We start from the raw sequence: 60,948 nt of genomic DNA, 5'->3' as shown, positions 1-60,948 counted from the left end.
TGTCTTATTTAGCACAGAGTATGATATCCGTGACATATGGATCTTAACAAAGTTCCGCTGTACATCCAGCGTACTGTATCTGACTTTATTTCACATGAGCTCCAGTGTGGAACCCCACTGCACCCCCTGGTGGATCAATGATCCATTGCAGCTGGCTTCATTATAATTACATTTATCTATCACGGGGGGCGGTCTCAAGTCAAGCTGGAGGTTTTCCCTTGAGCGAGGGCAGATCACGTACCAATCACGGCCCTCGCGTTTCAAACTGTCTGAAATGAATCGCTACATCTGTAGTTTTTGTAAAAAAAGTTTCTCAGACCCTAAATCAATGTGGAATTAATACTTGATTAATCGTTTTAAATATTCAAACAGTTTACTTTTTTTTTTTGAAATCCCCTTGGATGCAGTCGAGGCTTCAACCACTCATATGCTCATTTGTTACTGTGGTTATTAGTGTAGATCTACATTGACTAAGGAACATTACATCTACATTGACATCAAACAAACTGCAGAACAATTATAACGACCATAAACCAAAACGTGACCAATTATACTCAAGAGATGCTCTTAGAGGTGAATCCTGTGGTTGCTGTTGAATGTTTGCAACGGACTTTGCACATTGAAGTAATCGTTTTATTTAGATCTGTCTTGAAATCATTTGACATGAGCTAGCAACTTACTTTTCATTTCAATATAGGTTAAAAAAGGTCTTCCAAAAAAAAACTTGCATTGAAACAGGAGGCTTATTATTTGGTCGAACACTCTAAAGATGACATCTTCACAAAATGATCTGGAAAAACAAACACAAACTTGGCTTCCAATATGATTTTGATCATTTTCAAGTATCTCGAGATAAGAGTAAAAAATCTTCACGTTCTTGTTTTTTCCTGCATCTTCATTTTTGATGAAAAAGTTACCAGTCTGTGGACCAAACAACACAAACACATTCCTATCACAAAATCAACTGTGCACCGGAAGGATGCATCAAGTCCAAGCTGTATGCATGAATGAATGCTGGTCTCCCTTAACTGTTACAACCCCAAACTCAGATAAAGAAACATCAAAAGAGTCAACAGTGGGTTTTTTTAATCAACACATAGCGATATGTTTTACAACGTCGCTATAAGGTCCGTACCGGCCAAACTTGTCTTTCCCAATCACAGCGACACACATCGTGTGGCCGGGCTTGTACTGGCTGATCATCACACACATGGGTAGTGGGCCGGCTGCAATCTCACCAAGGGTTGCCCAACATGGAAAGACGCCACTGCCTTTAACCTTCTCCATAGTCATGAAGAGGCTGCATCAGGGACAGAGAGACAAAATAAAAATGGGTAAGCTGAGACATTTTATAAGGAAAGCTGTAGTCACTGGCTGAAACATGCTTCCATCTGGTGGTCATATGTCGACATAAGCAGTATATTACTCAAGACAGATGTGTGAAAAGATGGTGTGTGATTATAGAGCTATGATGGTAATCTGCTATGTCAAGTGTTGTCCGAATCAAGTACTCTGCTTGCCGAGAATAGCCATTTTAAATTGTTTAATGCCACAAGAGCTGAAACGAGTGGATTTATCAATTGAATTAAAAAAAGGTGAATTCCTGCAGGATGCCCAATGAATCAGAAGAGATGATCTGCAGTGTACAAAAAATAATAGTTTACACAAGTTTTAATGCTTGGAGAAAAAAAAAAAAAAAAGGGATTGGGTTAGTAGAGATGTGTTGTGTTGTAACATGTAGTGGAAACACGGGATTAGGTAGCAGGCATGAAACCTTCCTCCATAATCCCTCATCCTGTGCTATTTCTCACCCGTAACTATCCATGGGCGGGTCTCTGGGGTCTTTATCCTCCACTCTCCAGAGCAAAGAGACGCCGGCGGGTTTCTCTATGAGAGCCACATTCACTATTGGTCTCCCAGGGAGGTTGTATGAGGCACTCTCCATGCTTAGGATGGAGGGGAAGGTTGTTGGGGGCAGAGGAGGATACGAGAGTTTGCCCTTCATTGTCAGAAAAGGCAGAAAGGCAGAAATGGTTAATTTGAGTAGCGAACAATCAAGTGAGTTGTTATTTTGTTGCGTGAGTGTGTAATACCTGCTCGGTGTTGGTTTGGTTGGGACTGCTGTGGTCACTAGAAAAAGTTTCCACTTTCACCTCCACAGCCTTTGGTTCCAACGCCTGCTTCGACTCCTCTACAGTGGGGGGGTTTTCCGCCTCTTCCTTAATACTGTGAATTCCCTACATTACATAACATACATTAGTGTGAGTAATTAAAGACACAAAACATTAACAAAACATTTATTTTTAGGAAAGGAGATCTCATCTTTCCCTTGCTTGTGTAGATTGTTACTGATAGCATACAGTATTTATGCCTAATAATTTGGAAAGGATAAATCAAATAATGAAGCATCTTACTTTGCAGTCAGAAGAGCCGTTCGGAGTAGGAACCGGAGGAGACAGCTTCTCAGTTAAATCTGCTATGACAGCCTTCAAAGCTTAACACGGATTATTTGCAGTGACAAGTAACAGAAGGGACAGGAGAGAGTAGAAAAAAAGGGTGTGGTTATTAGTTCATGTAGGCGGTGACTCATATTATTTAATCTGGTTCATTATAGCAGCTTATCTCGTCAGTTTTTTCTCCATGCATGGAAAATAATATCATTAGAAGCTACATTAGTTTAAAATTGAGCTATTCCAACATCTGCATGCATACATACGTATATATATATATATATATATAAATCAAAATCTCTTACATTCATTCTCTTCTTGCATCTTTGTCAATGCTCTTTTTGAGAATGTCTGGACAGAGAGAAAGGTAAACCGCGATATTAGAATATTTGAGCATAAACCCCTCATCTTTTCAATGAATGAGCAAACTACAATTAACTGTGTGAAAATCAAGTTTTCTCCTTAACAAACAAGGAGACATTTTAACATTTGTATTTAACAAATTATTCCAAGAGAAATGAACTGCATATTTACCTTCAAATTCAAGAACTCCACTTTCTTTTCCATGCTCTCAGTACCGCTTTTCACAACTGAAAATGTAAATTGCATTGAACGAATACTCAACAATCCACAAATGCAAATATTTATAAAAGCAGGCTTGATGGCTGAGATCTTACCAGGTGGGATTGTCCTCTTGTCTTTCGCAGAGTGTGCCCTGCAGGGGGGAACAAAACATCAAACATGTCTCAAAATACAAACCAAGCAAAAGTACACAGGCTCACATGAGAGTTTTTACCACTGGGTCATACATACCTTTGAATCTTGACGTCATCCAGAGATGGCTGTGGGTTCTGAAAGGCAATCAATAGTTTGGATCTCGTGAGGCAGTCTTTACTGTTTACATTTCAAACTGGATATGATAATCAATGAGCACACACACACACTCACGTGAGTGTGTGTGTGTATGTGTGTGCGGACCAACACGGAGTACAGTGAGTGAGTGAGTGAGTGAGTGAGTGAGTGAGTGAGTGAGTGAGTGAGTGAGTGAGTGAATTGGTCCAGAGTGTCGTCAACCTGCCCCGGAAGTAATAAATGGAAAAAGAAAAATGCCCAACTAGGCGTTCTGAGGCAGCATAGAGAGGTCTTTTCTGTGTTAGAGTTGTACTTGCTACAGGGTGCACTTTGAGGCTTTGTGACTTTGCAGACCGTCTACATGCACGAAAAGCTACATAACACACAAGGGGACGGGTAATAATAACCAAAAAAGCACATGATGGGAACTTTAAAAAGATAGAACTGCGTGAGACAAAAAAGCAGGGTTTGAAGTTGTGTGTGTGTGTGTGTGTGTGTGTGTGTGTGTGTGTGTGTGTGTGTGTGTGTGTGTGTGTGTGTGTGTGTGTGTGTGTGTGTGTGTGTGTGTGTGTGTGTGTGTGTGTGTGTGCATCAAACCTCTTTCTTTGTCTTCGTCATGGAGGCGATAGCTGCTTCCGATCTCCTGGTTACTTTGTTCATCCGCTCCTTAGGAAGAGAGAAACATCTTTCTGGTTTAAGATATACTTTATAACCAGTTAGGCTTTGAGACATATGCAGAATATATCCAAGTTTGGTTCAAAGACGTGGCAGAACAATAAGATAAAATTCACACAAAGGTGATTTTATGATGCTGAGTGTAGCATGTGTACGGTTAAAGTGGATCCAATCTAATGGGTACAAATTAGGAAGAACAACGGGTTAAGCTAGAAAGAAGAAGAAAGAAAGCTTAAAAGATATACTATACACACACTCCGCCTACCCTGCCTGAAACGCCTCCATGGACTCCTTTGTTTACTTCAATAACATAGTGACATTCCTATGTAACACTCGCGCTTGTTACAAGCCCCCAATAGAAGGGCTTGTAACGGTACGTCCACACAGTAGCTTTGAAAAAATCTTGAACATTTTGGAGGTGGGCGTGTCTGAAAGCTTGGGGATTTTTCGCGAGCAACGCGACCAACAACCAATCACATGAATCTCCCGCCCCCGGCATACAAAGCAAAAAACCCCGGGGATTTTATGCGAGCAATATATATATATATACAGTGCATGACATTAAGGATTTTGGGAGATGGCCCTGTGGGCCATCTAAGCTAATTTACAGATGGCCCTGAGCCCAATAGAGATTGCCCTGAAAAATGCGTGCGGATGAAATGCCACGAAGGGTTTGGGGGGCCTCCCCCTAGAACATTTAGATTTTTGCAGGTCTTAGATGCTGTCTGGTGCATTCTCTAGACTGAATTATAAGATGAACCAGCACAATATTATATTGTACAATTTCAATTTCATTCTTCATTTCACTTGTTTGTTCTTGTTTGTGTTTGCTCGCTTGCATGCCCTGCATAGCTATAAGAAATACTTAAGTTGTTGGTCAAGACACTTTCCATCTGATAAAGGCAACTGCCTTCCCAGATGTGAAAAAGTAGAAAACATTACATTCAGTTGTAAATGCCAAAACAAACATTATTTACACTATTATGGCCCCTGTTAAAAATGTTTGTAATGTTATCTACTGTAAGTTGGTCAAACTAATGCCTCCTCATCCGGAAGCTGACCGAGCAGACCCGAGCAGCAGTCGAGAGTAGCCGAGCGCATCCGCGAAGCATACAAAATGGCGACGTCAGCGTTCCCGTTGGCCGGCAAATCTAAATCTCTTCGGTCACAATAATTTCCCTTTAGCACAATACGGCTTCAGTTGCGCCACTTATGTGACAGACAAGAAGAGTATGTGACAGACAAGAAGAGTATGTGACAGACAAGAATAGTCCATTCTAATGTCTAACACGTAATATGGAGAAAGAGATGTGCTGTACGGGTTGATTGTGCGTTGATCTGTTGCTAATGCCTCGGGGTTCCGGTGGGCATGTAAACAAATGCATAATGCTGCGCTATACTTTGTGGCCTCACCCAGTTGCATAGCGACACTTATTGTTTTGGTGTCTTTTAATAAGCAGGTAGTCCTATCATTAGCTAGAACTAGCTAGATCTGATCAATATGGACATAAACGCGAGTGAAGTCTAATATGACGGGAGAGAGAGATCAGCTGCTGCTGATGAGTCGACACGCAGCTCCGCATGATCACATGCAGCGGTGAGCGGACAAAACACACACTTCAGGTTAGAATATCACACGTAGCTATTTTAATTACCTCTCAAACTACCTAAACTAGTTATAGATATGTTTAGTTTTACTGTCGGGTCACTCATTACTGGATCCGCATGATACTGGTATAATAGATTGCCCGATCGGGCAACCAGCAGGTGAGGCTTCATTGCCCGAGTTAAATACTAGATGGCCCCGGGCCATCGGGCAGCCCTTAATGTCGAGCCCTGATATATATAAACTCCCCAAACAGGCGAAAACCTACCAGTTTCACCCACTGTCTCTGCCACCTCCCTCCATGCCTGGTTCCTCCGGTTTGTATCCCGGTAAATAGTTCTGGTCGTAAAGAACCGGGTGATTTGCTTTCGTAATTTCTCGTTTGGAATATGAGGAAATGAACTGCGGTCTGGCTCTCCCAGCTTGCACGCGGTTTGATTGGCTACTATGGCTAGCGCTTGTACTGTCAGATTTGCATAAACGGGATTTGATTGGCTTCCAGCTCAGCTTCAAAAGTTGAACATTGCTCAACTTTTGAATCCTGAAAATCCTGTAAATCCTGTAAATGTTGGCTTCGCTTCCCCACAATGCAGTTTGGCGAAAAGAGAGGCAAAGTGACGTCACTCCCATTCAAAATCAATGGGCAGAGAAGCGTTGGAAGCGTTGGAAGATATAAGGGGCGGGGCATCTCCAAGGAATTGACCAATCACAACAGAGCTAGCCGGCTAACCAATCAGAGCAGCCTGGGCTCTCATTTCAGACAGAGGGTGAGAAACGGTGCAGCAGCACAGGCAGTATGGGAAAGGCATGTTAATACAGAGAGAGGCACAAAATACAAATATGAAGCTGAAAAGGACCATAAGAAGGCCCCTTTAAGATAACAAAAACAAAGTAAAGCACGCTGAATCACTGCTTTCACAAACCTCCAGTTTTTGGATGGAGCTTTTGTAGTTCAGCGATTCATCAAGCTCTTGAATCTTCCCTATCAAACCCAGCAGCTTATTTTCTTTCTTTTTGAGTGCAGTTTGAACCTCCTGCTTGATCAGCGTCTGCACCTAAATCATTAAAGAAAGAAACTCAGAAACTGAAGGTTGATATTATTATGATGCACTGTAATCAATTGCAAATGTTATCATGTATTCTTTTTTAAACATTTAATAATCTCAAAATAATGTCTCTTACTCTAGATTGGGATATCTTGATCTTTTTGGCACTGGGTCCAGAGGAATCTGATGGTAACGTCTTCATTCTTCATATATTCATACAAAGAAAGAAACACACACACGCACGCACGCACGCACGCACGCACGCACGCACGCACGCACGCACGCACGCACACACACACACACACACACACACACACACACACACACACACACACACACACACAGTATTTAGTTGACATCCATCTTAAAGCATTTCTGTAATATCTGGCAACATAAATGATTAACCTGTCCCACCATGTGTCTCTTTGCTCTCGGAACACCTCTAAGATCGTATTCATATTCTGTACAAACTGTAAAGTCCAATGAGCCAAATGTAACATTTGTGATATTGGGCTATATAAATAAACATTGATTGATTGATTGATTGATTGATTGATTGATTGATTGATTGATTGATTGATTGATTGAAGATGAGCCTTTCAAACCCTCATGACAAAATTGTTACAGTGTTTAGAATTTGGATACGGATGAGGCCTATCTGGGGTCAAACATTCAGAAAAACACAATGTATAGAAGTAAAATGCCCCATCTTACATATATTACACACTGTCATCTGCAGAAATAGGATAAAATGCACTGGAAAATAGGAAAACTACTTCTACTATTTATTCCCTAAACATGCCATTGTAGCAGACTCCAAATACATTTATCACCATTGTCTGTTGTTTAACACGAGCAACTCACTAACATAGATTAGTTGATATGTTGGAGATGTGGAAAGGTCAACATCTCATGACCTCTTTAGGAGTAATTAATACCCTCTCAGGATATGAATTATCCAATTGTCAAGACTTAACTGTATTATCCAAAACAGGGCCTCCTTGACCCTCCGCTCAGCCTAGGTAATTGTGGAAGAGACGATGGGGTCTCTCTGACCTGTGCTACCTTAATGAATAAGCGAGGTCCTTTTGGGTTGGCGGTAAACATACGGCTCTCCAAGGTTAGGACAAACGTTTTCTTTTGAAACAATGTGACCAACCGAGCACAGTGTGAAGAGAGCGAGGCCTCAGAGCACACACTTTCTACATCATACAAAGATATATATATATTTCAGTGTTTCTCAAACTTTTTCATACCAAGGACCACTTAACCAATTAAAAAAACACTCGCGGACCACCTAACTCCACAAATATCCAAAAACACATCGTTTTTTACAAATCGCCTGAAGATGGTACAAACGAGTGGCCACATGTGTGATGAAGGTGTTTAACTGGGCTATATCATGCAACCGAAAGTGAAACTTAAGCTCTCTCCATTGCGGAGATATTCCCGTGAGAGTGCGGAAAACTCAAATGTATTTATTTATTTCAAATGTGAAATATTACCAATATACTCACGAACCACTAGGGGGCGCTCACAGACCACAAAGGTGTGACATTTTACTGATATACTCAAACACCACAGGATGGCGACTGTTGCACAAACTGACATAGGCACGCTCCTCTGAAATTATTGTCACCTGCATAAGCAATTATCCCACATTGAGTTCGCTAACGTTACTAGCTTAAACAAACGTAACATGCAACGTTAGCCTAAGCCAAAAGGCTCTACTACGGCTTACCTTTCATGTGGCTCGTCAGCGCAGACTCTCCCCTCGAGAACAACTGAATTTCTTTTTGGCAACCTTTGCAGGAGGCTATTCGTTGTGTTAATCCTCGTTTTAGCCATGGCTTGTATTTTTCTTCGGATAGCCAACGCTCGTTAAAACAGCAACCTCCTGGCATACTCTCATAGGGCTGCAACTAACGATTATTTTGGTAGTCGACTAATCGGTCGATTATTTTTTCGATTAGTCGACTAATCTAACGATTATTTCTGTCACACCCTCCATCTCTGCTTCCTGTGGGCACGGCTCCTTTTCCGGGCTCCAGTGCATGTTCTACCTCAAGTCTGCACACCTGTGAATGTCACCCTGTTGTCCAGTCCCAGGATCAAATTCAATCGCATTTTATTCTTGTCATTTCGCAGACCCTTGTTAATTATTATTTTAAGTTTGGAATTAATTACAGCGTCCATAAAGCTCTAGTGTGCTCTACTACGCTGTAAGCTTGGCGCTGTTTAGCAGCTCGTTGGTGGACACGCAGCCTCAACATAACTGAAATAGCGTTTGCTTAGCAAGCATTAACCATGAGACGTTCTGTTTTCCAACATGTAAGCTAACGTAAACATGACTATGGCTAACTTGCTCAAACTTACCCATGATCCAAAGTAGCAGTCCTCACGGTTCCAGGGTGCTTGCGTTTTAAATGCTCGTGCATCACTGTAGTGCTGCCGTGGAATGCCAATTCCCCTTTACAAATTCTGCATTTCACTGACTTCTTTGGCTTGTCGTCTGTGAAATACTCCCACACTTTCGAAACTCTCGGTCTCGCTTTTTTGAGCTCTTCATCACCCTCATTCTCTCTCCTTTCCGCCATCGTTCGTATTCTTTCTTCTTTGTTGTTAGTACAGAATGCAGTCATGGCAGACAATGGAGAGTATACTGCCCCCAGCACTTCCTGTAGTGCATTGCAGTTACAAATGAACATTTGCGCAGTTTTGAATTAACGTTACCGGCTCTCTGATTGTTTTTATACGACGCGTCGACACTAAAATTCCGCGCCGACGAATTTTTATGATCGACGTCGTCGATTATGTCGACTAATCGTTGCAGCCCTATACTCTCATCTATATCACTCTCATTAGAATGCCCAGTTCACACCAAAAAAGACACTGGCAGGTCGCGCACATAGCGCGCGAAGGCCGGAGCGGGGCTGTTTTATGTAGAAGCGAAGCAATTCTTTTCTTTTAATCTAAAAAGCGAACTATTCAGTCAGACAGGAATTTATTGTAAAAGTAAAGCATTTACATTTTCAAGCACTTTATCTCAATTTCAAGCACCATACCCAAAATTCAAGCACTTCCCCAACCTTGAAAACACCACGTCAATTTTCAAGCTGAAGGATTTCAAGCACCCGTACGAACCCTGGGAGACTTGACTCGGACTTTAGCGCAAAGACTTGAGACTTGACTCGGACTTGCAAAACAATGACTTGGTCCCACCTCTGGTTTTAGCGTTAGCAACCGTTAGCCAAAGCTTCTATTACATATTCCTTTGTCTAGCAACAAGCTGGCATACAAGTAACAAGTAAGCTGTATAATGCACACATATCGAACGATTCAAATTATGATTTAGTGGTCATTTGTTTGTACATACCTCCTTTTATGTTTGATGGTTTCCTGTTTGAGTTTATTCATTCTTGTCTTCTCCCGTTTTTCTTCTTCTTCTTCTCTTGTTTTTGGGGGATTGCAAACAACTTAAATAGTGCATACCGCCACCTACTGTACACTGTAAAAACTGTGACTGGGGTCAATTAATTTTGAATAAATGATTTGTAGTAGTCTTTACATAATAAAAAAGACTTTGTGCATTTAGGAATCACAGAAAATTAATAGAAGTTACTCATTGGGAGCTCTTTAATTCTAATCTCTTCACACTCCCGCCCATTTCGCACATACATACCTACATACCTCCTTTTATGTTTGATGCTTTGCCTATTCATTCTTGTCTTCTCCCGTTTTTTTTCTTCTTCTTCTTCTCTCGTTTTTTGGGGATTGCAAACAACTTAAATAGTGCATACCGCCACCTACTGTACACTGTAAAAACTGTGACTGGGGTCAATTAATTTTAAATAAACCACACTTATTTGTTATGTCTTAATGTGCCAGGGTAATGTTGTGACTTTTAAGATACCAGGTAATGTCTTTCGACTTTTACTCAGCCTAAGGTACCTTAACAAGCTAGCTAGCATGTTACATTAGCCGACCTAAGCTAGCATGCTACATTAGCCGACCAAAGCTACCACGTTGTGTGGAGAGCAGACAATCTGAGCACAGTAAGAAACGAACACTATTGCTTGTGGGTGAGTAAGGAATATCATTGTGTTTTTTCTTTCTTCATAAATAACAATTTGGTGTTATTTGTGTCGAACCTCTGTTGATGTGTTTTGTGCACACTGACTGTAGTATATAGTGCAGCGCACATACATAGTATACGTGTACACTAATATTTGAAGATTTAATTCTGGTTTTATTTGTCTTTTAGATCCAGGATGAGTTTCAGAGAATTACAATGGTGCAGCTAGATTCAAAGTTCATGTCCAAGCTGGATGAACACACTCCCAGGCTTCTGAAACGTTTCCACTCCAAGGGAGGCAGCATGGGCTTGAAGTTGCAGGCTATTCTTCTCATGGTATGTTACAATGACAATAATGTTTGCTGCCTGTTTATTGTTGAGACTTTTTGAAATGTTTTGTAAATGTTATTAGATTCAGAATGTATTCAAATTCATTAAGTTTAGTTGTTGACATTGTTGGAAATGTCTATCCTCAATAATGTGTTTATTTTGCATAAAATACAGAACATTATAGCCATCATAAATGTAGACTTTATGGCAAAACGATTGAATTCCAGTAGATTGTACATGAGCACATATTTAAAGTGGTGCACATTTTGCTTACTACCAAAAGTTCACGTTTAGACTTGCCAAAAAATGCTTTGATATCGCTGATTCTGTATAACGTTGTTAATGGGATACCAAAACCCGAGACCTGCAATGGTTATGTTTTTAACAGTTGTTTTAAGCACAAAAAAAGGTAGACTGGATTAGAAGTGAAGGGAAGCCTTTCATTAAACTAGTCAATCACATCAAGGACCCTTAATAGGGATTTAATAGTTATCTAAGGAACCTAGGTAGGTTTGACACATTTTAGTTAAATGGACGAATTTTACACCATTAACTTCAATCAAGTTTATTTTGGTCATTTCAGGCTCCAAGCAATCCCAGCATCGACATGAGCAGAGGTCTTGTAATTCGGTGTCTGATGGTGTACCTCGGGAAGTCCACAGACCAACTCCTAAAAGAGTATGATGTAAGTTGAATTGTTAAAATATAAAAGTGGATCTCTTTCTCTCTCTATCTGTCTATATCTATCTATTGTATCTCTCTTTTCTTGGCAAGCTAAAATCTCAAAAGACAATCATAACTCTTTTTCTCCCAGTAACTTTTGGCTATTGTCCTTTGTAAGTTTGTAAAGTTCTTGTCTTGCCCATGTGTATTGTTTTTTTTAAAGACTGGTAAACTGGTACTACATGTTCCTTGCTATGAGCTTTTCACAGAGCAGTTGAAAGACAATTTAAAAATAAGTGAAAGATCCAGTTTGATCATTGATCCAGTTTCTGTGGATGACTTTAAAAGGTGCCCATCGTGTTTGAGAACATGTATGTATAGATATTGATCAATACTCAAGTTTCATGGACATACAATTATTAATGGATTTCTTTCTCTTTTCAGACAATAATTTATGTTGTCATTAAATTGTTAAAAGTACCACATACTTTTTAACTTACCTTGCAGAAAAGTGTGTTTTTGCAAGTATTTAATCTCTTATTTTCCACACATGAAAATGTAGCGTGCAGTCTCTGTTCATCTTAATGAACTTAATAACCTAAATAAACTGAACAATTTAATTGAATGAATATAAATTGTATGCTATTAATATAAATATATATTTAGTAGGGCCGGGACTCGATTAAAAAAATTAGTCTAATTAATTAGAGGCTTTGTAATTAATTAATCGAAATTAATCGCATTTTTAATCACATAAATATTTGACCTGAGAACAGTGAGAAGCAATTTTTTTCACATGGATTTTAGTATACCATTGAATAATGACTGAATACATAAGCTTAAGCAACAAAACATTGTTTATTTTTTTCAAGGTGGTACTTAACCAAGACCAACAGAAAAGTGCAATTTTTGCCATGAAGTGTAGCAATAGCATATTTAGGAATATAGTACATTTCAGAGATTCAGGTAGCCTATAGGTAGGTAGACCTTCTGTAAACTATAACACTTTGTTTTTGAAGTAAAACACAATACTTTCAAGTATATTCAGAACATTGGAAACCCTGACTATTAGAAAACATCTCTCTGTTGCTTCAGAGGCCATATCAGACTTTGTTGATTTACCAACAGTTGATTTAAAAATCTAATCAATTTCAGTCCAACTCTCTCAATAACCTTGGCCAAAACAATAAACAGTTCAACATAAAGTGCCAGTTGCACCAACAACGTAATAAATAGTTCAACATAAAGTGTACCATTTAAAATAAAATAAAAAAGTGCCAGTGATTGACCTCAATCCCTCCTATTCTTCCAATATCCTGATGAAAAATAAAATCTCTCTGTTGCATAGGCCACTGTTTGATCAACGCGAATTGGGTGTGGGTCCTTGTACTCCGAGTCGGGCTAACGTCCACGCTAGCTTCCACGCTAGCTGCTATAGGTTTTGCATTGAGGTGATACTTGAGGCTTGATGTGCTGCGGTGATATGCAAATTCCTTTTTGCATAATTTGCAAACAACCGTGCTCTTATCGACGCTTCCATCCGTCCGTTTTTGAAAAACAAAATGTCCCATCCACGGGGCCAACCAAAGCGGTCTCATCAGCTTCTTCGTTCATGTTTGACTATTGTTCACTGTGGTTTGTTGTTGTCTGAAGTCATGAACGTTAGTTGGTGCTCCAGTATAATCGGTACCCCTGAAACTCATCCAGTGAGAAACGTTCCGCGGTGCAAAAACAAGTGCGATTAAAATGTGTTAATTTTTTTAACGCGTAAATTTTTGTGTAATTAATTCATCTTAATTAACGCGTTAAAGTCCCGGCCCTAATATTTAGTAAATGTACTATCATACAACAATGATCGGTATGAATGGATTATAATGGACAAAGAGGATCAAACAAAACCAAAGTCTGTGGGAACCTAAACTAAAAAATGTTTTTCTATTTCAGGATCCTGAGGAAGACAAGGTGTCACAGGACCTTGTTGCAGCAAGGATGACGATTTACAGAGCCAAGAGCAATGCAACCGAGGACATCGGTATTGTGGTGGAAGGCATCAAAGTCCTGACTGCTCTGGGGACTTTTCCAAGGGCTTGCTCCTTGCTGATTGGGTTGGCATACGCATTGAATCTGGCGTATCCCAAGGAGATCCGGCAAACACTGGAAGGGTTCCAGAAACTCTTCCTTGAGCTGGATTGCTCAAAGCTGTCTCCAAAAGTGAACACCCTGAAAAACAAGCTACTGGCTTAAGGGAAGGGGAAATGTTAAGGCCATGTTAAAACTGTTACGTGCTGCTTTGTTAGAGGCTTGCACTGTTGTTTAATGTAGAAGGATCTCACTTGAAAGCCTACTGTGTTCCTGTCTTGCTGGGGTCCTAGTTACATATTGTGCCCTCTTTTACAGGCGGCCAGTTTTACTCGTATGCACAAATCATTTGTATTATTTGTTTTGTGAACTTTTTATCGTTTTCTTGTTGCCCTCACAGAGGGACTTTTAAACCCAGATTCTAATTATATAGACAATAATACAACAACAAAAAAAAGTTTAAAAATACGACACCATTTATACACATCACATACATTCATACATGTTTTACATTCCTAATCATCTACAAATGCACCAAGGTGTGCATATATGTAAAAGCTTAATTTACATTAATGATACATAATTTGTATTCTGCACAAATAAATATACCTGCTGTAAGTTATATGCTTGGTGGTTTGTCAACTGAATGTGTATAATGTCTGTGCCAATAAGAAGGCGATTGGATTAGGTATAGAAAATGTATGGCAACAAATTGACATTTAATATTATTAAGTAAATGTAAATTAATTTCGAACAGATATTCAGTACATTTAAATTAATTTGACACAGATTTTAAGTAAATGTTAATCATTTTTCCCCAAATTGTTAATTAATTCAAATCAATTTATCTTTGGTAATTAGTAAATATAAATCAAATTCTACCAGATGTTTAGTAAATCTAACTTAAGTTTGTTCAAATAATTGCTTAATAAAAACTCAATTAAAATGAATAAATATAACACATTTTGACTGTTTCTTCAATTAACATTTACTTAATATAATTATCTTTTATTAACTCAAATGTATTTAGTACTTTTTAATCAAATGGTTGTGTTTCAAATCTAATTAATTATATTAAGTGTCACTTTGTTGCCACCATTTTATTAAGTAACTATAGGTCACAGTTTTTACAGTGAGTATGAATCATCATATCATTTCAACTCTTTAACCTATGATCTAATCAAAATAAATAAATCAATCAATAAAAAAAATGAAATAAATAAAACAAAAATAAAGATCTATGGTATTTCCTGACCTAATGTTAAATTATTTTTCCTACCCCAGTTTCACTCAAGAAGGTAAACAGTGCCTTTCTGGTAGCTCTTACTCTATGGAGCTATTTCAGGATCATACGTTTTGATCATTCAAACAAATACAATTTATTTGAAAGTTCAAGTTTTTATCCTGAACTTTGAAAAATACAATGATGTATTCAAAAGAAAAATAAGTATTTGAAATCCTTTTTCAGGTGAAATATTATTTTGATTCAGTTCAGCAATTTTCAGCAAACACCGGAACATCATAAAATGAATTAGAGATGTTGGAACTAAACACAGTAGATATGAGATTATTTTCTTATGTGATTATTATGTGCTCCCCTCCTTGTGTTCTCTGCCCTTTTTGCACAGGCGCACATAATCTGCCCCTGGCTCCGCCTCTGCCCAGGTGTTCCCAACTCCAGTTAATCACAGGGATAAAAGGAAGGCTGGAGGAGAAGGATTCTCTCTCTCTGACACTCCGACACATTCTGCTGCCGGACACTGCAGCCGTCAGTTAACTAGTTAGGAGTTAGTGCTCTATTTGGTCATGTCTTTTTGTTTATTCTTCTTAGCCTGGAGGACCTGGTAGTCCAGTTTTCGCGGCTTTATTTATTAGTTTAGTTTATTAATCTGCCTTTTAGTTTAGGTGGGGTGTGGAGTTCTTGGTCCGAGGGCCCACGGTGTGGCTGACCCAGGTTTTCTCCATCTTTTTGGCCAGTCCTCCAGACTTCTGTCATTGGCTCAAGAAGTACACTTCACTTCAGAGCCCTCAAGAGCCAGATATAAATGTTTAACAGCGTCAAAAATGGTGTTGCTACTCAGTTTCCTTAGTCTGAGCAAATGACCACTCGCATTGGTTGTATTTCCTCTATCCACTGAAGTGCTAGGGACATAGCCATCATATCCACTGTGTACTCTGCTATGTGATCACTAGCTCGCTTTGACAGGATCTATTGTTGTTAATGAAAAATGTTTCAAGTGTGTTTCACTTAGTTTGTCCTAGTCATGTTAGCAGATCATTCACAGCTATATGAAACAGTAAGATGATATAACAAACTGTATTCTATACCAGATTAATGTATCTATTGAACACTAAACCTTAGGAAAGTAGTCATCTGCAGCATTGAAGAGATCTTTCAGCAGGAAGAGGGAGTGAGAGGGAAACAGGCACTGTCAGTATTGATGAGTATAGATAGAACAGTAACTCAATGACAGATTTTGCACACACAAAGAAAAAGCATTCAAAATAAAATACATTTATTGAGATTTACTTTGAAGGTTATTGAAGCAATAGGATCAAAAATAAGCACCTTTAAGTCTTGTTGTTGTGAATCTGCTGTTTTTGATAAGCAGAATGCACCAAGCTGAAAAAGCAGATCAGGAGATGTTGACAGTTGCTTCTGTAGCCTGAAACCATAAAACTATTACCTTAACATTGTGTCGTTTTCTTTACGTCCACTGGATGTCAATAGCAGACAAAACCAGACATGTGGATACATTATAAGACAGTCAAATATAAGCATATTTCAGAAGAATTGACTGATTTTGATTATGTTAAAAGGTATATCATGTTGTTATTTATTCGACTAAAATTGTAAAAGCTTCTTAACTTGATATACGCCTGGAGACGCTTTCAAACTAACATACAGATGTAGCACTTCATTTCAGACTCCAGCTTACAGCTTCCTGCCTACGACCTGCCAAAGACCAGTATAGAGGAATGTTAAGCCCTCCCACTATTTTCCAAGAGGGCGTTGCCAGATTTTCACTTTCAGGTTTTAACCAGGAGATGGCGCTTCATTCAAAAATACAGAAAGACAAGTTTCATGGACTTTCAGTTGTGTTTTGAAGAGCATTTGAACACATCAATATTTTAGATCAACTAAAGTATATCTAATCTTGTAATTCAATAATATATAGTCTTTATATATTAAATAATCATCATTGGAATGTAAATGTTTACATTACACTTCTTTATTTGTTATGCTCATACTTTAACCTATACAATCGTTTGCTTTAATATGCAGTATATTTTTTGTATATTTTTGTGTTTGCTTCCTCCTGCTCCCTTTCGGACACATACTGTATGATTTATTATTATTATTAACATGAAGATATTATTAAGATAAGATAAGATGTTACTTTATTGATTGAACATTTTAGTTTAGAATGTGCTGTCCCACGGTAATTCAGAAGGCTCACAGGTCACATTCCGACCATTATTTAAAACTATAGGTGCTTTCACACCTTCTACAGTTTGATTTGTATAGAGGGAGCTCTGTCAGTTTTCGAATTACCCATTTGCTTTCGGGGAGCCCTATTTTTCAGAGCACATCCTGCTACTAAATATGTCACACGCGCGCTCTGTTGACTGGCGCAGCAGCGCGGATGCGATCAATTGTCATTTTTAGACTCCTTCGCTTCTTTGCTTGTGAATCCAAAAGCTGTGACGCTTGGCTGTTTTTGTTTTGTCATATATTTTATTTCAAAGCCAGAGTTAAAAAAATATCAATATGAACATTTCAAATACCGCGCCGGCATCACCGCAATAACCATAGCAACGTAAGTAAGAATGCAGCGCCGCCACGTACAGATGGCAACACCCAGACATATTCACAAATATAAAACAAATATTCAGAAACTGTAATGAACAATAACTATTATTTATTTCAAGAACTGTTATTTAAAGAAACTCAACATTTCTAATCTGTGTGACACAAATATGCACGATTGTTTTGGGCTCCCCCTATTTATCTCAAAGTCAGCCTTCACGGGAGCTCCCTCCCTCTTCGGGGGAGCCAAGCTCCCCCTAGCTCCCCCCCATTTCGAACAGTGTCTGTGGCTGAATGGCCAGCTATTAGGTGCGGCGCATTTATCATAGGTGATCAGAGCTAACTGCCTGCTATCAGATTTCATTTAAAAAACAGGTCTGATTTTAAGACTATTTCTGCGCTCATAAAGAATGATAAGAATACAAATAATGCGTATTGAACTGGTTTCATTAATTAGTGAGTTTATTTAAAACTAGAACCGCCAATCGGGTCAATTTGTGTGATGTGTGTTGTGTGTGTGCAATGTAACTTTTTTTCAATAAAATATTAAAGTCTCCCAGTCCGTGACTTTTCCTGAAAGTGTGTTATGTAGCACCCTATGTTGTTAAAAATTGCATTCTAATAGCGGGATTTGACGCGTTTAGGTAGGCCTATACAAAAACCTCTGGCGGTTCTAGTGTTAAGGTAATTAGGTACAGTAGAAGCCCTTTTTTATCAGTAACGAATTTAGCAGTTGAACATAAAAGTCAACTAACTGAGGGTCACTTGCAATTACAGTGTTGTGTCTAACTGTAAGCTTGTCACTCAGAGTAACCTACTGTTAATTTAGCTGCTGGAGAAGAAAGATCAAGGGGGGAGGGGGGGAGAGAGCTGTGGTTGATGGGCCATTAGTTGTGTAAATACACAGCTGAGAGCTGCCGTTTCATTCAGACTGTTTAAAAAACGGTAACAACGGACTATTTTTCTTAGCGGATGCATGTAAATTAAAATCAATAGATACAACGCTTTTTTAAATCAATAAAAACATTTTCTAAATCCATAAAAGCATTTCAATTAATATTGGGAGTCATGTCGTTACTTTGTTGAGAATGTGGCCATGTAATAAGCGGGATAATTTGCAGCGACTTGTTCCTTATGGGGAAAATAACACCCTTCATCCAGACGAACACTTTGGGATCCTGATCGACCGACGAAGCTCCATTAAAATATACATATTTTTGGTGAATTACTGAGTTTAGGCACGTTAATAACGTTTTAACGAAGTTGAATACAGTATATTCATATGTGTCAGTGATTTCATGTCAATTCGGCGAACATAAACATAAATGATCGTGGTGAAGATGATGATTAAATTAGGATTAAAAATCGAGAGCCGGGCTGCATTTCCTCCCTTTTTCGAATAACAAAATTATTTTGTTAAATAACAACATGGTGATGTTTTGTAAATGATTACATGTCTCTTATTGAGCACAGAGTATGATATCCGTGACATATGGATCTTCACAAAGTTCCGCTGTACATCCAGCGTACTGTATCTGACTTTATTTCACATGAGCTCCAGTGTGGAACCCCACTGCACCCCCTGGTGGATCAATGATCCATTGCAGCTGGCTTCATTATAAATACATTTATCTATCACGGGGGCGGTCTCAAGTCAAGCTGGAGGTTTTCCCTTGAGCGAGGGCAGATCACGTACCAATCACGGCCCTCGCGTTTCAAACTGTCTGAAATGAATCGCTACATCTGTAGTTTTTGTAGAAAAAGTTTCTCAGACCCTAAATCAATGTGGAATTAATACTTGATTAATCGTTTTAAATATTCAAACAGCTTACTTTTTTTTTTTGAAATCCCCTTGAATGCAGTCGAGGCTTCAACCACTCATATGCTCATTTGTTACTGTGGTTATTAGTCTAGATTTACATTGACTAAGGAACATTACATCTACATTGACATCAAACAAACTGAAGAACAATTATAACGACCATAAACCGAAACGTGACCAATTATACTCAAGAGATGCTCTTAGAGGTGAATCCTGTGGTTGCTGTTGAATATTTGCAACGGACTTTGCACATTGAAGTAATCGTTTTATTTAGATCTGTCTTGAAATCATTTGACATGAGCTAGCAACTTACTTTTCATTTCAATATAGGTTAAAAAAGGTCTTCCAAAAAAAAACTTGCATTGAAACAGGAGGCTTATTATTTAGTCGAACACTCTAAAGATGACTTCTTCACAAAATGATCTGGAAAAACAAACACAAACTTGGCTTCCAATATGATTTTGATCATTTTCAAGTATCTCGAGATAAGAGTAAAAAATCTTCACGTTCTTGTTTTTTCCTGCATCTTCATTATTGATGAAAAAGTTACCAGTCTGTGGACCAAACAACACAAACACATTCCTATCACAAAATCAACTGTGCACCGGAAGGATGCATCAAGTCCAAGCTGTATGCATGAATGAATGCTGGTCTCCCTTAACTGTTACAACCCCAAACTCAGATAAAGAAACATCAAAAGAGTCAACAGTGGGTTTTTTTAATCATTACATAGCGATATGTTTTACAACGTCGCTATAAGGTCCGTACCGGCCAAACTTGTCTTTCCCAATCACAGCGACACACATCGTGTGGCCGGGCTTGTACTGGCTGATCATCACACACATGGGTAGTGGGCCGGCTGCAATCTCACCAAGGGTTGCCCAACATGGAAAGACGCCACTGCCTTTAACCTTCTCCATAGTCATGAAGAGGCTGCATCAGGGACAGAGAGACAAAATACAAATGGGTAAGCTGAGACATTTTATAAGGAAAGCTGTAGTCACTGGCTGAAACATGCTTCCATCTGGTGGTCATATGTCGACATAAGCAGTATATTACTCAAGACAGATGTGTGAAAAGATGGTGTGTGATTGTAGAGCTATGATGGTAATCTGCTATGTCAAGTGTTGTCCGAATCAAGTACTCTGCTTGCCAAGAATAGCCATTTTAAATTGTTTAATGCCACAAGAGCTGAAACGAGTGGATTTATCAATTGAATTAAAAAAAGGTGAATTCCTGCAGGATGCCCAATGAATCAGTAGAGATGATCTGCAGTGTACAAAAAAAATAGTTTACACAAGTTTTAATGCTTGAAAAAAAAAAAAAAAAAAAGAGGGATTGGGTTAGTAGAGATGTGTTGTGTTGTAACATGGAGTGGAAACACGGGATTAGGTAGCAGGCATGAAACCTTCCTCCATAATCCCTCATCCTGTGCTGTTTCTCACCCGTAACTATCCATGGGCGGGTCTCTGGGGTCTTTATTCTCCACTCTCCAGAGCAAAGAGACGCCGGCGGGTTTCTCTATGAGAGCCACATTTACTATTGGTCTCCCGGGGAGGTTGTATGAGGCACTCTCCATGCTTAGGATGAAGGGGAAGGTTGTTGGGGGCAGAGGAGGATACGAGAGTTTGCCCTTCATTGTCAGAAAAGGCAGAAAGGCAGAAATGGTGAATTTGAGTAGCGAACAATCAAGTGAGTTGTTATTTTGTTGCGTGAGTGTGTAATACCTGCTCGGTGTTGGTTTGGTTGGGACTGCTGTGGTCACTAGAAAAAGTTTCCACTTTCACCTCCACAGCCTTTTGTTGAAACGCCTGCTTCGACTCCTCTACAGTGGGGGGGTTTTCCGCCTCTTCCTTAATACTGTGAATTCCCTACATTACATAACATACATTAGTGTGAGTAATTAAAGACACAAAACATTAACAAAACATTTCTTTTTAGGAAAGGAGATCTCATCTTTCCCTTGCTTGTGTAGATTGTTACTGATAGCATACAGTATTTATGCCTAATAATTTGGAAAGGATAAATCAAATAATGAAGCATCTTACTTTGCAGTCAGAAGAGCCGTTAGGAGTAGGAACCGGAGGAGACAGCTTCTCAGTTAAATCTGCTATGAAATTCTTCAAAGCTTAACACGGATTATTTGCAGTGACAAGTAACAGAAGGGACAGGAGAGAGTAGAAAAAAAGGGTGTGGTTATTAGTTCATGTAGGCGTGACTCATATTATTTAATCTGGTTCATTATAGCAGCTTATCTCGTCAGTTTTTTCTCCATGCATGGAAAATAATATCATTAGAAGCTACATTAGTTTAAAATTGAGCTATTCCAACATCTGCATGCATACATACATACATACATATATATATATAAATCAAAATCTCTTACATTCATTCTCTTCTTGCATCTTTGTCAACGCTCTTTTTGAGAATGTCTGGACAGAGAGAAAGGTAAACCGCGATATTAGAATATTTGAGCTTAAACCCCTCATCTTTTCAATGAATGAGCAAACTACAATTAACTGTGTGGAAATCAAGTTTTCTCCTTAACAAACAAGGAGACATTTTAACATTTGTATTTAACAAATTATTCCAAGAGAAATGAACTGCATATTTACCTTCAAATTCAAGAACTCCACTTTCTTTTCCATGCTCTCATTACCGCTTTTCACAACTGAAAATGTAAATTGCATTGAACGAATACTCAACAATCCACAAATGCAAATATTTATAAAAGCAGGCTTGATGGCAGAGATCTTACCAGGTGGGATTTTCCTCTTGTCTTTCGCAGAGTGTGCCCTGCAGGGGGGAACAAAACATCAAAAATGTCTCAAAATACAAACCAAGCAAAAGTACACAGGCTCACATGAGAGTTTTTACCACTGGGTCATACATACCTTTGAGTCTTGACGTCATCCAGAGATGGCTGTGGGTTCTGAAAGGCAATCAATAGTTTGGATCTCGTGAGGCAGTCTTTACTGTTTACATTTCAAACTGGATATAATAATCAATGAGCACACACACACACTCACGTGAGTGTGTGTGTGTGCGGACCAACACGGAGTACAGTGAGTGAGTGAGTGAGTGAGTGAGTGAGTGAGTGAGTGAGTGAGTGTGTGAGTGTGTGGATTGGTCCAGAGTGTCGTCAACCTGCCCCGGAAGTAATACATGGAAAAAGAAAAATGCCCAACGAGGCGTTCTGAGGCAGCATGGAGAGGTCTTTTCTGTGTTAGAGTTGTACTTGCTACAGGGTGCACTTTGAGGCATTGTGACTTTGCAGACCGTTTATATGCAGAAAAAGCGACATAACACACAAGGGGACGGGTAATAATAACCAAAAAAGCACATGATGGGAACTTTAAAAAGATAGAACTGCGTGAGACAAAAAAGCAGGGTTTGAAGTTGTGTGCGTGTGTGTGTGTGTGTGTGTGTGTGTGTGTGTGTGTGTGTGTGTGTGTGTGTGTGTGTGTGTGTGTGTGTGTGTGTGTGTGTGTGTGTGTGTGTGTGTGTGTGTGTGTGTGTGTGTGTGTGTGTGTGTGTGTGTGTGTGTGTGTGTGTGTGTGTGTGTGCATCAAACCTCTTTCTTTGTCTTCGTCATGGAGGCGATAGCTGCTTCCGATCTCCTGGTTACTTTGTTCATCCGCTCCTTAGGAAGAGAGAAACATTTTTCTGGTTTAAGATATACTTTATAACCAGTTAGGCTTTGAGACATATGCAGAATATATCCAAGTTTGGTTCAAAGACGTGGCAGAACAATAAAATAAAATTCACACAAAGGTGATTTTATGATGCTGAGTATAGCGTGTGTACGGTTAAAGTGGATCCAATCTAATGGGTACAAATTAGGAAGAACAACGGGTTAAGCTAGACAGAAGAAGAAAGAAAGCTTAAAAGATTTACTTTACACACACTCTGCCTACCCTGCCTGAAACGCCTCCATGGACTCCTTTGTTTACTTCAATAACATAGTGACATTTCTATGTAACACTCGCGCTTGTTACAAGCCCCCAATAGAAGGGCTTGTAACGGTACGTCCACACAGCAGCTTTGAAAAAATCTTGAACATTTTGGAGGTGGGCGTGTCTGAAAGCTTGAGGATTTTTCGCGAGCAACGCGACCAACAACCAATCACATGAATCTCCCGCCCCCGGCATACAAAGCAAAAAAACCCGGGGATTTTATGCGAGCAATATATATATATATACAGTGCATGACATTAAGGATTTTGGGAGATGGCCCTGTGGGCCATCTAAGCTAATTTACAGATGGCCCTGAGCCCAATAGAGATTGCCCTGAAAAATGCGTGCGGATGAAATGCCACGAAGGGTTTGGGGGGTCTCCCCCTAGAACATTTAGATTTTTGCATGTCTTAGATTCTGTCTGGTACATTCTCTAGACTGAATTATAAGATGAACCAGCACAATATTATATTGTACAATTTCAATTTCATTCTTCATTTCACTTGTTTGTTCTTGTTTGTGTTTGCTCGCTTGCATGCCCTGCATAGCTATAAGAAATACTTAAGTTGTTGGTCAAGACACTTTCCATCTGATGAAGGCAACTGCCTTCCCAGATGTGAAAAAGTAGAAAACATTACATTCAGTTGTAACTGCCAAAACAAACATTATTTACACTATTATGGCCGCTGTTAAAAATGTTTGTAATGTTATCTACTGTAAGTTGGTCGAACGAATGCCTCCTCATCCGGAAGCTGACCGAGCAGACCCGAGCAGCAGTCGAGAGTAGCCGAGCACATCCGCGAAGCATACAAAATGGCGACGTCAGCGTTCCCGTTGGCCGGCAAATCTAAATCTCTTCGGTCACAATCATTTCCCTTTAGCACAATACGGCTTCAGTTGCGCCACTTATGTGACAGACAAGAAGAGTATGTGACAGACAAGAAGAGTATGTGACAGACAAGAATAGTATATGACAGACAAGAAGAGTATGTGACAGACAAGAAGAGTATGTGACAGACAAGAATAGTCCATTCTAATGTGTAACACTTAATATGGAGAAAGAGATGTGCTGTATGGGTTGATTGTGCGTTGATCTGTTGCTAATGCCTCGGGGTTCCGGTGGGCATGTAAACAAATGCATAATGCTGCGCTATACTTTGTGGCCTCACCCAGTTGCATAGCGACACTTATTGTTTTGGTGTCTTTTAATAAGCAGGTAGTCATATCATTAGCTAGAACTAGCTAGATCTGATCAATATGGACATAAACGCGAGTGAAGTCTAATCTGACGGGAGAGAGAGAGAGATCAGCTGCTGCTGATGAGTCGACACGCAGCTCCGCATGATCACATGCAGCGGTGAGCGGACAAAACACACACTTCAGGTTAGAATATCACACGTAGCTATTTTAATTACCTCTCAAACTACCTAAACTAGTTATAGATATGTTTAGTTTTACTGTCGGATCACTCATTACTGGATCCGCATGATACTGGTATAATAGATTGCCCGATCGGGCAACCAGCAGGTGAGGCTTCATTGCCCGAGCTAAATACTAGATGGCCCCGGGCCATCGGGCAGCCCTTAATGTCGAGCCCTGATATATATAAACTCCCCAAACAGGCGAAAACCTACCAGTTTCACCCACTGTCTCTGCCACCTCCCTCCATGCCTGGTTCCTCCTGTTTGTATCCCGGTAAATAGTTCTGGTCGTGAAGAACCGGGTGATTTACTTCCGTAATTTCTCGTTTGGAATATGAGGAAATGAACTGCGGTCTGGCTCTCCCAGCTTGCACGCGGTTTGATTGGCTACTATGGCTAGCGCTTGTACTGTTGAACATTGCTCAACTTTTGAATCCTGAAAATCCTGTAAATCTTCGCTTCGCTTCCCCACAATGCAGTTTGGCGAAAAGAGAGGCAAAGTGACGTCACTCCCATTCAAAATCAATGGGCAGAGAAGCGTTGGAAGCGTTGGAAGATATAAGGGGCGGGGCATCTCCAAGGAATTGACCAATCACAACAGAGCTAGCCGGCTAACCAATCAGAGCAGCCTGGGCTCTCATTTCAGACAGAGGGTGAGAAACGGTGCAGCAGCACAGGCAGTATGGGAAAGGCATGTTACTACAGAGAGAGGCACAAAATACAAATATGAAGCTGAAAAGGACCATAAGAAGGCCCCTTTAAGATAACAAAAACAAAGTAAAGCACGCTGAATCACTGCTTTCACAAACCTCCAGTTTTTGGATGGAGCTTTTGTAGTTCAGCGATTCATCAAGCTCTTGAATCTTCCCTATCAAACCCAGAAGTTTGTTTCCTTTCTTTTTGAGTGCAGTTTGAACCTCCTGCTCGATCAGCGTCTGCACCTAAATCATAAAAGAAAGAAACTCAGAAACTGAAGGTTGATATTATTATGATGCACTGTAATCAATTGCAAATGTTATCATGTATTTTTTTAAAAACATTTAATAATCTCAAAATAATGTCTCTTACTCTAGATTGGGATATCTTGATCTTTTTGGCACTGGGTCCAGAGGAATCTGATGGTAACGTCTTCATTCTTCATATATTCATACAAAGAAACACACACACACACACACACACACACACACACACACACACACACACACACACACACACACACACACACACACACACACACACACACACACACACACACACACACACACACACACACACACACACACACACACACACACACACACACACACACACACACACACACACACAGTATTTAGTTGACATCCATCTTAAAGCATTTCTGTAATATCTGGCAACATAAATGATTAACCTGTCCCACCATGTGTCTCTTTGCTCTCGGAACACCTCTAAGATCGTATTCATATTCTGTACAAACTGTAAAGTCCAATGAGCCAAATGTAACATTTGTGATATTGGGCTATATAAATAAACATTGATTGATTGATTGATTGATTGATTGATTGATTGATTGATTGATTGATTGATTGAAGATGAGCCTTTCAAACCCTCATGACAAAATTGTTACAGTGTTTAGAATTTGGATACGGATGAGGCCTATCGTGGGTCAAACATTCAGAAAAACACAATGTATAGAAGTAAAATGCCCCATCTTACATATATTACACACTGTCATTTGCAGAAATGGGATAAAATGCACTGGAAAATAGGAAAACTACTTCTACTATTTATTCCCTAAACATGCCATTGTAGCAGACTCCAAATACATTTATCACCATTGTCTGTTGTTAAACACGAGCAACTCACTAACATAGATTAGTTGATATGTTGGAGATGTGGAAAGGTCACCATCTCATGACCTCTTTAGGAGTAATTAATACCCTCTCAGGATATGAATTATCCAATTGTCAAGACTTAACTGTATTATCCAAAACAGGGCCTCCTTGACCCTCCGCTCAGCCTAGGTAATTGTGGAAGAGACGATGGGGTCTCTCTGACCTGTGCTACCTTAATGAATAAGCGAGGTCCTTTTAGGTTGGCAGTAAACATACGGCTCTCCAAGGTTAGGACAAACGTTTTCTTTTGAAACAATGTGACCAACCGAGCACAGTGTGAAGAGAGCGAGGCCTCAGAGCACACACTTTCTACATCATACAAAGATATATATATATTTCAGTGTTTCTCAAACTTTTTCATACCAAGGACCACTTAACCAATTAAAAAAACACTCGCGGACCACCTAACTCCACAAATATCCAAAAACACATCGTTTTTTTACAAATCGCCTGAAGATGGTACAAACAAGTGGCCACATGTGTGATGAAGGTCTTTAACTGGGCTATATCATGCAACCGAAAGTGAAACTTAAGCTCTCTCCATTGCGGAGATATTCCCGCGAGAGTGCGGAAAAACTCAAATGTATTTATTTATTTCAAATGTGAAATTTTACCAATATACTCACGGACCAATAGGGGGCGCTCACAGACCACAAAGGTGTGACATTTTACTGATATACTCAAACACCACAGGATGGCGACTGTTGCACAAACTGACATAGGCACGCTCCTCTGAAATTATTGTCACCTGCATAAGCAATTATCCCACATTGAGTTCGCTAACGTTACTAGCTTAAACAAACGTAACATGCAACGTTAGCCTAAGCCAAAAGGCTCTACTACGGCTTACCTTTCATGTGGCTCGTCAGCGCAGACTCTCCCATCGAGAACAACTGAATTTCTTTTTGGTAACCTTTGCAGGAGGCTATTCGTTGTGTTAATCCTCGTTTTAGCCATGGCTTGTATTTTTCTTCGGATAGCCAACGCTCGTTAAAACAGCAACCTCCTGGCATACTCTCATCTATATCACTCTCATTAGAATGCCCAGTTCACACCAAAAAAGACACTGGCAGGTCGCGCACATAGCGCGCGAAGGCCGGAGCGGGGCTGTTTTATGTAGAAGCGAAGCAATTATTTTTCTTTTAATCTAAAAAGCTAACTATTCAGTCAGACAGGAATTTATTGTAAAAGTAAAGCATTTACATTTTCAAGCACTTTATCTCAATTTCAAGCACCATACCCAAAATTCAAGCACTTCCCCAACCTTGAAAACACCACGTCAATTTTCAAGCATTTTCAAGGATTTCAAGCACCCGTACGAACCCTGGGAGACTTGACTCGGACTTGAGCACAAAGACTTGAGACTTGACTGGGACTTGCAAAACAATGACTTGGTCCCACCTCTGGTAGCGTTAGCAACCGTTAGCCAAAGCTTCTATTACATATTCCTTTGTCTCGCAACAACCTGGCATACAAGTAACAAGTAAGCTGTATAACGTTAGCTCACAAGACTCTCTACCACACATATCAAACAATTCAAATGATGATTTAGTGGTCATTTGTTTGTACATACCTCCTTTTATGTTTGATGCTTTCCTTATTCATTCTTGTCTTCTCCCGTTTTTTTTCTTCTTCTTCTTCTCTCGTTTTTGGGGGATTGCAAACAACTTAAATAGTGCATACCGCCACCTACTGTACACTGTAAAAACTGTGACTGGGGTCAATTAATTTTAAATAAACCACACTTATTTGTTATGTCTTAATGTGCCAGGGTAATGTTGTGACTTTTAAGATACCAGGTAATGTCTTTCGACTTTTACTCAGCCTAAGGTACCTTAACAAGCTAGCTAGCATGTTACATTAGCCGACCTAAGCTAGCATGCTACATTAGCCGACCAAAGCTACCACGTTGTGTGGAGAGCAGACAATCTGAGCACAGTAAGAAACGAACACTATTGCTTGCGGGTGAGTAAGGAATATCATTGTGTTTTTTCTTTCTTCATAAATAACAATTTGGTGTTATTTGTGTCGAACCTCTGTTGATGTGTTTTGTGCACACTGACTGTAGTATATAGTGCAGCGCACATACATAGTATACGTGTACACTAATATTTGAAGATTTAATTCTGGTTTTATTTGTCTTTTAGATCCAGGATGAGTTTCAGAGAATTACAATGGTGCAGCTAGATTCAAAGTTCATGTCCAAGCTGGATGTACACACTCCCAGGCTTCTGAAACGTTTCCACTCCAAGGGAGGCAGCATGGGCTTGAAGTTGCAGGCTATTCTTCTCATGGTATGTTACAATGACAATAATGTTTGCTGCCTGTTTATTGTTGAGACTTTTTTAAATGTTTTGTAAATGTTATTAGATTCAGAATGTATTCAAATTCATTAAGTTTAGTTGTTGACATTGTTGGAAATGTCTATCCTCAATAATGTGTTTATTTTGCATAAAATACAGAAGATTATAGCCATCATAAATGTAGACTTTATGGCAAAACGATTGAATTCCAGTAGATTGTACATGAGCACATATTTAAAGTGGTGCACATTTTGCTTACTACCAAAAGTTCAGGTTTGAGACTTGCCAAAAAGTGCTTTGATATCGCTGATTCTGTATAACGTTGTTAATGGGATACCAAAACCCGAGACCTGCAATGGTTATGTTTTTAACAGTTGTTTTAAGCACAAAAAAAGGTAGACTGGATTAGAAGTGAAGGGAAGCCTTTCATTAAACTAGTCAATCACATCAAGGACCCTTAATAGGGATTTAATAGTTATCTAAGGAACCTAGGTAGGTTTGACACATTTTAGTTAAATGGACAAATGTTACACCATTAACTTCAATCAAGTTTCTTTTGGTCATTTCAGGCTCCAAGCAATCCCAGCATCGACATGAGCAGAGGTCTTGTAATTCGGTGTCTGATGGTGTACCTCGGGAAGTCCACAGACCAACTCCTAAAAGAGTATGATGTAAGTTGAATTGTTAAAATATAAAAAGTGGATCCCTTTCTCTCTCTATCTGTCTATATCTATCTATTGTATCTCTCTTTTCTTGGCGAGCTAAATTCTCAAAAGACAATCATAACTCTTTTTCTCCCAGTAACTTTTGACTATTGTCCTTTGTAAGTTCGTAAAGTTCTTGTCTTGCACATGTGTATTGTTTTTTTTAAAGACTGGTAAACTGGTACTACATGTTCCTTGCTATGAGCTTTTCACAGAGCAGTTGAAAGACAATTTAAAAATAAGTGAAAGATCCAGTTTGATCATTGATCCAGTTTATGTGGATGACTTTAAAAGGTGCCCATCGTGTTTGAGAACATGTATGTATAGATATTGATCAATAGTCAAGTTTCATGGACATACAATTATTAATGGATTTCTTTCTCTTTTCACACAATAATTTATGTTGTCATTAAATTGTTAAAAGTACCACATACTTTTTGACTTACCTTGCAGAAAAGTGTGTTTTGCAAGTATTTCATCTCTTATTTTCCACACATGAAAATGTAGCGTGCAGTCTCTGTTCATCTTAATGAACTTAATAACCTAAATAAACTGAACAATTTAATTGAATGAATATAAATTGTATGCTATTAATATAAATATATATTTAGTAGGGCCGGGACTCGATTAAAAACATTAATCTAATTAATTAGAGGCTTTGTAATTAATTAATCGAAATTAATCGCATTTTTAATCACATAAATATTTGACCAGAGAACAGTGAGAAGCAATTTTTTTCACATGGATTTTAGTATACCATTGAATTATGACTGAATACATAAGCTTAAGCAACAAAACACTGTTTATTTTTTTCAAGGTGGTACTTAACCAAGACCAACAGAAAAGTGCAATTTTTGCCATAAAGTGTAGCAATAGCATATTTAGGAATATAGTACATTTCAGAGATTCAGGTAGCCTATAGGTAGGTAGGCCTTCTGTAAACTATAATACTTTGTTTTTTAAGTAAAACACAATACTTTCAAGTACATTCAGAACATTGGAAACCCTGACTATTAGAAAACATCTCTCTGTTGCTTCAGAGGCCATAACAGACTTTGTTGATTTACCAACAGTTGATTTAAAAAATCTAATACATTTCAGTCCAACTCTCTCAATAACCTTGGCCAAAACAATAAACAGTTCAACATAAAGTGCCAGTTGCACCAACAACGTAATAAATAGTTCAACATAAAGTGTACCATTTAAAATAAAATAAAAAAAGTGCCAGTGATTGACCTCAATCCCTCCTATTCTTCCAATATCCTGATGAAAAATAAAATCTCTCTGTTGCATAGGCCACTGTTTGATCAACGCGAATTGGGTGTGGGTCCTTGTACTCCGAGTCGGGCTAGCTTCCACGCTAGCTGCTATATGTTTTGCATTGAGGTGATACTTGAGGCTTGATGTGCTGCGGTGATATGCAAATTCCTTTTTGCATAATTTGCAAACAACCGTGCTCTTATCGACGCTTCCATCCGTCCGTTTTTTAAAACAAAATGTCCCATCCACGGGGCCAACCAAAGCGGTCTCATCAGCTTCTTCGTTCATGTTTGACTATTGTTCACTGTGGTTTGTTGTTGTCTGAAGTCATGAACGTTAGTTGGTGCTCCAGTATAATCGGTACCCCTGAAACTCATCCAGTGAGAAACGTTCCGCGGTGCAAAAATAAGTGCGATTAAAATGTGTTAATTTTTTTTACGCGTTAATTTTTGTGTAATTAATTCATCTTAATTAACGCGTTAAAGTCCCGGCCCTAATATTTAGTAAATGTACTATCATACAACAATGATCGGTATGAATGGATTATAATGGACAAAGAGGATCAAACAAAACCAAAGTCTGTGGGAACCTAAACTAAAAAATGTTTTTCTATTTCAGGATCCTGAGGAAGACAAGGTGTCACAGGACCTTGTTGCAGCAAGGATGACGATTTACAGAGCCAAGAGCAATGCAACCGAGGACATCGGTATTGTGGTGGAAGGCATCAAAGTCCTGACTGCTCTGGGGACTTTTCCAAGGGCTTGCTCCTTGCTGATTGGGTTGGCATACGCATTGAATCTGGCGTATCCCAAGGAGATCCGGCAAACACTGGAAGTGTTCCAGAAACTCTTCCTTGAGCTGGATTGCTCAAAGCTGTCTCCAAAAGTGAACACCCTGAAAAACAAGCTACTGGCTTAAGGGAAGGGGAAATGTTAAGGCCATGTTAAAACTGTTACGTGCTGCTTTGTTAGAGGCTTGCACTGTTGTTTAATGTAGAAGGATCTCACTTTAAAGCCTACTGTGTTCCTGTCTTGCTGGGGTCCTAGTTACATATTGTGCCCTGTTTCACAGGCGGCCAGTTTTACTCGTATTCACAAATAATTTGTTTTATTTGTTTTGTTAACTTTTTATTGTTTTCTTGTTGCCCTCACAGAGGGACTTTTAAACCCAGATTCTAATTATATAGACAATAATACAAAATAAAATAAAAAGTTAAAAAATACGACACCATTTATACACATCACATACATTCATACATTTTTTACATTCCTATCATCTACAAATGCACCAAGGTGTGCATATATGTAAAAGCTTAATTTACATTAATGATAAATAATTCGTATTCTGCACAAATAAATATACCTGCTGTAAGTTATATGCTTGGTGGTTTGTCAACTTTGTGTATAATGTCTGTGCCAATAAGAAGGCGATTGGATTAGACATAGAAAATGTATGGCAACAAAGTGACATTTAATATTATTAAGTACATTTAAATTAATTTGATACAGATTTTAAGTAAATGTTAATCATTTTTACCCAAATTGTTAATTAATTAAAATAAATTTATCTTTGATAATTAGTAAATATAAATCAAATTCTACCAGATGTTTAGTAAATCTAACTTAAGTTTGTTCAAATAATTGCTTAATAAAAACTCAATTAAAATGAATAAATATAACACATTTTGACTGTTTCTTCAATTAACATTTACTTAATATAATTATCTTTTATTAACTCAAATGTATTTAGTACTTTTTAATCAAATTGTTGTGTTTCAAATCTAATTAATTATATTAAGTGTCACTTTGTTGCCAACATTTTATTAAGTAACTATTGGTCACAGTTTTTACAGTGTATGAGTATGAATCATCATATCATTCCAACTCTTTAACCTATGATCTAATCAAAACAAATAAATCAATCAATAAAAAAAAGGAAAAAAATAAAGATCTATGATCTTTCCTGACCTAATGTTCAATTATTTTTCCTACCCCAGTTTCACTCAAGAAGGTAAACAGTGCCTTTCTGGTAGCTCTTACTCTATGGAGCTATTTCAGGGTCATACGTTTTGATCATTCAAACAAATACAATTTATTTGAAAGTTCAAGTTTGTATTCTGAACTTTGAAAAATACAATGATGTATTCAAAAGAAAAATAAGTATTTGAAATCATTTTTCAGGTTGAATATTATTTTGATTCAGTTCAGCAATTTTCAGCAAACACCGGAACATCATAAAATGAATTAGAGATGTTGGAACTGAACACAGTAGATATGAGATTATTTTCTTATGTGATTGTTATGTGCTCCCCTCCTTGTGTTCTCTGTCCTTTTTGCACAGGCGCACATAATCTGCCCCATGGCTCCGCCTCTGCCCAGGTGTTCCCAACTCCAGTTAATCACAGGGATAAAAGGAAGGCTGGATGAGAAGGATTCTCTCTCTCTGACACTCCGACACATTCTGCTGCCTGACACTGCAGCCGTCAGTTAACTAGTTAGGAGTTAGTGCTCTATTTGGTCATGTCTTTTTGTTTATTCTTCTTAGCCTGGAGGACCTGGTAGTCCAGTTTGCGCGGCCTTATTTATTAGTTTAGTTTATTCATCTGCCTTTTAGTTTAGGGGGGTGTGGAGTTCTTGGTCCGAGGGCCCACGGTGTGGCTGGCCCAGGTTTTCTCCATCTTTTTGGCCAGTCCTCCAGACTTCTATCATTGGCGCAAGAAGTACACTTCAATTCAGAGCCCTCAAGAGCCAGATATAAATGTTTAACAGCGTCAAAAATGGTGTTGCTACTCAGTTTCCTTAGTCTGAGCAAATGACCACTCGCATTGGTTGTATTTCCTCTATCCACTGAAGTGCTAGGGACATAGCCATCATATCCACTGTGTACTCTGCTATGTGATCACTAGCTCGCTTTGACAGGATCTATTTTTGTTAATGAAAAATGTTTCAAGTGTGTTTCACTTAGTTTGTCCTAGTCATGTTAGCAGATCATTCACAGCTATTTGAAACAGTAAGATGATATCACAAACTGTATTCTATACCAGATTAATGTATCTATTGAACACTAAACCTTTGGAAAGTAGTCATCTGCAGCATTGAAGAGATCTTTCAGCAGGAAGAGGGAGTGGGAGGGAAACAGGCACTGTCAGTATTGATGAGTATAGATAGAACAGTAACTCAATGACAGATTTTGCACACTCAAAGAAAAAGCATTCAAAATAAAATACATTTATTGAGATTTACTTTGAAGGTTATTGAAGCAATAGCATCAAAAATAAGCACCTTTAAGTCTTGTTGTTTTGAACCTGCTGTTTTTGATAAGCAGAATGCACCAAGCTGAAAAAGCAGAAGGGGATGTTGACAGTTGCTTCTGTAGCCTGAAACCATAAAACTATTACCTTAACATTGTGTCGTTTTCTTTGAGTCCACTGGATGTCAATAGCAGACAAAACCAGACATGTGGATACATTATAAGACAGTCAAATATAAGCATATTTCAGAAGAATTTACTGATTCTGATTATGTTAAAAGGTATATCATGTTGTTATTTATTCGACTAAAATTGTAATAGCTTCTTAACTTGATTTACGCCTGGAGACGCTTTCAAACTAATATACAGATGTAGCACTTCATTTCAGACTCCAGTTTACAGCTTCCTGCCTACCACCAGCCAAAGACCAGTATAGAGGAATGTTAAGCCCTCCCACTATTTTCCAAGAGGGCGTTGCCAGATTTTCAATTTCAGGTTTTAACCAGGAGATGGCGCTTCATTCACAAATACAGAAAGAAAAGTTTAATGGACTTTCAGTTGTGTTTTGAAGAGCATTTGAACACATCAATATTTTAGATCAACTAAAGTATATCTAATCTTGTAATTCAATAATATATAGTCTTTATATATTAAATAATCATCATTAGAATGTAAATGTTTACATTACACTTCTTTATTTGTTATGCTCATACTTTAACCTTTACAATCGTTTGCTTTAATATGCAGTATATTTTTTGTATATTTTTGTGTTTGCTTCCTCCTGCTCCCTTTCGGACACATACTGTATGATTTATTATTATTATTAATATGAAGATATTATTAAGATAAGATAAGATGTTACTTTATTGATTGAACATTTTAGTTTAGAATGTGCTGTCCCACGGTAATTCAGAAGGCTCACAGGTCACATTCCGACCATTATTTAAAACAATAGGTGCTTTCACACCTTCTACAGTTTGATTTGTATAGAGGGAGCTCTGTCAGTTTTCGAATTACCCATTTGCTTTCGGGGAGCCCTATTTTTCAGAGCACATCCTGCTACTAAATATGTCACACGCACGCTCTGTTGACTGGCGCAGCAGCGCGGATGCGATCAATTGCTATAAAAACACTCTTCTACTAATACAGACGGTGTCACTATGCCGGCGGATGTGGCCGTTGTTGAAGCCTCTTCAGGCTCCGCATCGGCAGGCCTCTCCCTCGGTGTGGAGCTGTCAAGCTCGACCCTAACGCCGCTTACAGCCGGCCAACTAAAAGTTGTTTTCCGTTCACGTTGTCATTTTTAGACTCCTTCGCTTCTTTGCTTGTGAATCCAAAAGCTGTGACGCTTGGCTGTTTTCGTTTTGCCATATTTTTTATTACAAAGCCAGAGTTAAAAAAATATCAATATGAACATTTCAAATACCGCGCCGGCATCACCGCCATAACCATAGCAACGTAAGTAAGAATGCAGCGCCGCCACGTACAGATGGCAACACCCAGACATATTCACAAAAATAAAACAAATATTCAGAAACTGTAATGAACAATAACTATTATTTATTTCAAGAACTGTTATTTACAGAAACTCAACATTTCTAATATGTGTGACACAAATATGCACGATTGTTTTGGGCTCCCCCTATTTATCTCAAAGTCAGCCTTCAGGGGAGCTCCCTCCCTCTTCGGGGGAGCCAAGCTCACCCTAGCTCCCCCCCATTTCGAACAGTGTCTGTAGCTGAATGGCCAGCGATTAGGTGCGGCGCATTTATCATAGGTGATCAGAGCTAACTGCCTGCCGTCAGATTTCATTTAAAAAACAGATCTGATTTTAAGACTATTTCTGCGCTCATAAAGAATGATAAGAATAAGAATAATGCGTATTGAACTGGTTTCATTAATTAGTGAGTTTATTTAACACTAGAACCGCCAATCGGGTCAATTTGTGTGATGTGTGTTGTGTGTGTGCAATGTAACTGTTTTTCAATAAAATATTAAAGTCTCCCAGTCCGTGACTTTTCCTGAAAGTGTGTTATGTAGCACCCTATGTTGTTAAAAATGTAATTCTAATATCGGGATTTGACGGGTTTAGGTAGGCCTATACAAAAACCTCTGGCGGTTCTAGTGTTAAGGTAATTAGGTACAGTAGAAGCCCTTTTTTATCAGTAACGAATTTAGCAGTTGAACCTAAAAGTCAACTAACTGAGGGTCACTTGCAATGACAGTGTTGTGTCTAATTGTAAGCTTGTCACTCAGAGTAACCTACCGTTAATTTAGCGACTTGTTCCTTATGGGGAAAATAACACCCGTCATGTGTGTGTAGTAGAGGTGTGTGTGGTTAAAACACTTTCATGAAGTGAAGGAATTTCCTTCTATAAAACAGAAGTGGGCAGCAGTGAGTGTCACGGACATGAATTCATAGATCAAGGCAGACTGGTGCACACACTCTCCTGTCCTGCCAGGCGACACGCCCGTTCTAAGCCGTGTCCCTCACTCCTCACATCCCAAGCATCCCCAAAAAGTGTATTATGTTGTTACATCTCAGATGTTATGTTTCAGTTGTGCTCTGTCTATGTTCAGTGATGCAAACTTGTCATCTTTCGGCGAAATTCGCCGTTTTGAATCCAAAATAGGTCGTTTGTGTGATTCATGTAGATCTGCAATGAAAATATTTTTGGGGTATGGGGGGGGCTGGGACCCGGAGTAATCTGCGGCCGTGAGCTGTTATTTGCCATCATGACACGCACGGTGTTCTTTTTTTATATATTATAATGAAGTACGAGCTGTGTGCTCGAGTCTTCCTGTCGGCTCTGCTCATGGATGTTTAATAAGGCTCTGCTGCTCCGAGATGATGGTCTCGCTTCAGCAGCTACATTACCTACGGGTGTGTTCGTTAATATTAACTGTGCGTCCGGAGTCACTGTGGCACAGACTGGACCGCTGGTGAACAGCTGTTAGAACGGGCCGTTCAGGTGTTCAGAGCAGAGCTCCCTGTCGGAGCGGCAGAGCGTGATGTGAACTGAAAAGTTTTTCTGTGGTAATATTATTTAAGGAATCGTTGAGCTAGCTAGCTAGCATACATTGTCACTATCTGCTAACGTTAGCTTTAGCCTTCTATTTCTAATAGTTTTTTTCATAGGCTATAAACAGAGGTTGTATAAGTATATATATATATTGTACTTGAGTAAAAGTAGAAGTACTCAGATCTTGTACTTGAGTAAAAGTAGAAGTACTCAGGTCTTGTACTTGAGTAAAAGTAGAAGTACTCAGATCTTGTACTTGAGTAAAAGTAGAAGCACACAGATCTTGTACTAGAGTAAAAGTAGAAGTACTCAGATCTTGTACTTGAGTAAAAGTAGAAGCACACAGATCTTGTACTAGAGTAAAAGTAGAAGTACTCAGATCTTGTACTTGAGTAAAAGTAGAAGTACTCAGATCTTGTACTAGAGTAAAAGTAGAAGTACTCAGATCTTGTACTTGAGTAAAAGTAGAAGCACACAGATCTTGTACTAGAGTAAAAGTAGAAGTACTCAGGTCTTGTACTTGAGTAAAAGTAGAAGTACTCAGATCTTGTACTTGACTAAAAGTAATAGTCCCAGAGTGTAGGAATACTCTGTTACAGTAAAAGTCCTGCATTCAAAATGTTCCTCAATTAAAAGTAAAAAAGTATTATCATCAAAATATAGTGAAAGTAGCGACAGTAAAAGTAGTCATTGTGCAGATTGGTCCATTTCAGAATAATAGATATGATATGTTTTATAATGATTGATCATGAAAGTGTTCTCAAAGCTGCTAAAGGTGCAGCTAGTTTGAATGACTTTGTATACTGCAGGGTAGCTTGACGATTTACTCCAGGTGGAACTAAAGTCTGATTTAACACTTGATTATATTTCACATCATTCATCCACATCTGTAAAGTAACTAAAGCTATTACATACATGGAGTGGAGGAAAAGTACACCATGTACCTCTGAACTGTAGTGGAGTAGAAGAACAAAGTAGCAAAACATTGAAATACTTAAATAAAGTACAAGTATCTCAAAATTGTGCCCAAGTATAGTACTTGTTGAGTTTATGAACTTAGTTGCTTTACACCATGTGGCTATAAAGATAGAAAAGACTTAAGCCTTGCACAGAGGCCTGAAAATACATTTTCAAAATGCTCAACAGTGCTGCCAAAATTATAAACTGACTGCTCCACAATTTGAAATAAATGCTTTTATATATTTCTATTAGATGTGACTCTTTGGCGTTTCTGTTATTATTAACACTGCTGCTTTAGTTGTTCTGCTAAAATCCTCTGTCATTCCGTGGGGTGGGGGAGCCGGGGGCTCGGATCCTTGTCACCTTTTTCATACCTGATGAGTTTGCATCCCTGTATGTTAAAAAGCCTCAGTCACCTTAATTCATGTAATAAAAACATCTCAGGTCAGGAACACTCAAAGCTAAATGTGCAATACCATGTTCAGCTATGTTACTATTTATAATGTTATTGTTGTTACATCAGAAGATGTACATATTGAAATGATTTCTTAACTTACAGTCGGCTATTTTTTACAATGTGTGTTGGAAGGATTTATTAAATTACAATGAATATTGTCATTGTTGAAGGCTTTTAGAGAAGGGTGAACTATGAGCCTGAATTACATAACATTTTATACCTAAAAACATAAAAGCCACAATAAATAAGTCACGATTATTGTAGTTATTTTTACCTCCCGTATTGCTTTCAACCCACCAGCTTTTATGGTGTTGTTACGTCACTAACTGTAAGCTTGTCACATACAGTCTATGGTCACTCAGAGTAACCTACTGTTAATTTAGCTGCTGGAGAAGAAAGATCAGGGGGGGGAGGGGGGGGGAGAGAGCTGTGGTTGATGGGCCATTAGTTGTGTAAATACACAGCTGAGAGATGCCGTTTCATTCAGACTGTTTAAAAAAACGGTAACAACGGACTATTTTTCTTAGCGGATGCATGTCAATTTAAATCAATAGATACAACGCTTTTTTAAATCAATAAAAACATTTTCTAAATCCATAAAAGCATTTAAATCAATATTGGGAGTCATGTCGTTACTTTGTTGAGAATGTGGCCGTGTAACAAGCGGGATAATTTGCAGCGACTTGTTCCTTATGGGGAAAATAACACCCTTCATCCAGATGAGGATCCCTCCGCTACGCTTTGGGATCCTGATCGACCGACGAAACTCCATTAAAATATACATATTTTTGGTGAATTACTGAGTTTAGGCACGTTAATAACGTTTTAATGAAGTTGAATACAGTATATTCATATGTGTCAGTGATTTCATGGCAAGTCGGTGAACATAAACATAAATGATCGTGGTGAAGATGATGATTAAATTAGGATTAAAAATCGAGAGCCGTGCTGCATTTCCTCCCTTTTTCGAAAAACACAATTATTTAGTTAAATAACAACATGGTGATGTTTTGTAAATGATTACATGTCTCTTATTTAGCACAGAGTATGATATCCGTGACATATGGATCTTAACAAAGTTCCGCTGTACATCCAGCGTACTGTATCTGACTTTATTTCACATGAGCTCCAGTGTGGAACCCCACTGCACCCCCTGGTGGATCAATGATCCATTGCAGCTGGCTTCATTATAATTACATTTATCTATCACGGGGGCGGTCTCAAGTCAAGCTGGAGGTTTTCCCTTGAGCGAGGGCAGATCACGTACCAATCACGGCCCTCGCGTTTCAAACTGTCTGAAATGAATCGCTACATCTGTAGTTTTTGTAAAAGAAGTTTCTCAGACCCTAAATCAATGTGGAATTAATACTTGATTAATCGTTTTAAATATTTAAACAGCTTACTTTTTTTTCTTGAAATCCCCTTGAATGCAGTCGAGGCTTCAACCACTCATATGCTCATTTGTTACTGTGGTTATTAGTGTAGATTTACATTGACTAAGGAACATTACATCTACATTGACATCAAACAAACTGAAGAACAATTATAACGACCATAAACCGAAACGTGACCAATTATACTCAAGAGATGCTCTTAGAGGTGAATCCTGTGGTTGCTGTTGAATATTTGCAACGGACTTTGCACATTGAAGTAATCGTTTTATTTAGATCTGTCTTGAAATCATTTGACATGAGCTAGCAACTTACTTTTCATTTCAATATAGGTTAAAAAAGGTCTTCCAAAAAAAAACTTGCATTGAAACAGGAGGCTTATTATTTAATCGAACACTCTAAAGATGACATCTTCACAAAATGATCTGGAAAAACAAACACAAACTTGGCTTCCAATATGATTTTGATCATTTTCAAGTATCTCGAGATAAGAGTAAAAAATCTTCACGTTCTTGTTTTTTCCTGCATCTTCATTATTGATGAAAAAGTTACCAGTCTGTGGACCAAACAACACAAACACATTCCTATCACAAAATCAACTGTGCACCGGAAGGGTCCATAAAGTCCAAGCTATATGCATGAATGAATGCTGGTCTCCCTTAACTGCTACAAACCCAAACTCAGATAAAGAAACATCAAAAGAGTCAACAGTGTTTTTTTTTAATCAACACATAGCGATATGTTTTACAACGTCGCTATAAGGTCCGTACCGGCCAAACTTGTCTTTCCCAATCACAGCGACACACATCGTGTGGCCGGGCTTGTACTGGCTGATCATCACACACAAGGGTAGTGGGCCGGCTGCAATCTCACCAAGCTTTGCCCAACATGGAAAGACGCCACTGCCTTTAACCTTCTCCATAGTCATGAAGAGGCTGCATCAGGGACAGAGAGACAAAATAAAAATGGGTAAGCTGAGACATTTTATAAGGAAAGCTGTAGTCACTGGCTGAAACATGCTTCCATCTGGTGGTCATATGTCGACATAAGCAGTATATTACTCAAGACAGATGTGTGAAAAGATGGTGTGTGATTGTAGAGCTATGATGGTAATCTGCTATGTCAAGTGTTGTCCGAATCAAGTACTCTGCTTTCCAAGAATAGCCATTTTAAATTGTTTAATGCCAAAAGAGCTGAAACGAGTGGATTTATCAATTGAATTAAAAACGGTGAATTCCTGCAGGATGCCCAATGAATCAGTAGAGATGATCTGCAGTGTACAAAAAATAATAGTTTACACAAGTTTTAATACTTAAAAAAAAAAAAAGAAAGAGGGATTGGGTTAGTAGAGATGTGTTGTGTTGTAACATGTAGTGGAAACATGGGATTAGGTAGCAGGCATGAAAACTTCCTCCATAATCCCTCATCCTGTGCTGTTTCTCACCCGTAACTATCCATGGGCGGGTCTCTGGGGTCTTTATCCTCCACTCTCCAGAGCAAAGAGACGCCGGCGGGTTTCTCTATGAGAGCCACATTCACTATTGGTCTCCCGGGGAGGTTGTATGAGGCACTCTCCATGCTTAGGATGAAGGGGAAGGTTGTTGGGGGCAGAGGAGGATACGAGAGTTTGCCCTTCATTGTCAGAAAAGGCAGAAATGGTGAATTTGAGTAGCGAACAATCAAGTGAGTTGTTATTTTGTTGCGTGAGTGTGTAATACCTGCTCGGTGTTGGTTTGGTTGGGACTGCTGTGGTCACTAGAAAAAGTTTCCACTTTCACCTCCACAGCCTTTGGTTCCAACGCCTGCTTCGACTCCTCTACAGTGGGGGGGTTTTCCGCCTCTTCCTTAATACTGTGAATTCCCTACATTACATAACATACATTAGTGTGAGTAATTAAAGACACAAAACATTAACAAAACATTTATTTTTAGGAAAGGAGATCTCATCTTTCCCTTGCTTGTGTAGATTGTTACTGATAGCATACAGTATTTATGCCTAATAATTTGGAAAGGATAAATCAAATAATGAAGCATCTTACTTTGCAGTCAGAAGAGCCGTTAGGAGTAGGAACCGGAGGAGACAGCTTCTCAGTTAAATCTGCTATGAAATTCTTCAAAGCTTAACACGGATTATTTGCAGTGACAAGTAACAGAAGGGACAGGAGAGAGTAGAAAAAAAGGGTGTGGTTATTAGTTCATGTAGGCGGTGACTCATATTATTTAATCTGGTTCATTATAGCAGCTTATCTCGTCAGTTTTTTCTCCATGCATGGAAAATAATATCATTAGAAGCTACATTAGTTTAAAATTGAGCTATTCCAACATCTGCATGCTTACATACATATATATATATATATATATATATATATATATATAAATCAAAAGCTCTTACATTCATTCTCTTCTTGCATCTTTGTCAACGCTCTTTTTGAGAATGTCTGGACAGAGAGAAAGGTAAACCGCGATATTAGAATATTTGAGCATAAACCCCTCCTCTTTTCAATGAATGAGCAAACTACAATTAACTGTGTGAAAATCAAGTTTTCTCCTTAACAAACAAGGAGACATTTTAACATTTGTATTTAACAAATTATTCCAAGAGAAATGAACTGCATATTTACCATCATATTTAAGAACTCCACTTTCTTTTCCATGCTCTCATTACCGCTTTTCACAACTGAAAATGTAAATTGCATTCAACGAATACTCAACAATCCACAAATGCAAATATTTATAAAAGCAGGCTTGATGGCAGAGATCTTACCAGGTGGGATTTTCCTCTTGTCTTTCGCAGAGTGTGCCCTGCAGGGGGGAACAAAACATCAAAAATGTCTCAAAATACAAACCAAGCAAAAGTACACAGGCTCACATGAGAGTTTTTACCACTGGGTCATACATACCTTTGAATCTTGACGTCATCCAGAGATGGCTGTGGGTTCTGAAAGGCAATCAATAGTTTGGATCTCGTGAGGCAGTCTTTACTGTTTACATTTCAAACTGGATATAATAATCAATGAGCACACACACACACTCACGTGAGTGTGTGTGTGTGCGGACCAACACGGAGTACAGTGAGTGAGTGAGTGAGTGAGTGAGTGAGTGAGTGAGTGAGTGAGTGTGTGAGTGTGTGGATTGGTCCAGAGTGTCGTCAACCTGCCCCGGAAGTAATACATGGAAAAAGAAAAATGCCCAACGAGGCGTTCTGAGGCAGCATGGAGAGGTCTTTTCTGTGTTAGAGTTGTACTTGCTACAGGGTGCACTTTGAGGCATTGTGACTTTGCAGACCGTTTATATGCAGAAAAAGCGACATAACACACAAGGGGACGGGTAATAATAACCAAAAAAGCACATGATGGGAACTTTAAAAAGATAGAACTGCGTGAGACAAAAAAGCAGGGTTTGAAGTTGTGTGCGTGTGTGTGTGTGTGTGTGTGCGTGCGTGCGTGCGTGCGTGCGTGCGTGCGTGCGTGCGTGCGTGTGTGTGTGTGTGTGTGTGTGTGTGTGTGTGTGTGTGTGTGTGTGTGTGTGTGTGTGTGTGTGTGTGTGTGTGTGTGTGTGTGTGTGTGTGTGTGTGTGTGTGTGTGTGTGTGTGTGTGTGTGTGTGTGTGTGCATCAAACCTCTTTCTTTGTCTTCGTCATGGAGGCGATAGCTGCTTCCGATCTCCTGGTTACTTTGTTCATCCGCTCCTTAGGAAGAGAGAAACATTTTTCTGGTTTAAGATATACTTTATAACCAGTTAGGCTTTGAGACATATGCAGAATATATCCAAGTTTGGTTCAAAGACGTGGCAGAACAATAAAATAAAATTCACACAAAGGTGATTTTATGATGCTGAGTATAGCGTGTGTACGGTTAAAGTGGATCCAATCTAATGGGTACAAATTAGGAAGAACAACGGGTTAAGCTAGACAGAAGAAGAAAGAAAGCTTAAAAGATTTACTTTACACACACTCTGCCTACCCTGCCTGAAACGCCTCCATGGACTCCTTTGTTTACTTCAATAACATAGTGACATTTCTATGTAACACTCGCGCTTGTTACAAGCCCCCAATAGAAGGGCTTGTAACGGTACGTCCACACAGCAGCTTTGAAAAAATCTTGAACATTTTGGAGGTGGGCGTGTCTGAAAGCTTGGGGATTTTTCGCGAGCAACGCGACCAACAACCAATCACATGAATCTCCCGCCCCCGGCATACAAAGCAAAAAAACCCGGGGATTTTATGCGAGCAATATATATATATATACAGTGCATGACATTAAGGATTTTGGGAGATGGCCCTGTGGGCCATCTAAGCTAATTTACAGATGGCCCTGAGCCCAATAGAGATTGCCCTGAAAAATGCGTGCGGATGAAATGCCACGAAGGGTTTGGGGGGTCTCCCCCTAGAACATTTAGATTTTTGTAGGTCTTAGATGCTGTCTGGTACATTCTCTAGACTGAATTATAAGATGAACCAGCACAATATTATATTGTACAATTTCAATTTCATTCTTCATTTCACTTGTTTGTTCTTGTTTGTGTTTGCTCGCTTGCATGCCCTGCATAGCTATAAGAAATACTTAAGTTGTTGGTCAAGACACTTTCCATCTGATGAAGGCAACTGCCTTCCCAGATGTGAAAAAGTAGAAAACATTACATTCAGTTGTAACTGCCAAAACAAACATTATTTACACTATTATGGCCGCTGTTAAAAATGTTTGTAATGTTATCTACTGTAAGTTGGTCGAACGAATGCCTCCTCATCCGGAAGCTGACCGAGCAGACCCGAGCAGCAGTCGAGAGTAGCCGAGCACATCCGCGAAGCATACAAAATGGCGACGTCAGCGTTCCCGTTGGCCGGCAAATCTAAATCTCTTCGGTCACAATCATTTCCCTTTAGCACAATACGGCTTCAGTTGCGCCACTTATGTGACAGACAAGAAGAGTATGTGACAGACAAGAAGAGTATGTGACAGACAAGAATAGTATATGACAGACAAGAAGAGTATGTGACAGACAAGAAGAGTATGTGACAGACAAGAATAGTCCATTCTAATGTGTAACACTTAATATGGAGAAAGAGATGTGCTGTATGGGTTGATTGTGCGTTGATCTGTTGCTAATGCCTCGGGGTTCCGGTGGGCATGTAAACAAATGCATAATGCTGCGCTATACTTTGTGGCCTCACCCAGTTGCATAGCGACACTTATTGTTTTGGTGTCTTTTAGCAGGTAGTCATATCATTAGCTAGAACTAGCTAGATCTGATCAATATGGACATAAACGCGAGTGAAGTCTAATCTGACGGGAGAGAGAGAGATCAGCTGCTGCTGATGAGTCGACACGCAGCTCCGCATGATCACATGCAGCGGTGAGCGGACAAAACACACACTTCAGGTTAGAATATCACACGTAGCTATTTTAATTACCTCTCAAACTACCTAAACTACATTACATTACATTACATTGCATTTAGCTGACGCTTTTATCCAAAGCGACTTACAATAAGTGCATTCGACCAGGAAGATACAACCTTTAAGAAAACAGAATCATATAAGTACATCAGGTTTCATAGAGCCAAACATTTCAAGTGCTACTCAACTGGCATTTAGAAAGCCAGCCCTTTATTAGTATATAAGTGCTTTGTTAGTAATTTTATCGCTCGAAGTGGAGTCTAAAGAGATGAGTTTTCAGTTTGCGTCGGAAGATGTGTAAGCTATCTGCTGTCCTGATTTCAATGGGGAGCTCATTCCACCATTTTGGAGCCAGGATAGCAAACCCACGTGTTTTTGCTGACGGGAACTTGGGTCCCCCTCGCAGTGCGGGTGCAGCGAGCTGTTTGGCTGATGCAGAGCGGAGTGCACGTGCTGGGGTGTACGGTTTAACCATGTCCTGGATGTAGGAAGGGCCAGATCCATTCGCAGCATGGTACGCAAGTACCAGTGTCTTGAAGTGGATTCTAGCAGTTACTGGAAGCCAGTGAAGGGAGCGGAGGAGCGGTGTGGTGTGGGAGAATTTGGGAAGGTTGAAGACCAGACGAGCCGCTGCATTCTGGATGAGTTGCAGAGGTCGGATGGCACATGCAGGTAGACCAGCCAGGAGGGAGTTGCAGTAGTCTAGGCGTGAGATGACGAGAGCCTGGACCAGAATCTGCGCTGATGTCTGGGTCAGCTGGGGACGTATCCTCCTGATGTTGTAAAGCGTGTATCTGCAGCAGCGGGTTGTAGCAGCGATGTTTGCAGTGAAGGACAGTTTGTTATCTAGGACCACACCCAGATTCCTTGCAGTCTGAGTCGGGGAAACAACAGAGGTGCCGATGTTGATTGTTAGGTCAAGAGTGGGACAATCTTTTCCCGGAAGGAAGAGCAGTTCAGTCTTGTCAAGGTTGAGCTTGAGGTGATGAGCAGACATCCACCGAGAGATGTCTGCTAGGCAAGCAGAGATGCGTGCGACGACCTGGGTCTCTGAGCGGGGAAAGGACAGAATTAGTTGGGTGTCGTCAGCGTAGCAGTGGTATGAAAAACCATGCGGGCTAATGACAGACCCGAGCGAGTTTGTGTACAGGGAGAAGAGGAGGGGACCAAGAACCGAGCCCTGAGGGACCCCTGTAGTTAATTGACAAGGGTCGGACTCGGACCCTCTCCAAGTAACCCTGTAGGTGCGGTCGTTGAGGTATGAGGTGAGGAGGGAAAGTGCAGTGCCTGAAACTCCAAGTTCTTGGACAGTGCGAAGGAGGATCCGATGGTTCACCGTGTCGAATGCAGCAGACAGGTCCAGAAGGATGATGACAGAGGAGAGGGAGGCTGCTTTAGCAGTGTGCAGTTTGTCAGAGACAGCAAGGAGAGCAGTTTCTGTTGAGTGACCTGCCTTGAAACCAGACTGGTGCGGATCCAGAAGGTTGTTCTGATGGAGATAAGAGGAGAGTTGTTTAAAGACAGCGCGTTCAAGTGTTTTAGACAGGAACGGGAGGAGAGAGACGGGTCTGTAGTTAATAACATCAGACGGGTTGAGAGTGGGTTTCTTTAGGAGAGGGTTTACTCTTGCCTCCTTGAGACTGTTTGGAAAGTGACCAGAAGTTAGAGAAGTGTTGATGAAATGGGTGAGAAATGGTAGAATATCAGGAGCGATAGTCTGAAGGAGGTTTGAGGGGATAGGGTCCAGAGAACAGGTGGTAGGACGGGCAGAGGTAACGAGGGTAAGAACCTCACTTGGAGAGAGAGGGGAGAAGGAGGTCAGTGTGTGGGTGAAGGGAAGGTCTGGTGACCCAGCGGTGAGTAAAGGTGAGTCAGAAAAAGAAGAGCGAATATCATCAACCTTTTTTTCAAAATGGTTAACAAAGTCGCTTGACAGAAGGGAGGAGGGGGGAGGTGCTTTGGGGGGGTCCAAGAGGGTGGAGAAGATAGAAAATAGTTTTTTGGGATTGGAATAGGAAGATTGGATCTTATCTTGAAAGAAAGTGCTTTTTGCCTGAGAGATGGAAGCAGAGAAAGAGGAGAGGAGAGCCTGATAGGTTAGGAGGTCGTCATGGTGTTTGGATTTCCACCATTTCCGCTCTGCTGCCCGAAGGATGGTTCTATTAGCACGCAGTGCATCATTTAGCCAGGGAGCAGGAGGGGACTGACGAGCCGGCCGCGATGTGAGAGGACAGAGAAAGTCCAGAGAGGATGAGAGAGTCGAGAGGAGAGTTTTTGCAGCAGCGTTTGGAGGCAGGAGTTGGAACGAGTCAGAGGAAGGGAGGGCTGAGAGCACCGATGAGGTAAAGGTAGAGGGGGAGAGGGAACGGAGGTTACGGCGGACAGGAGCAGAGTTAGAAGAGATGAGGTTGTTATGTTTGGAAAGGGGTAGAGAGAATGAAATGAAGAAGTGATCGGAGGTGTGGAGCGGGTTTACAGAGAGGTTAGAAGTAGAGCAGTTCCTTGAGAATATGAGATCAAGGACATTGCCAGCTTTATGAGTTGGTGGGGATGGAGACAGTGAGAAAGCAAAGGTGGTTAACAGAGATGTTAGTTCAGATATCTTCCCTGTCTGGAGGTTGAAATCGCCGAGAAGTACAGCGGGAGGGCCAGTTTCAGGGATGTGTGAGAGGAGATTATCTAACTCCTCCAAGAAGTCCCCCAAGGCGCCTGGTGGACGGTAGAGAACAACAATGGTTAATTGTATAGGATGGGTTACTGTGACGGCATGGAATTCAAAGGTGGAAGGAGTGAAATTAGGTAGCTTGAAGAGGGAAAAGCTCCATTTGGGAGAGAGCAGGAGACCAGTGCCACCTCCTCTGCCAGAGGGTCTGGGTGTATGGGAGAAGGAATATGCTGTGGAGAGAGCTGCTGGGGTGGATGTGTTGGATGGAGTGATCCAGGTCTCCGTGAGAGCAAGGAAATCCAGAGACTGCAGGGAAGCGTAGCCAGAGATGAAGTCAGCCTTAGGAACAGCTGACTGGCAGTTCCACAGGCCCCCTGAAACGAGATGTTGGATCTCAGTGGAGCATGTGGGATAGACGAGAGCAGGCCGGTGAGATCTAGGAGAAACACGGGGCCAGTGATAATTGCGAGAAGACACATGAACAGGAATGCAGAAAATACACATGATTAAAGCATGAGGGGCTAGAGAACCCAAGAGAATTGAATAAAACTAAATAACACCAGCGATACTTGGCGCAATCAGAGTAGGATTTGCCTCCTCTTTGCCTCCCACGTGACTCACACAGGACTCTTAATGTCTTTGTCAGTCTTCGTCTGGCTGACGCTGAAGCTGACGCTCCAGGAAAACGCAACCTAAGATGGATACCTGATTGCTCAGTTCTCACAGCTTTGGGGGCACGCCCCTGTAATTAGTTAACTATTTTCTGCTGATGGGCGACAGCAGAGTCTTCCTGCCTATTGAAATGCACACTTGAGGGGCGTGACTCACTGAGACTTGAGTTACGCCTGGAGTTGAGCAGATCTGAGATTTTAAAATCTCTCAGAAATCGCCGTTTTAGCTACAATAACTACAGAACAATTATACAGAGTAGAATAAATGAAACAGAGAAGTCTATTTAAACAAGAATATAACTTACAGTGATTGCTGAGTCAGTATCGATAGTGTCCTCGCCGATTCGGAAGCACACTGAGTTATTCTGATTTGAAATGCGCTATTTAAAATGTTTTTGCACTTCCCGCAATCAGCAGAGTCTTCCTGCCTATTGAAATGCACACTTGAGGGGCGTGACTCACTGAGACTTGAGTTACGCCTGGAGTTGAGCAGATCTGAGATTTTAAAATCTCTCAGAAATCGCCGTTTTAGCTACAATAACTACAGAACAATTATACAGAGTAGAATAAATGAAACAGAGAAGTCTATTTAAACAAGAATATAACTTACAGTGATTGCTGAGTCAGTATCGATAGTGTCCTCGCCGATTCTGGAAGCACACTGAGTTATTCTGATTTGAAATGCGCTATTTAAAATGTTTTTGCACTTCCCGCAATCAGCAGAGTCTTCCTGCCTATTGAAATGCACACTTGAGGGGCGTGACTCACTGAGACTTGAGTTACGCCTGGAGTTGAGCAGATCTGAGATTTTAAAATCTCTCAGAAATCGCCGTTTTAGCTACAATAACTACAGAACAATTATACAGAGTAGAATAAATGAAACAGAGAAGTCTATTTAAACAAGAATATAACTTACAGTGATTGCTGAGTCAGTATCGATAGTGTCCTCGCCGATTCTGGAAGCACACTGAGTTATTCTGATTTGAAATGCGCTATTTAAAATGTTTTTGCACTTCCCGCAATCAGCAGAGTCTTCCTGCCTATTGAAATGCACACTTGAGGGGCGTGACTCACTGAGACTTGAGTTACGCCTGGAGTTGAGCAGATCTGAGATTTTAAAATCTCTCAGAAATCGCCGTTTTAGCTACAATAACTACAGAACAATTATACAGAGTAGAATAAATGAAACAGAGAAGTCTATTTAAACAAGAATATAACTTACAGTGATTGCTGAGTCAGTATCGATAGTGTCCTCGCCGATTCTGGAAGCACACTGAGTTATTCTGATTTGAAATGCGCTATTTAAAATGATTTTGCACTTCCCGCAATCAGCAGAGTCTTCCTGCCTATTGAAATGCACACTTGAGGGGCGTGACTCACTGAGACTTGAGTTACGCCTGGAGTTGAGCAGATCTGAGATTTTAAAATCTCTCAGAAATCGCCGTTTTAGCTACAATAACTACAGAACAATTATACAGAGTAGAATAAATGAAACAGAGAAGTCTATTTAAACAAGAATATAACTTACAGTGATTGCTGAGTCAGTATCGATAGTGTCCTCGCCGATTCTGGAAGCACACTGAGTTATTCTGATTTGAAATGCGCTATTTAAAATGTTTTTGCACTTCCCGCAATCAGCAGAGTCTTCCTGCCTATTGAAATGCACACTTGAGGGGCGTGACTCACTGAGACTTGAGTTACGCCTGGAGTTGAGCAGATCTGAGATTTTAAAATCTCTCAGAAATCGCCGTTTTAGCTACAATAACTACAGAACAATTATACAGAGTAGAATAAATGAAACAGAGAAGTCTATTTAAACAAGAATATAACTTACAGTGATTGCTGAGTCAGTATCGATAGTGTCCTCGCCGATTCTGGAAGCACACTGAGTTATTCTGATTTGAAATGCGCTATTTAAAATGTTTTTGCACTTCCCGCAATCAGCAGAGTCTTCCTGCCTATTGAAATGCACACTTGAGGGGCGTGACTCACTGAGACTTGAGTTACGCCTGGAGTTGAGCAGATCTGAGATTTTAAAATCTCTCAGAAATCGCCGTTTTAGCTACAATAACTACAGAACAATTATACAGAGTAGAATAAATGAAACAGAGAAGTCTATTTAAACAAGAATATAACTTACAGTGATTGCTGAGTCAGTATCGATAGTGTCCTCGCCGATTCTGGAAGCACACTGAGTTATTCTGATTTGAAATGCGCTATTTAAAATGTTTTTGCACTTCCCGCAATCAGCAGAGTCTTCCTGCCTATTGAAATGCACACTTGAGGGGCGTGACTCACTGAGACTTGAGTTACGCCTGGAGTTGAGCAGATCTGAGATTTTAAAATCTCTCAGAAATCGCCGTTTTAGCTACAATAACTACAGAACAATTATACAGAGTAGAATAAATGAAACAGAGAAGTCTATTTAAACAAGAATATAACTTACAGTGATTGCTGAGTCAGTATCGATAGTGTCCTCGCCGATTCTGGAAGCACACTGAGTTATTCTGATTTGAAATGCGCTATTTAAAATGTTTTTGCACTTCCCGCAATCAGCAGAGTCTTCCTGCCTATTGAAATGCACACTTGAGGGGCGTGACTCACTGAGACTTGAGTTACGCCTGGAGTTGAGCAGATCTGAGATTTTAAAATCTCTCAGAAATCGCCGTTTTAGCTACAATAACTACAGAACAATTATACAGAGTAGAATAAATGAAACAGAGAAGTCTATTTAAACAAGAATATAACTTACAGTGATTGCTGAGTCAGTATCGATAGTGTCCTCGCCGATTCTGGAAGCACACTGAGTTATTCTGATTTGAAATGCGCTATTTAAAATGTTTTTGCACTTCCCGCAATCAGCAGAGTCTTCCTGCCTATTGAAATGCACACTTGAGGGGCGTGACTCACTGAGACTTGAGTTACGCCTGGAGTTGAGCAGATCTGAGATTTTAAAATCTCTCAGAAATCGCCGTTTTAGCTACAATAACTACAGAACAATTATACAGAGTAGTACAAACTAGTTATAGATATGTTTAGTTTTACTGTCGGATCACTCATTACTGGATCCGCATGATACTGGTATAATAGATTGCCCGATCGGGCAACCAGCAGGTGAGGCTTCATTGCCCGAGCTAAATACTAGATGGCCCCGGGCCATCGGGCAGCCCTTAATGTCGAGCCCTGATATATATAAACTCCCCAAACAGGCGAAAACCTACCAGTTTCACCCACTGTCTCTGCCACCTCCCTCCATGCCTGGTTCCTCCTGTTTGTATCCCGGTAAATAGTTCTGGTCGTGAAGAACCGGGTGATTTACTTCCGTAATTTCTCGTTTGGAATATGAGGAAATGAACTGCGGTCTGGCTCTCCCAGCTTGCACGCGGTTTGATTGGCTACTATGGCTAGCGCTTGTACTGTTGAACATTGCTCAACTTTTGAATCCTGAAAATCCTGTAAATCTTCGCTTCGCTTCCCCACAATGCAGTTTGGCGAAAAGAGAGGCAAAGTGACGTCACTCCCATTCAAAATCAATGGGCAGAGAAGCGTTGGAAGCGTTGGAAGATATAAGGGGCGGGGCATCTCCAAGGAATTGACCAATCACAACAGAGCTAGCCGGCTAACCAATCAGAGCAGCCTGGGCTCTCATTTCAGACAGAGGGTGAGAAACGGTGCAGCAGCACAGGCAGTATGGGAAAGGCATGTTACTACAGAGAGAGGCACAAAATACAAATATGAAGCTGAAAAGGACCATAAGAAGGCCCCTTTAAGATAACAAAAACAAAGTAAAGCACGCTGAATCACTGCTTTCACAAACCTCCAGTTTTTGGATGGAGCTTTTGTAGTTCAGCGATTCATCAAGCTCTTGAATCTTCCCTATCAAACCCAGAAGTTTGTTTCCTTTCTTTTTGAGTGCAGTTTGAACCTCCTGCTCGATCAGCGTCTGCACCTAAATCATAAAAGAAAGAAACTCAGAAACTGAAGGTTGATATTATTATGATGCACTGTAATCAATTGCAAATGTTATCATGTATTTTTTTTAAAACATTTAATAATCTCAAAATAATGTCTCTTACTCTAGATTGGGATATCTTGATCTTTTTGGCACTGGGTCCAGAGGAATCTGATGGTAACGTCTTCATTCTTCATATATTCATACAAAGAAACACACACACACACACACACACACACACACACACACACACACACACACACACACACACACACACACACACACACACACACACACGTACACACACACACACACACACACACACACACACACACACACACACACACACACACACACACACACACACACACACACACACACACACACACACACACACACACACACACACACACACACACACACACACACACACACACACACACACACATACACACACGTACACACACACACAGTATTTAGTTGATATCCATCTTAAAGCATTTCTGTAATATCTGGCAACATAAATTATTAACCTGTCCCACCATGTGTCTCTTTGCTCTCGGAACACCTCTAAGATCGTATTCATATTCTGTACAAACTGTAAAGTCCAATGAGCCAAATGTAACATTTGTGATATTGGGCTATATAAATAAACATTGATTGATTGATTGATTGATTGATTGATTGATTGAAGATGAGCCTTTCAAACCCTCATGACAAAATTGTTACAGTGTTTAGAAGTTGGATACGGATGAGGCCTATCTGGGATCAAACATTCAGAAAAACACAATGTATAGAAGTAAAATGCCCCATCTCACATATATTACACACTGTCATTTGCAGAAATAGGATAAAATGCACTGGAAAATAGGAAAACTACTTCTACTATTTATTCCCTAAACATGCCATTGTAGCAGACTCCAAATACATTTATCACCATTGTCTGTTGTTAAACACGAGCAACTCACTAACATAGATTAGTTGATATGTTGGAGATGTGGAAAGGTCACCATCTCATGACCTCTTTAGGAGTAATTAATACCCTCTCAGGATATGAATTATCCAATTGTCAAGACTTAACTGGATTATCCAAAACAGGGCCTCCTTGACCCTCCGCTCAGCCTAGGTAATTGTGGAAGAGACGATGGGGTCTCTCTGACCTGTGCTACCTTAATGAATAAGCGAGGTCCTTTTAGGTTGGCAATAAACATACGGCTCTCCAAGGTTAGGACAAACGTTTTCTTTTGAAACAATGTGACCAACCGATCACAGTGTGAAGAGAGCGAGGCCTCAGAGCACACACTTTCTACATCATACAAAGATATATATATATTTCAGTGTTTCTCAAACTTTTTCATACCGAGGACCACCTAACTCCACAAATATCCAAAAACACATCGTTTTTTACAAATCGCCTGAAGATGGTACAAACGAGTGGCCACATGTGTGATGAAGGTGTTTAACTGGGCTATATCATGCAACCGAAAGTGGAACTTAAGCTCTCTCCATTGCGGAGATATTCCCGCGAGAGTGCGGAAAACTCCAATGTATTTATTTATTTCAAATGTGAAATTTTACCAATATACTCTCGGACCACTAGGGGGCGCTCACAGACCACAAAGGTGTGACATTTTACTGATATACTCAAACACCACAGGATGGCGACTGTTGCACAAACTGACATAGGCACGCTCCTCTGAAATTATTGTCACCTGCATAAGCAATTATCCCACATTGAGTTCGCTAACGTTACTAGCTTAAACAAACGTAACATGCAACGTTAGCCTAAGCCAAAAGGCTCTACTACGGCTTTCCTTTCATGTGGCTCGTCAGCGCAGACTCTCCCCTCGAGAACAACTGAATTTCTTTTTGGCAACCTTTGCAGGAGGCTATTCGTTGTGTTAATCCTCGTTTTAGCCATGGCTTGTATTTTTCTTCGGATAGCCAACGCTCGTTAAAACAGCAACCTCCTGGCATACTCTCATCTATATCACTCTCATTAGAATGCCCAGTTCACACCAAAAAAGACACTGGCAGGTCGCGCACATAGCGCGCGAAGGCCGGAGCGGGGCTGTTTTATGTAGAAGCGAAGCAATTCTTTTCTTTTAATCTAAAAAGCGAACTATTCAGTCAGACAGGAATTTATTGTAAAAGTAAAGCATTTACATTTTCAAGCACTTTATCTCAATTTCAAGCACCATACCCAAAATTCAAGCACTTCCCCAACCTTGAAAACACCACGTCAATTTTCAAGCTGAAGGATTTCAAGCACCCGTACGAACCCTGGGAGACTTGACTCGGACTTGAGCGCAAAGACTTGAGACTTGACTCGGACTTGCAAAACAATGACTTGGTCCCACCTCTGGTTTTAGCGTTAGCAACCGTTAGCCAAAGCTTCTATTACATATTCCTTTGTCTAGCAACAAGCTGGCATACAAGTAACAAGTAAGCTGTATAACGCACACATATTGAACGATTCAAATGATGATTTAGTGGTCATTTGTTTGTACATACCTCCTTTTATGTTTGATGCTTTGCTTATTCATTCTTGTCTTCTCCCGTTTTTTTTCTTCTTCTTCTTCTCTCGTTTTTTGGGGATTGCAAACAACTTAAATAGTGCATACCGCCACCTACTGTACACTGTAAAAACTGTGACTGGGGTCAATTAATTTTAAATAAACCACACTTATTTGTTATGTCTTAATGTGCCAGGGTAATGTTGTGACTTTTAAGATACCAGGTAATGTCTTTCGACTTTTACTCAGCCTAAGGTACCTTAACAAGCTAGCTAGCATGTTACATTAGCCGACCTAAGCTAGCATGCTACATTAGCCGACCAAAGCTACCACGTTGTGTGGAGAGCAGACAATCTGAGCACAGTAAGAAACGAACACTATTGCTTGCGGGTGAGTAAGGAATATCATTGTGTTTTTTCTTTCTTCATAAATAACAATTTGGTGTTATTTGTGTCGAACCTCTGTTGATGTGTTTTGTGCACACTGACTGTAGTATATAGTGCAGCGCACATACATAGTATACGTGTACACTAATATTTGAAGATTTAATTCTGGTTTTATTTGTCTTTTAGATCCAGGATGAGTTTCAGAGTATTACAATGGTGCAGCTAGACTCAAAGTTCATGTCCAAGCTGGATGAACACACTCCCAGGCTTCTGAAACGTTTCCACTCCAAGGGAGGCAGCATGGGCTTGAAGTTGCAGGCTATTCTTCTCATGGTATGTTACAATGACAATAATGTTTGCTGCCTGTTTATTGTTGAGACTTTTTGAAATGTTTTGTAAATGTTATTAGATTCAGAATCTATTCAAATTCATTAAGTTTAGTTGTTGACATTGTTGGAAATGTCTATCCTCAATAATGTGTTTATTTTGCATAAAATACAGAACATTATAGCCATCATAAATGTAGACTTTATGGCAAAACGATTGAATTCCAGTAGATTGTACATGAGCACATATTTAAAGTGGTGCACATTTTGCTTACTACCAAAAGTTCAGGTTTGAGACTTGCCAAAAAGTGCTTTGATATCGCTGATTCTGTATAACGTTGTTAATGGGATACCAAAACCCGAGACCTGCAATGGTTATGTTTTTAACAGTTGTTTTAAGCACAAAAAAAGGTAGACTGGATTAGAAGTGAAGGGAAGCCTTTCATTAAACTAGTCAATCACATCAAGGACCCTTAATAGGGATTTAATAGTTATCTAAGGAACCTAGGTAGGTTTGACACATTTTAGTTAAATGGACAAATGTTACACCATTAACTTCAATCAAGTTTATTTTGGTCATTTCAGGCTCCAAGCAATCCCAGCATCGACATGAGCAGAGGTCTTGTAATTCGGTGTCTGATGGTGTACCTCGGGAAGTCCACAGACCAACTCCTAAAAGAGTATGATGTAAGTTGAATTGTTAAAATATAAAAGTGGATCTCTTTCTCTCTCTATCTGTCTATATCTATCTTTTGTATCTCTCTTTTCTTGGCAAGCTAAAATCTCAAAAGACAATCATAACTCTTTTTCTCCCAGTAACCTTTGGCTATTGTCCTTTGTAAGTTTGTAAAGTTCTTGTCTTGCACATGTGTATTGTTTTTTTTAAAGACTGGTAAACTGGTACTACATGTTCCTTGCTATGAGCTTTTCACAGAGCAGTTGAAAGACAATTTAAAAATAAGTGAAAGATCCAGTTTGATCATTGATCCAGTTTCTGTGGATGACTTTAAAAGGTGCCCATCGTGTTTGAGAACATGTATGTATAGATATTGATCAATACTCAAGTTTCATGGACATACAATTATTAATGGATTTCTTTCTCTTTTCAGACAATAATTTATGTTGTCATTAAATTGTTAAAAGTACCACATACTTTTTGACTTACCTTGCAGAAAAGTGTGTTTTTGCAAGTATTTCATCTCTTATTTTCCACACATGATGTAGCATGCAGTCTCTGTTCATCTTAATGAACTTAATAACCTAAATAAACTGAACAATTTAATTGAATGAATATAAATTGTATGCTATTAATATAAATATATATTTAGTAGGGCCGGGACTCGATTAAAAAAATTAGTCTAATTAATTAGAGGCTTTGTAATTAATTAATCGAAATTAATCGCATTTTTAATCACATAAATATTTGACCTGAGAACAGTGAGAAGCAATTTTTTTCACATGGATTTTAGTGTACCATTGAATTATGACTGAATACATAAGCTTAAGCAACAAAACATTGTTTATTTTTTTCAAGGTGGTACTTAACCAAGACCAACAGAAAAGTGCAATTTTTGCCATAAAGTGTAGCAATAGCATATTTAGGAATATAGTACATTTCAGAGATTCAGGTAGCCTATAGGTAGGTAGACCTTCTGTAAACTATAACACTTTGTTTTTTAATTAAAACACAATACTTTCAAGTACATTCAGAACATTGGAAACCCTGACTATTAGAAAACATCTCTCTGTTGCTTCAGAGGCCATAACAGACTTTGTTGATTTACCAACAGTTGATTTAAAAAATCTAATCAATTTCAGTCCAACACTCTCAATAACCTTGGCCAAAAAAATAAACAGTTCAACATAAAGTGCCAGTTGCACCAACAACATAATAAATAGTTCAACATAAAGTGTACCATTTAAAATAAAATAAAAAAGTGCCAGTGATTGACCTCAATCCCTCCTCTTCTTCCAATATCCTGATGAAAAATAAAATCTCTCTGTTGCATAGGCCACTGTTTGATCAACGCGAATTGGGTGTGGGTCCTTGTACTCCGAGTCGGGCTAACGTCCACGCTAGCTTCCACGCTAGCTGCTATAGGTTTTGCATTGAGGTGATACTTGAGGCTTGATGTGCTGCGGTGATATGCAAATTCCTTTTTGCATAATTTGCAAACAACCTTGCTCTTATCGACGCTTCCATCCGTACGTTTTTTAAAACAAAATGTCCCATCCACGGGGCCAACCAAAGCGGTCTCATCAGCTTCTTCGTTCATGTTTGACTATTGTTCACTGTGGTTTGTTGTTGTCTGAAGTCATGAACGTTAGTTGGTGCTCCAGTACAGTTGGTGCTGACGATTTACAGAGCCAAGAGCAATGCAACCGAGGACATCGGTATTGTGGTGGAAGGCATCAAAGTCCTGACTGCTCTGGGGACTTTTCCAAGGGCTTGCTCCTTGCTGATTGGGTTGGCATACGCATTGAATCTGGCGTATCCCAAGGAGATCCGGCAAACACTGGAAGTGTTCCAGAAACTCTTCCTTGAGCTGGATTGCTCAAAGCTGTCTCCAAAAGTGAACACCCTGAAAAACAAGCTACTGGCTTAAGGGAAGGGGAAATGTTAAGGCCATGTTAAAACTGTTACGTGCTGCTTTGTTAGAGGCTTGCACTGTTGTTTAATGTAGAAGGATCTCACTTGAAAGCCTACTGTGTTCCTGTCTTGCTGGGGTCCTCGTTACATATTGTGCCCTGTTTCACAGGCGGCCAGTTTTACTCGTATGCTCAAATAATTTGTATTATTTGTTTTGTGAACTTTTTATTCTTTTCTTGTTGCCCTCACAGAGGGACTTTTAAACCCAGATTCTAATTATATAGACAATAATACAAAAAGAAAAAACAAAGTAAAAAAATACGACAGCATTTATACACATCACATACATTCATACATGTTTTACATTCCTAATCATCTACAAATGCACCAAGGTGTGCATATATGTAAAAGCTTAATTTACATTAATGATAAATAATTCGTATTCTGCACAAATAAATATACCTGCTGTAAGTTATATGCTTGGTGGTTTGTCAACTGAGTGTGTATAATGTCTGTGCCAATAAGGCGATTGGATTAGGTATAGAAAATGTATGGCAACAAAGTGACATTTAATATTATTAAGTAAATGTAAATTAATTTCGAACAGATATTCAGTACATTTAAATTAATTTGATACAGATTTTAAGTAAATGTTAATCATTTTTCCCCAAATTGTTAATTAATTAAAATCAATTTATCTTTGGTAATTAGTAAATATAAATCAAATTCTACCAGATGTTTAGTAAATCTAACTTAAGTTTGTTCAAATAATTGCTTAATAAAAACTCAATTAAAATGAATAAATATAATACATTTTGACTGTTTCTTCAATTAACATTTACTTAATATAATTATCTTTTATTAACTCAAATTTATTTAGTACTTTTTAATCAAATGGTTGTGTTTCAAATCTAATTAATTATATTAAGTGTCACTTTGTTGCCAAAATTGTATTAAATAACTATAGGTCACAGTTTTTACAGTGTATGAGTATGAATCATCATATCATTCCAACTCTTTAACCTATGATCTAATCAAAACAAATAAATCAATCCATAAAAAAAATGAAATAAATAAAACAAAAATTAAGATCTATGATATTTCCTGACCTAATGTTAAATTATTTTTCCTACCCCAGTTTCACTCAAGAAGGTAAACAGTGCCTTTCTGGTAGCTCTTACTCTATGGAGCTATTTCAGGATCATACGTTTTGATAATTCAAACAAATACAATTTATTTGAAAGTTCAAGTTTGTATCCTGAACTTTGAAAAATACAATGATGTATTCAAAAGAAAAATAAGTATTTTAAACCATTTTTCAGGTTGAATATTATTTTGATTCAGTTCAGCAATTTTCAGCAAACACCGGAACATCATAAAATGAATTAGAGATGTTGGAACTAAACACAGTAGATATGAGATTATTTTCTTATGTGATTATTATGTGCTCCCCTCCTTGTGTTCTCTGCCCTTTTTGCACAGGCGCACATAATCTGCCCCTGGCTCCGCCTCTGCTCAGGTGTTCCCAACTCCAGTTAATCACAGGGATAAAAGGAAGGCTGGAGGAGAAGGATTCTCTCTCTCTGACACTCCGACACATTCTGCTGCCTGACACTGCAGCCGTCAGTTAACTAGTTAGGAGTTAGTGCTCTATTTGGTCATGTCTTTTTGTTTATTCTTCTTAGCCTGGAGGACCTGGTAGTCCAGTTTTCGCGGCTTTATTTATTAGTTTAGCTTATTCATCTGCCTTTTAGTTTAGGGGGGGTGTGGAGTTCTTGGTCCGAGGGCCCACGGTGTGGCTGGCCCAGGTTTTCTCCATCTTTTTGGCCAGTCCTCCAGACTTCTGTCATTGGCTCAAGAAGTACACTTCACTTCAGAGCCCTCAAGAGCCAGATATAAATGTTTAGCAGCGTCAAAAATGGTGTTGCTACTCAGTTTCCTTAGTCTGAGCAAATGACCACTCGCATTGTTTGTATTTCCTCTATCCACTGAAGTGCTAGGGGCATAGCCATCATATCCACTGTGTACTCTGCTATGTGATCACTCGCTCGCTTTGACAGGATCTATTTTTGTTAATGAAAAATGTTTCAAGTGTGTTTCACTTAGTTTGTCCTAGTCATGTTAGCAGATCATTCACAGCTATTTGAAACAGTAAGATGATATAACAAACTGTATTCTATACCAGATTAATGTATCTATTGAACACTAAAGATTAGGAAAGTAGTCATCTGCAGCATTGAAGAGGTCTTTCAGTGACAGATTTTGCACAATCAAAGAAAAAGCATTCAAAATAAAATACATTTATTGAGATTTACTTTGAAGGTTATTGAAGCAATAGCATCAAAAATAAGCACCTTTAAGTCTTGTTGTTTTGAACCTGCTGTTTTTGATAAGCAGAATGCACCAAGCTGAAAAAGCAGAAGGGGATGTTGACAGTTGCTTCT

At 39.5% G+C, this 60,948-nt stretch overlaps 4 protein-coding genes and 1 long non-coding RNA gene across 7 annotated transcripts; 3 read left to right on the top strand and 2 right to left on the bottom strand.

Moving 5' to 3' along the window:
- Positions 1-1,064: 1,064 nt before the first annotated feature.
- LOC307017307 (uncharacterized protein) lies at positions 1,065-28,303 on the bottom strand. 3 transcript variants are annotated; one of them, XM_079646867.1, is made up of 12 exons: positions 28,231-28,303; positions 25,855-25,921; positions 25,596-25,727; positions 22,984-23,052; positions 22,304-22,341; positions 22,168-22,205; positions 22,025-22,080; positions 21,796-21,841; positions 2,415-2,494; positions 2,094-2,237; positions 1,812-1,999; positions 1,065-1,300 (listed from the first exon to the last, which is right to left on the bottom strand). In XM_079646867.1, exons 1-12 carry the CDS (start codon positions 28,260-28,262, stop codon positions 1,090-1,092), a joined length of 1,101 nt encoding a protein of 366 aa, XP_079502993.1. In that variant the 5' UTR covers positions 28,263-28,303; the 3' UTR covers positions 1,065-1,089. The 3 variants fall into 3 exon arrangements, with proteins under 3 accessions (XP_079502993.1, XP_079502994.1, XP_079502995.1); XM_079646868.1 differs by lacking the exons at positions 21,796-21,841; positions 22,025-22,080 and adding exons at positions 2,756-2,801; positions 2,985-3,040; XM_079646869.1 differs by lacking the exons at positions 1,065-1,300; positions 1,812-1,999; positions 2,094-2,237; positions 2,415-2,494 and adding exons at positions 19,654-20,342; positions 20,855-21,042; positions 21,137-21,280; positions 21,458-21,537.
- LOC307017311 (uncharacterized protein) lies at positions 10,400-15,526 on the top strand. The gene is made up of 5 exons (XM_079646873.1): positions 10,400-10,711; positions 10,894-11,040; positions 11,618-11,719; positions 13,642-13,908; positions 15,405-15,526. The coding sequence occupies exons 2-5, from the start codon at positions 10,921-10,923 to the stop codon at positions 15,459-15,461; spliced, it is 546 nt and encodes a 181-aa protein (XP_079502999.1). The 5' UTR covers positions 10,400-10,711; positions 10,894-10,920; the 3' UTR covers positions 15,462-15,526.
- A 178-nt stretch (positions 28,304-28,481) lies between the features above and the next one.
- Positions 28,482-32,282, top strand: LOC307017312 (uncharacterized protein). Its single transcript, XM_079646874.1, has 4 exons — positions 28,482-28,622; positions 28,805-28,951; positions 29,530-29,631; positions 31,543-32,282. Exons 2-4 carry the CDS (start codon positions 28,832-28,834, stop codon positions 31,840-31,842), a joined length of 522 nt encoding a protein of 173 aa, XP_079503000.1. The 5' UTR covers positions 28,482-28,622; positions 28,805-28,831; the 3' UTR covers positions 31,843-32,282.
- Positions 32,283-39,970: 7,688 nt separating this feature from the next.
- On the bottom strand, positions 39,971-55,254 carry LOC307017308 (uncharacterized protein). The gene is made up of 12 exons (XM_079646870.1): positions 55,201-55,254; positions 52,811-52,877; positions 52,552-52,683; positions 43,623-43,691; positions 42,905-42,942; positions 42,769-42,806; positions 42,626-42,681; positions 42,397-42,442; positions 42,044-42,123; positions 41,723-41,866; positions 41,449-41,636; positions 39,971-40,939 (listed from the first exon to the last, which is right to left on the bottom strand). Exons 1-12 carry the CDS (start codon positions 55,230-55,232, stop codon positions 40,729-40,731), a joined length of 1,101 nt encoding a protein of 366 aa, XP_079502996.1. The 5' UTR covers positions 55,233-55,254; the 3' UTR covers positions 39,971-40,728.
- Positions 55,255-55,451: 197 nt separating this feature from the next.
- On the top strand, positions 55,452-56,610 carry LOC307017313. The gene is made up of 3 exons (XR_013802122.1): positions 55,452-55,592; positions 55,775-55,921; positions 56,500-56,610. It is a non-coding gene; the product is annotated as an uncharacterized lncRNA (long non-coding RNA).
- Positions 56,611-60,948: the final 4,338 nt, after the last annotated feature.

This window comes from Notothenia rossii (genome assembly GCF_949606895.1).
Source record: "Notothenia rossii genome assembly, chromosome: 8".
Classification (NCBI taxonomy): domain Eukaryota; kingdom Metazoa; phylum Chordata; class Actinopteri; order Perciformes; family Nototheniidae; genus Notothenia; species Notothenia rossii.
The sequence above is the reverse complement of the archived record's forward strand: the minus strand, read 5'-3'. Positions and strand labels throughout refer to the sequence as shown.

Excerpts from the sequence above, each read along its gene's own strand:
- LOC307017311 (XM_079646873.1), top strand. The coding sequence starts at position 10,921 with ATGGTGCAGCTAGATTCAAAGTTCATGTCCAAGCTGGATGAACACACT. Across the intron at positions 11,041-11,617 it reads TGCAGGCTATTCTTCTCATG|GCTCCAAGCAATCCCAGCAT; the intron begins GTATGTTACAAT and ends TGGTCATTTCAG. Across the intron at positions 13,909-15,404 it reads GCTCAAAGCTGTCTCCAAAA|GCGCACATAATCTGCCCCTG; the intron begins GTGAACACCCTG and ends CTTTTTGCACAG.
- LOC307017307 (XM_079646867.1), bottom strand. The coding sequence starts at position 28,262 with ATGAATAAGGAAAGCATCAAACATAAAAGGAG. Across the intron at positions 21,842-22,024 it reads TGGAGTTCTTGAATTTGAAG|ACATTCTCAAAAAGAGCGTT; the intron begins GTAAATATGCAG and ends CTCTCTGTCCAG. Across the intron at positions 1,301-1,811 it reads CCGCCCATGGATAGTTACGG|CCTCTTCATGACTATGGAGA; the intron begins GTGAGAAATAGC and ends TCCCTGATGCAG.
- LOC307017312 (XM_079646874.1), top strand. The coding sequence starts at position 28,832 with ATGGTGCAGCTAGATTCAAAGTTCATGTCCAAGCTGGATGTACACACT. Across the intron at positions 28,952-29,529 it reads TGCAGGCTATTCTTCTCATG|GCTCCAAGCAATCCCAGCAT; the intron begins GTATGTTACAAT and ends TGGTCATTTCAG. Across the intron at positions 29,632-31,542 it reads AACTCCTAAAAGAGTATGAT|GATCCTGAGGAAGACAAGGT; the intron begins GTAAGTTGAATT and ends TTTCTATTTCAG.
- LOC307017308 (XM_079646870.1), bottom strand. The coding sequence starts at position 55,232 with ATGAATAAGCAAAGCATCAAACATAAAAGGAG. Across the intron at positions 41,867-42,043 it reads ACGGCTCTTCTGACTGCAAA|GGAATTCACAGTATTAAGGA; the intron begins GTAAGATGCTTC and ends TATGTAATGTAG. Across the intron at positions 40,940-41,448 it reads CCGCCCATGGATAGTTACGG|CCTCTTCATGACTATGGAGA; the intron begins GTGAGAAACAGC and ends TCCCTGATGCAG.